The following is a 72,089-nucleotide window of genomic DNA, read 5'->3' on the forward strand; positions in this document are numbered from 1 at the left end:
CAACAGATTCAGCTTTTCCAAAACTGGATTGCTCAAGTTCTGGCCAACACCAAAAACATGGATCACACTAGTCTTGTGTTCAGGTGTTCAGGGCTTTGAAAACGTTGACACCCATCATGATGCGCAAAAGGTCAATAATTCATGGATTTCTCCCCCCAGCTGCTGAGCAAACGTTTTGCCAGTGGAGCTGTTCATTTAAAATGATTAAGTTATCATTCATTTGAACTAAATATTCCTGCCCATAGATATAAGAACGGCTAAGACTATTTAAAATGAGGGGGCTCTGCAAAGCAGCACAAAACCCAACATAGTTGTACATTGTTTTTAATGTTTGTTAAAGATTATGAAAGTTAACTTTGTCATGGCTTCAAAACAGACTGTGTCGTCTTTATTTTAGTACAAATGGTGCCATCTGCTGGTTAGCGTTGTCACAACATGGTTAGAATAAAATAGTCTCCAAATTTGCAGTTCTTCAAATAAAAGTCTTTATTCTGAATGAGGAATCCACCTTTACACGGCATCCACTCGAGCCTTTTCTTATCAAAATATATCATATCAAGGACAGATAACAGTTTAACACACACTTCCACACACTGTTCCACAGCAGAGCTTCTCAGATGTAGATTACTGTTGGAGTCACTTTGTGCTAATTATTCTTAATGGAAACACCGCCAAAGGAAGATCTGAAGACTCCTGCTGGAAAACATCGTGGACAGTCACCTCAACACATGCTCTTTCACAAAACTCCAGAACTTTGTACAACGGACAGCAAATCTGACGACACACAAGAGTGATACATTCACCTTTAACCCAGGAACCACAGCTGTTAACCCTCACAGAGGAACAGTGAAGACACTGAGGAGGAAGAAGCACACAAAACAGGGACACTTCAGTAACAAACATGCAGGATTTTGCTTCCAGAGAGTTTGTTCAGCACGTCGTGAACGGAGCGATGCAGACATCAGAGGAAAAGCATCCGACACAGAGCTTACAGTCTTGCAAAAATATTCTTGAAAGGGAAAAAAAAAAGTTTCACACATAAGCAATGAGCAGATCAGTAAACACCAACTTAAACAGCACAGATGTTTTTGAGAGCAGAAGTTTAGAAGCTCTAATGTCCATTCACATGTTAAGCATCTAATAGCTTAGCAGCGAGGCTTCTAGTCACAAAAAAGGTTTTTCAACCTAAGCACCAACGCAAGAAAATCCAACAGTGTTAAGGGAGTCCCTTTTATTTAGTCAGATGTGGTCAATCCATTGGAGGTGAATCTAACATCTTGAAAGTCTCTCAGAGCATTCTATAAATCAGCTGTCTGACAAGGGAACATGTCCTACAAGAAACACTCTTTTAACAACTGAAAATCTTGTGGACTTTGCAGCGATAGTTTTGCATAAGTTCAAATATCTAACAAACAACTGCATCCACAGTAGGTTCAGTTCACTTTAGTGCCTTTTAATTTTGTAAAACTCTTCAAAGTCCTAACAAAAAGGGATGGCTGAAACTACTGGAACAATGATTGTATTAAATGACTATTGCGGATAAAGGTATTTAGTGTTCATCAGAAATACAATATAATTCTTTCCTTTCTTAGGTGACCTGCTCAATAGAAACACGGCAAATAACTTAACATCCACTGCACACAACATATCTCCATCCAGAGACATTTAGATCCTGATGGAGGAGGCCGTTTCTGTCTAAAACTGCTGTCGTGTTTTTTTTTCAGTAACAACCTCATTTTTCGTGTAGCTAACCTGTAAATGAATAGTAATACATTCCCAATGAACTACCATAACTCTGATCATTTATGCAATTAATGGAATTCCTACAGATTCTAATGGAAAGTCTAATGTAAAGTGTTGCATATGAGCATAAAGTGTTTTTTCTCCATGTCAGAGTCAGCTGGTTCACGTTAATTGTGCAAACACTCCGCTTCTGTAAAGCATGAAATATCAGCGCAGAGCTGCTTTTCTCCGCTTCAGAATCCGCTGGAATTAGGTTAATTGCGTATACGGCTGAATAGTTACAGTGATTCAAAGAACGTCAACACTGGAGGTAACGCTCTTGAGTAAAAGGGTTAAACTGAAATAAGTTAGTTTTGGAGTCCTACTAGGTTCTAGAATGAGACTTTTTTTCCACAATGTATTTTCTTCCTGTGAGGAAAATCTGTGAAGGTTTTTTGTTTTGCTGATGACAAAACCAATAAGCCCAAACAAAACTAATTATTCATTTGGTTTCCATGGTTCTCAACTACTTCAAATTGAACTATTTAGACCAACAATAACCAAGGCTTTTCCATAACAGTACTTCACCAATTTTATGACCTTAAGACTGCTGCTTGTTCTTTCCAAAGGAGGTTTTTCCACAGCAAGATGGAAGAGTTCTTTCAACCCCTCAAAAAGTAAAGTAAAAAAACAATTTCACTGCTTTTAAACAATATTATTTGACTTTATTCATCCTTTTGTAAACAATAAAAGCCCCCCAGAAACTGACTACCGGTACTTTAGATTAAAAAACAAAACTGGACCAAATCTGAGGCTAAGATAATTGATTTTTTTTACTCCAAGCCACCATAAATCAAACAATCAAACATTGATCCACCTAAATGAGAGGGGTGAAACTGCAACACACTGAAGTTCATTTTATCAATTTAGTGAAGACTCTTAGCATTACTTCAAAATGTGGTCAAGTGAACTGTGGGTAGGTCCTGTTTTTAAAAGCTTTTAGTTCCTGAAAGAAACACCAAATTTAAGAAGCAAATCCACATTGCATCATGGGACAGAAAATTAAGGTAAAACCTTTACTATGTTTTAGACTCAGACTACACAGCTTTATGTACAAACACATTTTATTCACCTCCAATGCATTTAGTTTGAGCAACCCAGCCCATAAACCAAATCTGCACCACAAGTACATTTCTGGATGAGGTAACCCTCATGGCTTGAATTTTTGCCAAATGGCATGAACCTAATATTTGTTTTTGCAAAAAAAACAAAAAAATAGATGACCATACACTTAAAGTCAAGTGAAAAAGGATCCAAAGCGCAGAAAGAGCAGCAAAGCTTCCAGCAAGGTTTGGAAGAAGTGACAAGAGTTGATGGAGGAAGAGGCACAGCATTTGAAAAAAAAGGCCTTTGAGTCTTAGAGGAAGCAGCAGCAAGGAAGCAGAAGATCAACAAGAATGAGCTAACAAACAAAACAGCACAAAATTCAAAGAAATTACAGAGAAAATCACATTTTCATAAACAAAATTTTCTTCTACACAGCTCTTTATTATGAGCTTGATATCACTAGACGAGTAAAGACACGAGAGAGAACACATTCGGACAAAAGGATCCAGATGCAAAATCTTTTACTGTTAAAAAGCAGAAAATGTAAACTTCTTTTCATTTTTAGTTCAGAAATATAGCTGCTGAAGCTGTCAGTTTTGGCTAAACTACGGCTTTGCAGTTGTTGTTTTATCATGGCCTTGTTTTTATTGCAAATTGCAGCAAAAGGCTTAAATACCTCCCATAAAATATCAATCCAAAATGTAGAGGCAAATGCCAAAGAAAGCAGCTATTCAAACACCAACATGAAATCTGGTACCAGCTTGTTAGCCGAGTTAATGGCAAGACTGAGAGCAGATGGAAAACGGCAACATGTCTATGGACCCGGACCTGTAAAGCTCACAAGGGGTTTGGTTTAAGGTCCTCAAGATCTCCTGATCTCCAATCCCTACTAAAGATATGCAGATAAATCCCCACCATTAAAGTTTGAGATAATAGTTTTCAGATGGGTGAAAGAGTCTCCACATAAAAATTGTTTTTATTCTAACATGACTATTAATTTGTGAGCTTCAGGGAAACAAACGTAAGAATTTACCAAAGTGGTTTTTCCAGAGAAATCTACACTAGAGGTTGCATTTGATGCTTCTGTTGCAATTGATGCTTCTGTTTACACTCAGAAAAATATCTGGTTGTCCCAGTTGAGGGTTTGAACTCTGCATTAAGTCAAACTACATTTATATGTGGGTTTTCCCTTAGTTTTTCTGTAATTAGACCATCCGTTGCTAGCAAAAGCAGCAGGTGTGGCATGCTAATGCTAACAATTGGAGGCCATTGTGATTTTTTTTTTTTACTTCACTTTCTTTACTTTACTTTACTTTACCAGTCCTTTATAAGTGCATCTCCATTGTTAGTTGGTGATAAATTGATGTAGCTTGCTGTGAGTGTTGTAGTGTTTGGGTGAATCATGATCTTTTGTTTCATAAATATATATTTTTTTGTTGCAAAAAAAGACAAATAGCAGTTTAGGTAACTCCAAAGACTTGCCAAAGGATGTTAGTGACTTTTTTTTCTTGTATTAACCTTTTATTTGTTGTTTTTTTGTAAATCTCCACCTGTGTTCCATTTGAAGGCAGATCTTCTGAGCTCACAGATGTTTCGAGTAAAGCTTTTTAAAATTAAAATGTCTCGCTGAGTGCCTCTGAACCAGTTGCAGCAAGTCAGTAAATGAGAGGAACCCTGGAGGAACGGTGAGGTCACAAGGAAAAGAGGTGAAGAAGGAGGACGACTTTAGGGTCAGACCAAAAACAACAACAGTGTGTGGGAAAGAGGTGAAGAGGAAGGTTTCAGTTGTGATGTATAGAAGACGGGAGGTTGGAGATACCAAAGAGGAGGTTCATTGATATAGTTGAGGAGGACATGAGGGTGGTTGGTGTGAGCGAGAAGGATGCAGAAGAGAAGGTTATGCAGAGGTGGTTGATTCTCTGTGGCTTTTACAAAAGGTATCAGCTAAAAGTGTTCTGTTCTGTACTGGACCCAACTAAATAAGATATTTTGATTAGTATCTCTGCATTCAAGGTTCTTTCAGGCTACAAACGATTAAGAATGGAAACAAGACCTAAGAGAGTACTCTCGCTAGATACTATTCATATTGTGTCCAAGCCAGTTTGATCCCCAAAGTCGGGTTGGTTTGGCTAATGGGACCGCTCCTGTTTGGGTCACCTATAGTCAAGCTGTGGATGGCTTGGGCTGGAGCACGGTTCTTTGGACTCTGCTGTTCTCACTAAACATGCCCGAGCCTGGTTCTCCAAATCTGTGACATTAATTAATTAACCTCTCCTCTTACTTTTCAGGTATGAGACGGTGCAATGAGATTAAACATAACACGTTCTTTATTAGCAAATGGTAAACCTACAAAAAGTGCGTACTGCCATGTACTGTCCTGGACTGTTTTAAAATAGTGGCATCTGCACTCGGGTTGAGATCATCGAGTCCGACTGTTAAAGCAGACCGCAGACCAAGAGGTCAGGCAAATAGTTATGCTCTAGCACAGTTCAAAGAAAAGGGACAACCAGATAGCAGATCAACACAAACAGATCTTATCTTCTGTCAGAGTTGTGCTACATTTGCTCGCTCTGATAGAAACCTGTGACCGACCAATAAAACAACTGCTCAAACACAAATAAATCAAGCAGGCAGCGGGAAAAAGGCCAAACCCTTCAAACAATGAACACACCACTGTGATGAATGCTTGCATAACCAGTGGTTGCTTGCTGTTTTAAATAATTTATTTTTTCATTTAAGCTAAGCTAACCGTCTAAAACATGGAAGTCTAAGCCTTTTGCCGCTTTGGCACACTGAGATATATATTTTTTTGATGTAAGGAAGCTTTGAACCTTTAAATCAGGTTTTATAACAAAACACCGGTAGAGTGTTTGTACCCTTACATGAACCTCTTTTGAGCTTTAACGGGCATTTACTCACAACAGAAAAACTTTCACCTCTTGCACTTTTGGGTTTAAAGTGACATGAGGTGCCTTTATGATGAATAAATGTATTTTTAATTAATGATTAATGGAACTGTTGCTTTAGTTAGAATTCAGAGGTGAGTCATTTTTCGGTGCACTGAGTAAAAACCTGGTAAATAAGGTCCTTCTGGGACAAGGTCTACATGAGGACGTTGGCTCGTGTGTCGGGCAGCCGGAGTCCCACCAGCCCCCCGCCAACAAGCACGGAGGACGCCAGCAGGATGGGAATAGCCTTAGTGATGCCAACCAGTGAGCCGAAGATCAGGTTGCCCAGCACTGCAGCCAGCTTACACATGGCATTACAGAAGCCAAAGCCCGTTCCCCTGAGGAGGAAAACAGAGCCAGAGTCAGAAATGTACAGGACTGCCAACTTAATGTCTTAAGAAGCTAAAAGGTTGTATCGAAAATAGATTCTGCAGATTCCTCAGTCAGCTTTGAGGTGCGAGCGGTGTTTTGTCTGTTGATGCTGGGGGCGCCTAAACTGTTTTAGATGGAATGAATGCAAACATTTTAAATTCCCTCCTGATCCGGATGTGAAAAATGACAAAATAGAAAATCGCTTGATATATTTTTAACTAAATAAAAAATGTAAATAAAAGAAAAAGTACCCAGTTAAAAGAGAAAAAAGTGAATCAGGTATTTTTCAGCATGAAAAGGTCACAACAAGATTTCAATTTTTCTCTGCATGAGAACCACACTGATGGCCTACATCTGAAAATATAGAGAACTTGAAAACAAGAGAACCTTCTCAGGAGTACGCAATCAAAGTGAGTCCAAGAAAACTATGGCGTTTTGTGACTGCCATTTATTGAACAAGCGCAAAGATAACTGAGCGAGTGCATTCAGGAACTGAGTGAGCGGACCTTACAACTGCGCAAGCACAATGCTAACCGAGCGACTCTGCATTTTACAACTGCACGGTTGCAATCTTAACTGAGCGGCGATCCTGCGCGCTCGCTGCACTCCTATGCGCTCCTTCGGTTTGTGAGCAATGTTCAGGGGGTGTTTTTGTCACTCGGGGGCGGTAATCTTTCTGGTTGATCTGATTGGCCGAAATTTGCAGGTCAAATCCAGCAAGGCAGCCGGGCGGAACTTTCATTTTTTTGAGGCTTTAATAAAAAAAAACGCCGCTGAATATTCAGCTATAGGTTAAACCTGTATCTTTACTGGTAGGAGTACTGCTCAGTTAGGATTGCAACCGTGCAGTTGTAAAATGCGGAGTCGCTCGGTTAGCATTGCACTTGCTCACGCAGTTCACTCAGCGAACACAGTCGCTCAGTTATCTTTGCGCTCGTTCAATTAATGGCAGCCATGAAACGCCATAGAAACCAACCAGGACTTGTGTAGGAAGTCATGAAAACACTGAAGATCATGGAAAGAAGTACAAGCCTCCCATGACTAAGTACAGGTCAGAGTTCATGATCCAACAGTCAGAAAGAGACTCGATGATAAACTCAGATCTATGAAAGGTTCTGGGAGAAAGACTCAGCTGAACAAGAACACAAAGAAACATCTGGATGAGCCATAAAACGTTTGGACAAATGTTCTGATGAGACACAAGAGGAACTTTCTGGAATGATTGTGTTATTACATCAGGACTTAAAGCAGAAAAGAATAACAGAGCAACAGCAATGGTGGTATTGACCAGATTGCCATCAAAACTGATGGAAACATGAAGTGTTTTTTCTGCAGCAGAAAAAATCTATAGAAAATATGTGAACAGATTAGTTTGATGAATCATAAAGTATGAAGGATATTTCAAATAATGCCTACATGCCACGAGGTAGGCGGATACTTTCTGACAGTTCAAAAGCAATCAGATGCTCTTCACAGTCCTCACCGTCTATCTGTGGGGTAAAGTTCTGCTGTGACGACGTCCAGAGAGTTCCACGCAGAAATGCTGAGGCCATTGTAGAGACAGAGCATGAAGATCATCATCGACTCGCTGGTGCCGAACCAGAGGAAGAAGCAGCTGATGCCTGACAGAACCATGGAGCCTCCTGCAGGACAAACAGTTGTAACCCATCCATCACAAAAACACTGCAAACGGCCTGCAGGCAGAGAGGTCAACACCACAACATGTCCAGACATTTCACGGTGAGAGTTGGGTCTGAGCCAGCACAGTACCCAGCATGCTGAGGCGTCCAATCTTGTCCATGAGCAGAGCAGACACAATGTTTCCCGGCAGCACGGCCAGCGTTCCCAAGAAGTTGACAAAGTAGACCCAGTAGGCACTGTAGTCGTTATCGAACGTCATCTGACAGCCCGTCTTGTTGTGATGGAAGGAGCTGTTAATTATTCTGGAGTTGGTTAGCTTGGTGTCATCGATATCTGGCAACAGGAAAAACAAAAACATGGATGCTGTGAAATTGAGCCTGAAACAAATTTTTTCTTCAGTTTAAACGATGCATTCAAAACTAAACTGTGCCAGAACTTTACAGAAAAAATTGATCAATATATTTGTTTTACCATAAAATGAATTGTTGATAAAATGATGAGACACCAGCATAAACCTTTGTTTTTCTTTTTTGCCAAAAGTAAACTTAGAGGATTGCAGATATTATTTAGTGAAAATCTGTCTGTAAAGCACATCTTTATCTAAATAAACAGTAGAATTCTTCCTAGAGAACCATACATCATTTTCAAATATTCATTGTATAGTTAGCACAAAACTGAAGTTTTTTTAGTCAAAAATGCAAAAATCTCTGCAGACTCACATGTGAATTCCTTTTTATAGCAACCTAAACCTTTTCCTTTTTCTAATCAATTCATAAGGAACTACAATAAATGCCTAAATCCTTTCCAACAAACACCTTTTTTCCTTAAAGTAAATTATCCAAACCCTGCCTTTCTATAAACATGGATCGTCTTTTTCTGAAAGTAAACCCTTAATAAAAACAACTCACTCTGATTTATTTCTATAGCTTTGAACATGTTTTATAAAAGTAAGAAAACACAACAGCAAATGTAATAAAGGCTTTCACTTGGTGATTAAATAAGAAGTAAATGTCTAAGGACACCTGAACTACGATCCCAAACGTTCCGATTGGTTTCATCTGTTTGTAAAACTTTTTAAGAAACCCAGAAAGGTTTGAGGTTCCGTCTGTTTGTTCTGTTGAGCTCAGCTTTAAAACAGCAAGCACAGAGCAACGGGCCGGCGCCGCGCAGCGAAGCATCTGCTGCCGAGCTGCGGGGGCTCTAGCTCAGCAACCAAGCTGAACCTTTGCTCAGGAGGACTGCAGGGAAGATCAGCAACAAAGTATGAGATTAATCCAGGTCAGTGACAAAAAGACGATTTAATCCAACACCACAAAACAGGTTTATCATGTCGTGTTGCATGATGGGAATCAGCCAAAGATGTGAAATGTCTACAAGAGCAAACTGCAGTCTCCAGAGTTTATGACGGAGTTTCCAGGAGGGAAATGTTTCCCACATCATCGAACCGCCACCACCCAAAGGCTTTACTTGATCAATGGAGCAGGCACCATTGGGTTCTAGTGGGTTCTAAAAACAAATCAGAAAAGTTTGAATCGTTCATCAGAACTAGAACTGCTCATCCCACAGCGGCATGTCCCTTCCAGATGCTGCTCCACTTACAGGGAAACAAACAACAAAGATAAATAATTTACTCAACTCAAATGTTTGCTTAGATTATTAGAAATGCCGGAAATGCACTGCTGTAGTTTCAGGTTAGCTTGAATGTCTAAAGGCTTTTCCCTCAACATGAAGTGTGTTTGAGTAACCTCAACAGCAGCAGTTCTGTCTCTGCACATTTCTTTTCATCCTCTGCTTTCAGGACTCATCGCTGGGGGCAAAAAGACTTTGTTTCCCACCAGTAAACCTGGTGAGCTTTCGCTGTTTCTGTGTTCAGTGAATCCCCCCCGACTGTTTTTCCAGCCTCCACTCCCACAAGGTCTGAATCAGCTCCACTTCTGTTAGATCATTTCCTGACGCTCCAGATTTTTCTTACAGTTTGGCAAAAAAAAAAGCCTCCATGACACACGAGTTGTTTTGCAGATTCTTTTTTTTTTTTTATAAGCTACTCTATTGCAGCAAGAAATAAAAATCACAGTCATCTGAGCTTTCCCATCTAAACAGAACCATCTCTGCAGCCCAATCTTGTTAAATAGTCAGCAGTGGTTGCAATCTGAGTGAAGAACGAAGAGGTTAAGCAGCAATTTAGCAGCTGAGTGCATCCTTTATGCTTGAAGCTGTGACATTAAACCCTGAACGAGCTGTCAGGCAAACAAAAGACTCATGAAAAGGGGCCCACTGTAAAAAGCAAGAGGATGAGGAGAGGAAACTGGCCTCAGTGCAGTGCTGGATGAACACGCTGAGTGTGTGTTTTGCAGATGCACTCACCTGTGTTGTAGAAGAAAGAGTCCACAAAGGAGCAGTTTTTGAAAAATGATCCCACCGAGGAGACGTCCTCGAAGTAACAGTTAAAGAAAGACGAGTCAATGAAGGTGACGGCCTTGAACTTCATGCTGATGAACCTGGAAGGACATGGTGGGTTTTTTTTTTACACAAAATACACATAATGTATGTTGAAGAAGTTAAATTAAATGTCTGTTTTTTTGGTTTCCTGGCCATAAGTCCAATGTTTGAGAGCAGACAGGTGTGTTTCTGTTAGAAAAATATTTTCTGATGACTGTGACTGCTCCTTTAGAGATATAGGATAGGGTGAGAAGCTCGGAGGAGCCGCTTCCCTTCCACATTCAGAGGAGCCAATTGAGGTGGCTTGAGGCCTCTAGTCCGTATGTCTCCTGGAAACCTCCCTGGGGATGTGTTCCAGGCATGTCCCACTGGGTGGAGAACCTGGGGAAGACCCAGTACACGCTGGAGAAACTACGTCTCTCGACTGGCCCGGGAACAACTCGGGGGTCCCCCCTGAAGGAGCTGGAGGAAAAGGCTGGGGATATGGAAATCTGGTCATTTTTGCTTTGACTGTTGCCCCCGCAGCCCGGTCCCGGACAAGCGGAAGAAGATGGATGGATGGATGGACCACTGATAAGCTCTCTCAAGCTCTGACTTGACCGAAGACTTGAATGCGTTCATGACAGCTTTCAGAGGTGGTTTTGAGCCTAAGTGTCCTCTTGAGGAGATCGTGCCATGCCACATTTACATCGGCCTCTGCAATGAGCATGCAAGCGACCACTTTTAATGGAAAGTCTATAAAAAACGCAGGCTTCTGCGTACAATACTATCACGTTTACGCTACGATAAGCAAGTTATGAAGTCTGTTTTCGGACTCTATGTTCAAAACGGGCTCCCTTTGTGAGTGCTGTGAAAGTTAAACCAGTTTAACTTTGACCAATCAAGGATTTGGATTTGGAAGTAATGTTTTATTTCACGGACGAGTTTTGTTTGACGGGCCCTATCAGAATTCTATGACATCAAATCTTTCATATATTGGAAAGAAAAAGCCTGGAGCAAGACTCCCGAGATTTGTACCGCTTTGACATTTCACACCAAGCCTTTCCCAACTCGTCTCCGCTCGGTACCTGACCGTGTACCTCGTCTCTACTACTGCTTCTACACCTGGCTGTGGTTCCTGTCTCCGGCTCGACTCGCGCCCCTGACGGTCCCCCCAACTCCGGCTGGATGAAGCTTGTCTGCTGGACTTTAAATATGTAGTTGTAGAGTTAGATAAGTTAATTCTTCTCTATGAGTTCTGGTAAATCGCCTGTCCGTCCTGGGGGAGGATCCCTCCTTCATGTGGGCACCCCTGAGGTTTCTTCGTTTTTTCCGGAATCCGTTATTTTTAGGAGTTTTTCCTTACCGCGAAGGGGGGTCTAAGGGCAGGGATTCCAGTATAGCTTAGTCAGTTTGTTGGTTCAATTTAGTATTTTCCAATTGAACTCTCTGTACTCATGATCCTTCTGATTTTATGTTTAACTTTTCCAATTACCGATACGAAGCCCATCAAGACGACTGTTGTTGTGAATTTGTGCTATGCAAATAAAATAAAATTGAATTGAATTGAGTGCATGCGCTAGTATTTGGTAGCGACGGTCCAGTGTGAACACTCTATGCTTAAAACCTGCATTCACCTGGCTGGTGTGTATGTAGCATCAGACTTTCATGCAGCTTAATGGCCAAACATTTGTCACCAGGATTGGTCTTGGTGGAACCAAAAAACAAAAACCAGATGGTCGGTTCTGGTATTTGTCTTTATGATCTGCTTCATGTTGCTGCACAAAATATGGCTTTGATTTTATCCACATAAACCTGGAAAAGACTCAGAAATGACAGGAGATGGACTCTTAATTCTTAAGGTGAGAAAACAGATCATGTGTGAAGGAGGAAAATTGAGGGAAGGAAAGAGAGATACGCCTTCTAATTTCCACCGATGAGGAGGAGTCTGGATTAACAGCAGCGCTGTGGTCATCTGGGAGAAAACAGCATCTATTGGATTTTAATTGGTAATTTACCTCAAGTAAACGAAATACAAAATATTTCAAATATGAAAGGTTTGGGAAAGGAATGGATGGTTCCATCAAAGCAATCCCACATTATTTCACTACCACCTCAGCGTTTGACTGCAGCTCTGATGTTCGTTTTCTGAAAATATACATTTGAGTCTTGAGTGAGGATGCTCTCTTTCTAGAAAGTTCCTTTTCTGTCTCATCAGATTCTTTGTCCAGAGTGTCATGAGTGTCCGTCTCCTTCTACTCTTCATGGATCCATGTTTGTCCAAAAGTCTCTGTCTTACTTTCGGATCAGGAACTCTTACCTGCAGGTCTTTCCATGATCTCCTCCTTTTTTCATGGCCTCCTGGATGAGTCCTTGTCGTGTTCTTAGAATTGGATTGATCAGTTCCAGGAAGGTTTTCCATTTTTCCAAGTTTTCTTCGTGTTAGGTACCAGGAGGGGCCAGGGCGGCCGATATTGTTTTTGATTCACTTCCTGTTTTAGTTTGACACTTCCGGTTCTGGTCACTAGTTACACTCGTTGTCTTTACCTCATTGATTGTTTTCACCTGTTTCCACTTTAGTCACTGTATATATTCTTTGTCAACCCAGTCATGGTCACAGGATCGTTTCGTTTGTTTGTACTCTCACGAGAATAGTCGATTAAATTCGAATTATACGTATCCGCTGGCGTCCTGCGTTTGTGTCCACCACCCGACCCTGACATTACGATCCTGTCAACAATGGACACAGCGGGCGCTGATCATTCTGGAGCTGATGCCGGTAACCAGGAGCGGATCATCCAGCTCCAAGCAGAACAGCTTGATTACTTGCGTCGAGGGATGCTGGAGATGGCCGGTCGCCAGGAGCAACAGTTAACCGCGCTCCACAAACGCCTGGACCTCCTGGCCACGCAGGTTCAGCCGTCTTCTTCATCTCACACGCCTCATCCTTCCTCCTCCTCCTCGCCGGCTCCTGTGGCTCCTTTTCAGACTTCTCCGGCTCCTGTGGTGCAGCTGGCCCGGCCAGAGAGGTTCTCCGGTGACTCTGGGGACTGCAGGGCGTTCATCACGCAGTGTGAGCTGCACTTCGAACTACACGCCGCAGCGTTCCCTACGGAGCGGTCCAAGGTGGCCTTCATGATATCGCATCTCACGGACAGAGCTGGAGCATGGGCCACAGCAGAGTGGCAACGTGAAGCCACGACCTGCGCATCTCTTCCTGCCTTCCTGGAGGCGTTCACCCAGGTCTTCCAGCACACAAAGCCTGGGAGGGAGGCAGCCCGGGCACTTATGCGGCTGCGACAGGGGCCTCGGCGGGTGGCTGATTACGCCATAGAGTTCCGGACTCTCGGTTCAGAGAGCGATTGGAACCCCGCTGCGCTGACGGACGCTTTCCTGGAGGGTCTTTCCGAGGAGATGAAGGACCATCTCGCGCCGTTGGAGATCCCGTCGTCCTTGGAGCCCCTGATAGCCCTCGCTATCAGGATTGACAATCGCCTGCAGGATCGCAGAAAAGGACGTCGGGCGGAGGTTCCCCGTTTCGAGGGACGCCCCGTGGACTCTTCACACTCCTCTCATCATGCTTTGTCTGCTGCTCCCACAGATCCTTCGGAGCCCCTGACGGACGAACCCATGCTTTTGGGACATGGGCGCCTATCCTCCGCTGAACGTAAACGCCGGATAACGGCAGGTGAGTGCCTTTACTGTGGTCAGTGGGGTCATTTCTGCAGGGCCTGCCCAAAAGTCACCGCTCGTCATTAAGTGTGGGCACACTGACGAGTGGAGGTCCAGCGCCCACCATTTCTAGTCCTGCCTCGTGCTTACTGGAGGCTCATATTATGTTTAAGGTTGGGGGGGTTCCCGTTCGGGCCTTATTGGACTCTGGGGCTGAGCAGAACCTCATGGATGCCGAGCTGGCCAAACAGGCGGGTTTTACCACCGAGTCGCTTCCCCGTCCGTTATTAGTTAGCTCTCTTAATGGTGAGATTGTTTCCACCGTCAACCAAATTACTGAACCAGTCCATCTCATAATTTCAGGTAATCATCACGAGTTCACCCGGTTTTACGTATTCAAGTCATCTCTCAATCCTATAGTTTTGGGGTTTCCCTGGCTCTTGGCTCATAACCCCGTTATCGACTGGCCCTCTGGTCGCATCACTCGCTGGAGTGATTATTGTCATGAGACCTGTTTGCGCTCAGCTCGACATCCGAAGGCCGATCCCGCTGTCCCGGTGGGGCAGCCGCCCTCACCTGACCTATCCGGGGTGCCTTCCGAATACCATGACTTGGGGGAGGTTTTTTCTAAGGATCGGGCTCTATCGCTTCCACCTCACAGGCCTTATGACTGTGCCATCACACTGCAGCCAGACGCAACGCTGCCCAAGAACCACCTCTACAACCTGTCGAAACCGGAGAGGGAGGCCATGGAGCGGTACGTGGCTGATTCCCTCAGGTCTGGACTCATCAGGCCGTCCTCATCGCCTGTAGGGGCCGGGTTCTTTTTTGTTGGAAAGAAGGATGGGTCGTTACGACCCTGCATCGACTATCGGGGGTTAAATGCCATTACTGTGAAGAACCGGTATCCCCTTCCTCTGATGAACTCCGCCTTTGAGTCACTGCAGGAGGCCAGGGTGTTCACCAAGTTGGACCTGCGGAACGCCTACCATTTGGTGCGTATCAGGGAGGGTGACGAGTGGAGGACTGCATTCAACACCCCACTCGGACACTATGAATATCTGGTGATGCCTTTCGGTCTGTCTAACGCCCCTGCAGTGTTTCAGGGATTCATTAATGATGTGCTTCGGGATTTTGTTCATCACTTTGTTTTTGTCTACCTGGATGATATCCTGATATTTTCTAAGGATTCCAGCGAGCATAGGCGGCATGTTCGTCTGGTTCTCCAGCGGCTTCTCGAGAACAAACTGTATGTAAAGGCTGAGAAGTGTGAGTTTCACTCCCCTTGTGTTTTGTTTTTGGGGTTTGTCATCGCGGGTGGGGAGGTACGAACCGATCCTGCCAAGGTTAAGGCGGTTGTGGAATAGCCCACCCCTGTTAACCGTAAACAGTTAAAACGGTTTTTGGGGTTTGCCAACTTCTTACGCCGCTTTATCCGTAATTTTAGCTCTGTCGCAGCACCCCTCACGAGCCTGACATCCACCTCCTCTGCTTTTCAGTGGTCGGAGGCCGCTGAGGCTGCTTTTGTCAAACTGAAGCATCTGTTCACCACCGCGCCTGTCCTGATCCAACCAGATCCCTCCAACCAGTTCATCGTGGAGGTTGACGCTTCTGATATTGGGGTAGGGGGTGTGTTATCACAGCGGTCGAGCACGGATGACAAGCTCCATCCGTGCGCCTTTTTCTCCCGCCGGCTTAACCCGGCCGAGGTGAACTATGATGTGGGGGACAAGGAGCTTCTAGCGATTAAGTTGGCTCTTGAGGAGTGGAGACACTGGTTGGAGGGGGCGACTCAGCCGTTTGTGGTCTGGACCGACCATAAGAACCTCTCGTACATCCGGACCGCTAAACGGTTGAATCCCAGGCAGGCGAGGTGGTCGTTATTTTTCACCCGTTTTGATTTTGTTGTTTCTTACCGTCCTGGCTCCAAGAATGTAAAACCTGACGCCCTCTCTCGGCAGCAGGAACTTATAGTGAAGGATCAACAACCAAGAACAGTCATACCGGCATCCTGCGTTCTAGGTGCCCTCACTTGGCGTTTGGAGAGGGACATCAAGGCTGCTCAGGCGCAGGACCCAGACCCAGGTGGGGGGCCGCCTTATAGACTTTTTGTTCCCAGGACCTGTCACAGCCAGGTTCTCCAGTGGGCTCATGCTACGCGCCTGACCTGCCACCCCGGCATCCGCAGGACCATCTCATTCCTACGCCGACGGTTCTGGTGGCCCAGTCTAGCAAGGGACACCCGGGAGTTTGTTTCTGCCTGCACAGTCTGTGCCCAGAATAAGACCACCAACCAACCTCCTGCTGGGCTCCTACACCCTTTACCAGTCCCGAGCCGTCCTTGGTCCCACATTGCCCTGGACTTCGTCACCGGTCTGCCGTCCTCAGCTGGCAGGACGGTCATCATGACAGTGGTGGACCGGTTTTCGAAGGCAGCCCACTTTGCGGCCTTGCAGAAGCTGCCTTCGGCCGCGGAGACTGCCAAACTCATCACTGATCATGTTTTCCGGCTGCATGGTATTCCGGTGGACCTGGTCTTGGACCGGGGTCCACAGTTCATTTCCCAGGTGTGGAGGTCCTTCTGTGCAGCTTTCGGTGCCACTGCAAGTCTCTCCTCAGGGTTCCATCCTCAGTCTAACGGGCAGGCTGAGAGGACCAATCAGGACCTCGAGGCGGCCCTCCGATGCATCTGCTCTCATCACCAGACCTCCTGGAGCTCCATGCTTCCCTGGGTGGAGTATGCCCACAACTCCATGTACTGCTACTGGTATGTCTCCTTTTGAGTGCTCCCTGGGTTATCAACCTCCTTTGTTCCCGGAGCAGGAGACAGAGGTCGCGGTACCATCCATCCAACACCTTTACCGCCGCTGCAGACGAGTCTGGAAGGAGGCGCGTGCCGCACTGCTTCGCTCTTCCGCAACCAACAAGAGGCTGGCTGACCGGCACCGCCGCCCAGCCCCCGCCTACGCGCCAGGTCAGTCAGTCCTCCTCTCCACTGCTAATATCAAGTTGCGGACAGAGTCGAGGAAGCTCTCCCCCAGGTACATCGGACCTTTCCAGGTGGTGAGGGTGATTAACCCCGTGGCGGTCCAGTTACGCCTACCACAAACCATGCGGATCCATCCAGTTTTTCACGTGTCTCAGCTTAAGCCACACATCACGAGTCCCCTGCATCCGTCCCCCAAACCACCACCGGCGCCTCGCATCATCGATGGTCAGCCCGCATGGACCTTCCGGCGCATAATGGACGTCAGACGGAGAGGACGGGGCTTCCAATACTTGGTGGACTGGAAGGGGTGTGGGCCTGAAGAACGGTCCTGGGAACCGTCGTCCCGTATTCTGGACAAGGACATGCTCCGGGAGTTCCACCGGCGGCACCCTCACAAACCTGGTGGTGCGCCCAGGGGCGCCCCTTGAGGAGGAGGTACTGTTAGGTACCAGGAGGGGCCAGGGCGGCCGATATTGTTTTTGATTCACTTCCTGTTTTAGTTTGACACTTCCGGTTCTGGTCACTAGTTACACTCGTTGTCTTTACCTCATTGATTGTTTTCACCTGTTTCCACTTTAGTCACTGTATATATTCTTTGTCAACCTAGTCATGGTCACAGGATCGTTTCGTTTGTTTGTACTCTCACGAGAATAGTCAATTAAATTCGAGTTATACGTATCCGCTGGCGTCCTGCGTTTGTGTCCACCACCCGACCCTGACACTTCGGTTATGAACAACGGAAAATGACTCAGTCTCACCAGACACTTTTGTTGTTGAATTTCTTTACATGGTAGCATGATGTTTCTTCAAAAAATCTCTGCTGCTTCACTTTTTCAGAAAACAAAAAGTCTGACATTAAACAGTAAAAAAAAAACCTTTCATCTTTCTTCTCTTTTCCCCCAGCTTTATCTTTTCTAAACGTTTATTTCTTTTATCGTGAAATCGATCATCTGAGTGTTGGCCTGTTTACGGTCAGACGCCGCTTTGCGTACCGGTCGTTTATGAAGGCGCCGTTTCTGTGGATCTGGTTCTCCAGAGTGAAGTTGAAGGTGAAGTCTTCGATGCGTTCGTTGTTGTGAATCTTCACTCTGGAGGCGTAGTCGTCTGCCTGAAGGTGCTTGATGACATCAGGGAACCACACTGACAGCCCATAGAACCTGCAGACAGACAGCTGTTTACTAGCAGTTTAATACTTTTTTACATGTAGTTGATCCTCTCCTGTTTGGTGAAACTGAATCTGAAAATGTTCTCACACGCAAGTTCTTGTATTTTCTTGCGTTTTTCTGTAGATTTTTGGTCTACTTGTGGCGTCTTTTTTTTTTTTTAAACCTTTTAACCAAATGTTTTTACATGTTCTCAGGTTTTGCTTCTTGTTTTTAGCTGCCATCACACCAAACCCAAGCCAGATGTCAGGGGGGGCCTGTTCTAATGTTAAGTCAATGTACATACGCAATCAGAGGTCCTGAGGCGCGTTTTGAACATCGGGTACAGTGCGATGGTCTGACGACAGCGTTGGGCGGCGCAACAACGCGATTCAGCAAAAAATGTAACACGTGGCGAATATTCGGCCGCACGACTTCAAATATATGAACTTTGGCGAAGAGTTTGCATTGTGTCAAACCAATTAGGAGCTCAGCCTTGGCTCGCCACGTGATGATGCGCGATCAGTGGGTGGAGTCTAAAACCAACTCAGAGGAGAATCTGATTGTTGTCCTGAACTTTTTATATCGTGACAATTAAAATGCATTCACATTTTCTCTGTGACCTTAAAATTTCGTGCAGGGCACCTGCCTGAAGTTTGCCCAGTTTTTTGCCCCCAAACAGCCTGAATCCACCCGTAAGAGCAGTTGTGGCTAAGACTTAAAGTAGATGACTTGTTTGAGTAATACATCTTGTGATTATTTGAGATTCTGAAATGCAGGATAAGTTGCTTTCTTGGTAGTAAATCAAAGCAATAAAACTTTCCAAGAAATATGAGAGTAGATTTCTCTCTTTCGTTCATTACAGCAATATATTATTGATCCAACATCAGCCTTACAGCTGAAGTCTTCAAGTAAAATGTTATTATTCTAAAGGAAGAGTGATGACTCAGCTGATTTAAGCAACACATTCCATCCTGAACCTGCATTAAGACCAAAGGCAGACGCTGAGGCACAGCTGGAGAACGTGTGTGTTATTTCTTACCCAAAAGACAGAGTAAACCAGACTGTAGCAAGTTTTATGGTGTTGTCTTTTACTGGGTGGATGAAGCATCTCAGAAAAGTTAACCAAATCTGAGAACAACAAGAACAACAATTCCGACATAGTGAACAAAAGAACAAACCGCGCTGCGTGGATTTCAATGTTATAGGAAAACAAACTGTTTTTTCAGTGGGTCTTACTCCTCTGAGCTCCGCTTTGATCTTGCAGAAGACCTTGAGCACCGGGTTGGCTGACTCGCTCTGCATCTCCACCAGCTCATCCAGCTGCCTGGGGACTTTTATCCTGTTCACCTGCAGGGGGAGACACCGATCTGTGGCCCACTGCAGCAGCAGTGAAGGTGAGCTTCATCCGGAAACAGGTGCGGTACTCACAGTGAACACTCTCTCGGGTTCCCCTCTGGCTCGCATGTTTGTGTCATGGATGTGTTTGAGCACCATCCAGGCCTCATCGTGTTTGCCCGTCTGACCAATAGAAAGGGTGGAGTCAGAGGGTGACAGCACATCAAAGAAAACCCCCCCGCACACACACTGTAGAACATAACCACCCCAGAAAACGTTCCTTTATTTACATAAAATTAGCTGAATTTTGTAAATGAATCATGAAAAGACGTAGCACAAAAATTAAAGTGTTTCTTTTAGAATTGCTCACTTTTTAAAGAACTCAGATTAGCTCTGAAAACCTTTTCTAATATTTGTTAAAAAATAAGTTGCAAAAAAACCTCTTAATACATCACTGAAAAAATTATTTAGAAAAATGTAGTTAAAAACTTAAACAGATACATTAATTGTGAAAAACTTTTATAGCTTACTTTAAATAAAAAAAGATAATTTTAGATTAAAAAAGATCAATTTTTAGTGATAACTTGTTTTTGTTTAAATAAAAATTGGAGCAGTTGTCTGGACTGATCTTGGCCCCATTTGGTTGACTCTTTAGTTAGAACTTCTCAAAGACAAAAAAAATACTGGTTTGTAAATAAAACAGCAAATCTCCTGTTTTACCTCCAGGAAGAAGCGGGGGCTCTCAGGCATAAAAGTCAGAGCTACGACCGCTGAGACACACGGCAGCGCACACACCACCACGAACACTCGCCAGCTGTGGAACTGGTAGGCCGATCCCATGCTGAAACTCCAGCCTGAACACAGGAACAAACAAACAGTCTTCAGCCCCCGTCGGTCATGAATCACACTCTGCATGTCAGGATGGAGGCTTTTCGGACTCTTCAGGATTTCCTAAAACTTTCATTACATCTCAATGGTTTTTAAAGACAGAAATTCAGGCTTCCTGTTTTTCAGTATAAATCCAGGTTATGTATAACTGTCTTTAACGTTAGAATCGGTGACATTTGTATGCTCTGACTTTGAAATATTTTTAAGCCCCCAAGTCACCAGCTTCAAGTTTTCAGTTAACCGGCAGGATCCCTCTTTCTCTCTCATCATTTTATTACAGTTTAGTTCAGTTTTCACTCTTCACCTCCATCCCTGACAAAGCTTTATAGCTTATTTTTAGTTTTAGGCTGAACCCGAATTGCTTCCCTGCCATCTGGCTTCTCTCTATGACTCCAGTTGTAGGGGCCTTTGGAGCTGTAGTGGTGTCCAAAAGTTTTTTTTTTTTTTTTTTTAAGGAGGAGACGTAATGACTTAGAGCTGGCTATCCCTCCGCTGGTAGCGTGATCTGTGTCGCAAGAGAAAGGCATTTCTTCATGTGGGTGTGCTCTGAAGTTCAGAAGTTTACACTTTAATGTAAGTAATGAGTTTTTGTTTTAGCGTGACTTTTTTAGTGCAGCTACATGCTATTATAGATGACCGGCGACTATTTATGACGTCTATTTCTCCGCTTGGAAAGAGAAATGTAGGGATAGAGAGAAGGGGCATGAAAGCATTTCAGATTCTGACATATTATTTAGGAAGATTAAAAGTCGTGGGTGGGTAAACGTCCGGAAACTTTACAATATAGCTCTTACAAAGCAACATAATGGTGTGGACACAGATTAAATTATCTAGGCAGGAATTACAGACAGGTGTAAAACTCAAAGAGGAGGGCGAAGGACCATATAGTTAGAACCAAAAAGCCGGGCGGATTATAGGGCGCCTAAAGCAAATCAAATCAGTCAAGCAGTATGATATGACCAGACTACCCAGAATGCCCAGAGGGACCAAGAGGCAGGCAATTGGTCATGGTGGTTGATGGGAAGTTATCTTAATGAACTGTGTTATTCTTCATGTGTTATGCCCAAATTCCCTCACTACTCACTACTCGACAGACTATATAGGGACTATGTAGTGCGAATCTACCATTCCAAAATCCAGAGCCTTGGATATTTCCCTGAAGTCTTTGAGAAAACCCTATAAATCAAACTTTATTGACAATAACTCTCAACACTGTTCACTTGTAACACACAAAGTACTAAACAGTAGGTACTCTTACTTTTTCACTTCGTTGTGTTGAAGCACAGTACGTATCACTCCACCTGTTAGCTTCTGACTACGGTACCCATAATGCTCCATCAACGGTAAGGCTTCATAGTTTCCCAAAGTCATGCTAAAACATTTGGACAGATTTATGTGCGCCGCGTACCACAGAGAATCTGCTCCAGGTCAGTAAACACCAGAATTCAGACATAAGATGAGAAAATTAAAAGATTTTTAATGCTCTTTATGGTCCAAAAGTACCACACTAATAAAGAGATTTAAAGAGCTGTGCAATGTTACCCATAATGCCGTTTTGCATTGTAGTTTGACACTTGCATTTTACGTCTAAATCAGTAAAGAACTTGCGTCTGTCTGCAGAGGAACCTGCACAGTTACCCACAGGCTGTGAAGCAGCACTTAGCTGTCTGAATGCTAATGATGTGATTTTTATCAAAGAATCAGCATTATTGAATAGTGTGTTGGTGTGTGTGTGCATGTGTGTGTTTGTGGCCTGTAGGGCTTTTCTTTCCTGTATGAGTACAAAGCTCATTAAGGGGATTATAGCTATAATGGACCGCAGGTTATGGCTGACTGATTCAGACTCTGCAAGATTTATGTCCCAGTTCTATTAGACGTGAGCTCTGCAAACATGCATGCACACACACTTTTACACACTTCTTACAAATATGAAAAGTGTCGCTGCCATTAACATTGACTGTCACGATATTAATAGTTTTTTTTTACAGTGAAAGCCATATAAAATGTCTTTTTTTTTACCCAAACTGGTTGTTCCAGGATAAACTAATCTGTTGGTCCTTAAAAACTTACTTTGAGGGAGAAATTCTGATGGGTTCAAACACATCTAATGTACTGGAAAGACTTCTTAAAGACAAACCCTTTACATCAAAAAATATTTCTTTTCATTTGAACAACAATCTAAATTTCCCTTTTGAGGCCTCAAAAAGCAGCCACAGAAATCCTTAGCTATATTGCACTTCAGTTGGGCAGAGTTTTTATGTGCAGTTTTGCATTATTTATTTAATTTTTACAGCTTATCGTGTTCCGCATCCTGATTGGGTGTTGACCAATGTAGAGCATTATCTGAGGTCATGTGATATTTCTGGATTTTTACTTTCGTGTACTTTTACAGTTGCATCGTTGAAAATGTTCATTTCATTTTCATTAAACGTTTAGTTTGGTTTATCTGGAAAGGAGCCATTTAAAATGAGGGAAAAAACTTCAGCATGAATTTGATAATACCAATAATTTGGACATTATATATATATTTAAAAAAAAACTAAATATAAATACAGGAAAGCTTCTCTAATAAAAAGGCCTTTCCCAAGTTACAGTCATGCCACTTGGTAAAATCACCTTGACAACATGAGCAAAACACTGCCGATAAGGAAAGGAGAACATTTTTCTGTAAGGTAAAAAAAAAAATTCTTTTTTTTTAAAATTTTTTTTATAACTTGTCCTGTCCAACAGCTGAGCAACCAGATATGAGCTGAAGGCCTCTTGTGTTACTGTTACAACAGGGGATTATAAATCTTGTAACATGAGGGGTTTATTTATATAAACCCCCTTTTGTATTTCAGGCAAAATTTTACGTATGTTAATCATACTGTATACATTTCTTGTTGGACCTGAAAGAAAAAGGAAAGAGAAGGGTGCAAAATAGAGTGGGCTGTTAGAGATAGCGGATGAGGGTAAAAAAGGAGAGAAAAAGAATAAAAGGTGGCTTGAAGAGGTTGTACAATGATTAAAACGTAGGAGGGGTAGAATTAAAAAAAGAGAAAACATGTTGCTTGAGGTAAATCATTAGTACTGTCAAATGTAGTTGTTAGTCAAAAGGGCGGGGCCTGTCCACAGACTTAAATACTACAAACATACCTTAACGGTGTCGTTTTCTAAAGGAAAGATTGGCTGTTCCTTAATATGTAAAATTCTAATTTTTCTTCCTTATAAAAACATTGCCCCCCCCCCCCCCCCCCCAAAAAGAAATCTCTAAAGTAACTTTAGTGTTTGTGAAAATTAATTTCTTTTGGAAGAATGGCAGGAGGGGGAAGCGACTGCTGTACCAGCAGAGCAGTGGTGTCAGCAGAAACATGGCAGCGTCAACATTGGTTGCCATAAGGAAAATGTGACTTTGCAGCCTTTTGTGCTGCATGCAGCTTGAAGTAGAATGAAACCCTCTGACGCCCAAAAAGTGATGTTCCTTTCATCTTGTCATCAGTAGCAGCTCTTTTTTTCCTTATTTTTTTTTCCCATATCCCCCCTTCATGTTGGTTTTGATGCTTCAGGTTGAAAATCATGAAGTTTACCTCAAGCTGTGCATAAGATTCAATCTGCGCTGCTGGTTCTGCACAAGCATGCGCCTCCTGCAAAGCTGGTCGCAGAGGGCTGCAAGCTTTGGGTTTATTCAACGGGATCTGTTCATTTTTTAGTGCAGAGAAGCTCAGAGCGCTATGAGACTCTCTCTCTCTCCAACACACACGCTCTTTGTCCAGCAGTCAATGAAGAAGCACTGCGGCGGAACCTATTACTCAGACACCACCGCATCTGGTAGAAAAAAAGCTGTTATTACCCCGTCACCCGATAACTGGAAAATTCCCCAAGATTTATGCGCAGAAAGTTGTGATCCTAAAGCAGAAGCTGACAGGACAGGACGTGCTGGAAGACATGAAAGCTATGAATGACAGAAGACAAAAACACTTTTTAAAAATGTTTTGAGCTTCTTCATCTTCTTACCTTTATCGTAGTTTCAAATTTAGACCCCACAAACAGATTTTGTAAAAGGCAGTCACACAGATATAGAACATTATCAGACTTTTTAATGTTTCTTTAAAGACCCACTCAGATGAAAATGGCGTTTCAAACATGTTATTGGGGCTTTTTTTGCATGACGGAGGACATATTTCAAGAAAATTAAGCTTAAAACTGCATTTCTGAGTATTTCTTTATTCAAAGAACTATAAATCAGGAGCAGATGGAAAGAAATGCCGTTTGAAAAAGTGTAGCATTGTCGTTAGTGCTCCCTGCTCCCCTCCATTCTGGTGCATCCACTAGCAGACGAATGAATCTGAACTGGTATCTGACTGAAAACTGTACAGCCGGATAGCTCCAATATTGCTCGCCATTTCTGTTGCTGAAAGACCGCATAGATTTTGTTGTTCCTCTTTTGGTATATTGTTCAGGGAATCAGCTTTTACGGACTTGCTCAGTTGGTTTGGGAGAGATTTTTAGGCCGGATGCCCTTCCTGACAAAACCCTGGGTTTTATCCGGGCTGGGGACCAGCACAGGGACACACAGACTTAGAAGTTAGCGCAAAGGGTCTTCCCCAAGGACCAACACTGAATGAAGCTCATTAAGCCCCTTGGGAATCGAACCCTGTTTTCTCATGTGCCAGTTCTGCCCTTAACCAGCTATCCAGCCACTTTAAAAGACCACGAGGAACGCTTTGAAAATAGATTAAAAGATGATCCAATGGGTCTTTGAGGGAGCGTTTCTGTTCCCGTTGCATCTCTGCACAGGATGAATGGTTCCCCCCGACTGAACAAGAGAGCTGGACTGAGTGAGAGTGACGGCACCCATGGAAAATAGTTTTTTTCCAGTTCCAACAAAATGAAGTCAATTTAGTCGCCATTTTTTTTTTTTTTTTTTTTACTTGTTCTGTCCAACAGCTGAGCAAACAGATTAGAGCTGAAGGCTTTTTGTGTTGGACAGGTTTTACTATCACAAAAAGAGGTTATATAGCTTCAAGAAACTAGAGTGTAGATTTGTATAAACCCCTTTTTGTCGTATTATTTTTTATTTATTTGTTACATTTAGTGTGTGGGGAGGGAGAGGGGAAGAATGTGAGGGGAGGGTGGAAGAGAGTAAAAGGAAGAAAGGTGAAAAGGTGGGGGATACAAGCACTGATTTGAATAAGTTATTATTTTAAGCTGTAACAATTATACCAGATCTGCTGGAAAGACGAATGTTACATCAAAGGTGAAAATCTGACACTAAGATGAGCGAAAAAAATCTGTCCATCAATACACTGTGGGTAAGGAGGAGGGATGAAGCAGACAGGGAGCAGTGTGAGAGTGTGCACGTGCACGTGGGGGTGGAGATTCATGCATGCTGCCTACATGAACCGTGTGTTCATAAGGGGAGCCAGAACCTACCCAGCAAGACCAGCCAGACCAGGAGAGGGGAGGAAAGCCCCCCAAGCCAGAAGCCCCCCCAGCATCCGGACCCAAGCAGCCCGGGAGGGGAGGAGGAGGGGACCGCCCACCCCACCAGCCAGGCACAGAGAGGGCCCCCCTACAGGGGCCCCCCCAATGCCCAGAGGCACAAGCGAACCCAGTGTCTGGCCCCCAGGCCACAAGACAGGAGCGCTTAGCCGTACCAGGCGGCAGCCATGGGGGCCACCGGGCGCCGGACACCGACACAAAGGCCAGGGACGAAGCCAGGGCCCCCGGAACCCATGAGCCGGCCACCACCCGACCGGCGCCCCGTCTCCGCAAGCCAGCCCAGGCACGCGACCTAAGCAACCCAGGGATCGCCACGCATCCACAGCCAACCACCATAACCCTAAAACCCTACGCACTACAACCCCCCCCCCCCCCCGCCATAATCGTATAAATAGTCGCCATTTTTCAAGTTACGGCCATCGCCTTGTTGGAATCAAACACTACTATGGCAACCTCCGATTTCAAACCCTCATCGAAGAAAAAGCCCATTTTCATAGGATCAACTCTTTCCTCTCATTGTTCCATTTTTCCTGATACAGGCCTTATAAATTAGGCCCCTCCTTCCTCGTTTTCAGCCCTGCCCTGCAGATCGGATTCCTTTTGCTGGTTGTGTTCTCATCCTCAGACGCTCCTCTCTTCTTTCCTGCACCAAACCAGCTTTTTATTTCTTTTACGGCCTCGTAAAATCCCAGGAAGCTTCAACATCGCTCATGCCTCCTGCACGCCCTTTGAGTTCATCCCATGCATCTGATCTCCTGATCTGCTCGGAGCTCCACCAGCGACACACTGGCTTTGTTGCAGTTCTGCCGCAGCAGCTGTCAGAGCTGCCTCCCGCACCCACAGCGGCCTTCTGTTTGTTTGCACACCTGGAGGCTCTTTATGTTCGAAACAATCCCCGTTGTGATGAGTTCCCCGAGCTCCATGCTGGCGTTTGCTCTCATCAAGGTGTGTGGACTTCACGGTGACAGTAAACGTCATCAGGACTCAAACTGGTCTTCATCAGAAGAACCAATTATACTTTACAAATAAAGTTTTTAGAGGTGAAGGCAGACAGATGCATTATTGGGGGGGAAAAGGAAGTTAAGGAGGATTATTTTTTCTCTTTATAACTATGAGTGTGTAGTTCCATTGCTTCGTACTTTTTCAAATGAAAACAAGGACCCTCCAACTCTGTTTTAATAAGATTCCTGCAGTGAGAATCTCTATGATTCCCAGAATGGTTATTGTGCTAAAAAAAGGAATGTTAAATTGGGTTGTGTCCATTTTTTCAATTCAAATGCCTGTTTAAATGGATTTTTTTTTGGTCCTTCAACAGTTAATAATGGTAAAAACAAAATGTTTACAGTCCTTAAACTAAGATTATATAGTTGGGAGAGGCTTATACAGAACTAAAGCTTATGTCTAAACCTGTTTACTGTAGAAATAAATGATCAAATCAAATAAAATGACATAGTAATAATATAACTGACCAAAAGAATATCATCAATTCATCTACAAAGCAACAATAAACAATTATAACAAGTACATGTTCTTTAGCTGTACTGTAGAATTTAATTTATCATATTTTGCAATATTATAGCTCCTGTACTAATTTATAAACTGCTTTAATTCAACGTTTTATGAATTTCCAGTTCAGAATTGAAGATATTTCAAATATTAAAAAAATGTAAAGTCTTTTCTGGGTCTTTTTATAATGTTGGGGGAGTTTCCTTTTCTCTTTTGACAGTTTTCTGAGTTTCCAAGTTCATCTAAAGTGTGGACCAAACATGGAAACTGACAAACGATTCAGATCAGTTGTTGCGTGTTTAAGTTGAAGAAAATACTTCCAGCAGCTCAGTAAGTCTGCTGTGTTCCTCACTGAGCCTCAAACGTTCATTAGAAGAGCACTGACCATAATGCGGGATGATGGCCCAGGCCATGGCCGAGGCGTAGATTCCCCCGATCATCCAGAACATGCAGAGCCAGCTCAGGTGCTCCCCTCTCTTCTCCCGGGCCAACACCTCTGCGAAGTACGAGAAAACTATGGGCACCGCGCCACCAATCCTGCAGGGGGAGACATTGTGTCACAACAGATTTTGATTCACGCGTTCAAGTGAGAAGAAAGTCGTTGTTTAGACATTTTCTTTTTATTTGACTTTAGTTACACAGAAAAGTTTGTAAAACGTCTTTGTCCCATAAAATGTCCAAACTTTAGATTTGAAAAAATTCTTAGCTTCGTTATCTTTTAATTTCTTGTAATAAAAAAAGTAAATGACGTACGTACATTGACTTAACATTAAAAAAGACACCCCTGTGGCGTAAATCACGTTTGATGCGAACGCATTTTAAGGACTAAACTGTTGATTCTCCGCTTCAGAATCCTTCGGAGTTACCGGTACGTTGATTCCATATATGGTTGACGAGTTGCATTAATTCAAATAACGTTAACTCTCAAAGGGTTAATGCTGGCCTTTATACTGCCCCCTACTGACCACTTCAGTCCCAAACATGTCCCTTCTAGAATCTTTAACAAAATTATCCTATTGGAACCTTTTCATTGTAATCTTTGCTAAAACCAGTACATTTCCCCAGAACTAACCAGCTGTGTTTGTGGCAGAAAGTTAAAATTACAAAGTTCATGAAAATACACTTGTTTTTTTTTTAACATTGAGGATTTATATGCCGTAAAATATAGTCACCAAGTGTACAAAGAAGGCACCAGTTTATTGACAAGGGAGGGCATGTCTATTATCAAAGATGTGAGCAGCGAAGCAGACAGTAGCTTTAAAGCGCACAGATGTTCATTTATCGTGGATGGCTTATTTCTGCAAATATTTCGACTTTCTGCTTTGTTTTGCTTTACTTCCCTCCCTAGATCAAGGGATGAGGAGGGGTTGATGTGTGGCAGTTCACCTCCTTGTGTACTTTAGAAGACATGGGGGCATAAAAGCAGAGAAAAGTCCTTTCAGAGTCTCCAGAACACGAACTGAAAGGGAAAGCAACTCACCCAAAGCCAGACACCATGCGACAGAAGAGGAAGGTGCTGTAGCCTTGGACGAAGGAGGACAGGAAGGCGAAGAAGCCGTTGACGGACATGGAAATGAGCAGACACTGTTTACGGCCCACTTTGTCCGAAAGGCCGCCCCAGAAGAAGGCTCCGAACATCATCCCCAGGTACACGATGCTTCCTGAGGAGGGGGGAACATGGCCGTTAGGAGAACCACAGACAGGCTGGACTGCGTTCCGCACTTTCCTGTGGATTGATGGGACACTCACTGCAGCTGTTGAATGTCATTAGTGCTTCCAACAAAAGAAATTACGAATAAGATTGGGGTTTTGATTTGTAATGACATTTACAGGTAAATGTAGGTCATGTACTCCAGAGAAAATACTTAGGATTAATTAACTGAACTAGTTTGAGGCTTTAGAAATCCAGTCTGGGAGGGGCCGAGTCACCGACTGCAGCACCCAGTTCTGGTTGATCTGGTTGAGTTAAACAGATGTGTGCCTCACGTCGAAGTGCCCTTGAAAAACTCCAGAAACAGCTACTGGTTTATTAACTGGTCACATTTTTGAGAGAAAAAACCACATGTATGACGTAAAGGTAACTCAGTTAGCAAATGTTTTCCTTCTCTCTCGTTTTTTGTGTGTGGCTCCACATGGATAGACTCCGCCTTCTCAGCTGTTGAGGTGGAGCACCCCAGAGCTCCACCTCAGTAAATGGGCTGGTTTGAAGACCACGTCACACAGCCACTACTTACAATTTGCCCATTTTCCATGTATGAAATTTCAGTCTTTCATGATACATACATGGGTGATTTACATAATCCATAAGTGTTTCTTACGTTTGTCATTTATGTGTGCAGATGTCCGTCGAGGGTTTAAGCCAACGGGTCTTTATGTGAGTTTGGTTTAGAGCTGTTTGTTGGTTGGTTGAGAATTACACAGTTTATGCATATTTTATGTAGTTTTTCTTTTTTTTTTTACGTAAGCAAGTTGTGCGTTATTTTTGCAAGATGCAAACTCAAATTTTTGGGCTTTCCACGACAGTTCCACGTATGTCTAACTGACTTTTCACACACCTACCGCCGATGTATAACTTTATATTATATTGTAACACATATCACATTAGACGTCCACAATTGATGCCCGAACCCCTATAAATTGCAAATACACTGCGCAATAATCACGCACAGTTCATGCATTATTGGCGTATAGTGCAACTGACCTTAAGTCTCTGGACTTAGATCCTTTATCTTTGAAACGTTTTACCACTCATCCAAGTAGCATTATCAGTCTTCCTCAATCTTTTGCTTTTCCTTTTGTCTTTCATCTAAATTTGATCGATTTGTCTCTCTGGTTTGTGCATTTTTCATTATTTTCATTGATTTTATGTTTATTTTTTTCATCATAAATTGTTCTCTAAAAGCCCCACCTTTTAAATTTGAAGCAAACCCAGAAAGAGAAAATCTTGCAGTTCCTCAAATGGCCACTGGAGGCTGGTTTCAAACTCTAACATTAAAACCCTTTCTTTTAAGAAAAACAGTCTAGCTATTATTTTTACATCAACTGTATTCAATTTAATTTCAGCAGCAAGAATCTGTGCCTAATTATTGACATTTTTTGATTGGAATTCTCCATTTTTGACATGTTAATCAAATTTAATTCAACTTTATATGAAAAACTTTTCGTACAAAAGTAATGCAATAGCTTTACAGGACTAAACCATTTAAAAACAAATTGATAAAACATGCAGAATTAACCCTCCTGACCCCTTCACCCTACATCCAACTTAAAATGACTTATGAATAAAACTCAAAGCATACATAGAAGTAGAAACCAAAGTGGAAGTTGCCAGAGTAAAGTGGGCTTCATTTTCTTTTAGGTGACAGGAGAGATTTTCAATCCAGTGTCTCCATGTCTATGGATTTACTCCTGTAGGTCAGCATCTCCTGTTAGAACTGTCTGTATTTGCTATCAAAATAAATGCAAGTCTGGCTCTGCCATGTGTTCAAAAGCTTAAATATGATGGTTCAATAGTTTAATGGTTCACGAAGGAGGAAAGACTGAAAGAAAAACGCTGCACAGCTGCTTGATGGACCAACTTTCTGACAGATATTGGTGGCCTCATGTTGTGCTTTTCTCAACCATTAAATGAGGATCCTTGAGCACATCTGTGGAGTTGTTGTTTTGGAAAAAAACACTCTGAGAGGTTTCATAAAATGCAAGTATACATAAATAGCACATCAGGGATCGCTCTTTAGAGCTGGACTAAGAGCTGAAGATGAATCGTCTTCAGAGGATATGAAATGACCTTTGCTGTGGTTGAGGGTTTAGTGTTCCTCAGCTTCACTTAAAGACACTCAAGTCTCTGATTCAGACAGACTGGATTAGTTACAGGAGACTAAAACAGGTGATAGTGCTGCTTTTACTCAGCAAACTGCAAACACTGGTCATCCTAAACAGTAAAAGAGCACTGTAGTTAAGAAAAGAACTGAATTTTTGTGGAATTACTGTACTTCTAGGTAAAGGGAATTAGACCCCCTTCTTTCATTTTAGACAAGTCTGTTACATTCTTGGTTAATTAAACCGATGGAAATAACTAGTTTCTGTCGAAATGTGGCGAAAAATTATCCATAGTTAGACTTTAAACGAAAATCTGTTAGATTTGCATTTTGAAAAAAATCATTTTTCACAGAAATGAACATTTCCTTTTCGTTACATGGAAAAGTTTGAATCAGACAAATGGAATTTTATCATGTAATTTAGAACAATTGGTTCACATTTAACAAACAAAAAAAACAAACATGTTTTTTCTGCACAATTATTTCATTGAGCTATATATCGTTTATATACACTGATGTCTTTAAAGATCCACTCAAATGAAGATTGTGTTTTTGGTGTTTTAACATCTTCTTGTAGCATATATATATACACACACACACACACACACAATGAGAGAAATGGGGTTGCACGGTGGGGCAGGTTAGCGCTCTTGCCACACAGCACCCTGGTTCAAGTCCCGGCTGGGGGACCTGAATCAGAACCTCAATGGGGGACTTTTCTGTGTGGAGTTATTGCATGTATGGGTTCCCTCCGGGGTCTCCGGTTTCCTCCAACCGTCCAAAAAACATGCTTCATAGGTTAATTGGTCACTCCAAATTGTCCATAGGTGTGAATGTGAGTGTGCATGGGTGTGTGATATGTGTGACCCTGCGACAGACTGGCGACTTGTCCAGGGTGACCCCTGCCTTTGCCCATATGTGGCCGGGATGGGCTCCAGCAGCCCCGTGACCAAAATGGACAAACGGAAGAAGATGAATGAATGAAAATGAATGAATATATATATCTGATGCATCTTTAGACCAATAGATCCACAAACGTCTTTGTTTTCCTCGTCTTAGCTGGAATCTGGATCACAACTGTACGGCTGGATAGCTCAAAATTGCTTTGCTGTTTTTTTGCTATGCTAATGTTCGCTCGGGCGTGTGAGGTGCTGTAAGCTAGCTGGAGAGAGAGTAATCAAAGGGTTTATGGGAAATTAGCGCCAACAGTCCCGCCCACAACCCAAAGGCAAATTTCTAATGAACTCTTGCTACGCTACAGAAAATGTCTTAAAAAAACGACACAGGCTTTGGGATTTTGGCTAATAACTGCGTAACTATGTTAAAGACCGCTGGGAATGATTTTACAATAGAAAAAATATAGTTTGAGTGGGAGTTTAAGTTGTTTTGACACATTGAACATGCAGCTGTACCTCTGTGTTGCTATGTAGCACATCTGATAGCACGTATGATGCTCATTAGAGGCCAAAACATCAAAACGCATCATTTCAAACTGGACTGGTCCCAGTTGCTACACTCCACACTAAAACTACAGCTGTTGGACAGATGAGGACCACAGCCAACTATCCAAAACTGCACCCTAAAAAAAAATCAATTTATTTCATTTATGCTTTTATTTTAGAGTGCCTTTTGCTCTAATTTTAGTCTTTTGTTGAGAGTTTCAGATGAAGCTGCTCTGCTGCTTCCGCCTGACACAGGGACCAGCAGCACAGAAAAAGGGAGGAGTTTACCTCAAAAACATGACCGCCAACCAAAAGTGTGTCAGAACTCAGGCTGGGCTTCCCTGCCTGAAAACCAAATTGGTTTGTTTGACATCTTCACCACATCAGACAGAATTCAACTAAACATAAATCATTCAAATTTCTATGCTAAAATTAAAAACGAGTTGGGGTTTAAAATATTTTTTGCAAAACCAGTAAACATAACTGAATAAAGTGAAACTTTTATGAATAAAATCCTGAATTCTTACATAACAAACACAAAAGTTGGGTTTCTTTTGCTTGCAAAACAAGAAAAATTGCTTTGAAGGACATAATCAATATTACAGGAAAGATGTTAAAAATGGATAGATATGAAGTCAATCTTTTTTTACGTTTTGTTTAATCATATCTATCAATTTCTAAAATAGGGAAAGGCTTTTAATCAGCATTTAATGTCCAACTGTATTAATGTGTTTACAAAATGAAAAAAGTGTTTTTCCTAAGTAAACCAAAATTTTTTGGGATAAAAAAACATACATATTTGAAAGGTAAAAATGTAATGCAGTATTTGGCAGTTCTGATTATAGGTCAGTTGAGTTTTGATCAATAGATTTTTTTTTTAAACTTGCCAAAATAAGATGAACTTCTATTGAGATTAATAAAAAAAAATCTCAGAAATGACAACAAAAAACAAAAAAACAAGGTGCCATACGGTTAAAAGAGTAAAGAAAAACCTTAAAATGCTATTTGTGCAAAAAAATAAAAGAAATGTAACATTTTAAAGAGCATCTTGGTCCACAGCTGTTCATCCCGAGCGAGTTATCGACAGAAAGTGGGTGGGGAGGCCTGCAAACAGTCCACTTTCCTCTGTTTGTGCTAATAAAAATGCTAATGTGTGTGGAGATGTGCTCGTTTGATGAGGCAGCACCAGGAAGAAAGATGGCCGAGCAAAGGAAGCTTACTCTCCTTAGCCTCGCTGGTGATGGGACAGATACGCTGAAAGGAAAGGCTCTTATCAAGCTGCGCAGACACCAGCGAGGGCCGGTGATTCATTTCAGGTGACAGGCGCAGCCACTGCCGCCGCCGCAGAGGAGGCTTCCTCAGCGGGAGATGAAAACAGGGCTCCCAAGTATCACCCCCAAGTATCAAAAGTGCTGCATTCGGCACAGGAAGGTACCATCTTCTGATTTGTGTCGCTACATCTGAGAGGGAGTACTGAAGGAGACACTATCTCGGAGCAACGCTCTCGTTTGTTTTATGGCGCCGCTCACGCAGGTTTTGTGTGTGCAATAAAAGGGAGGGGTGATGAGGCACCGGAGGCACTTCAGCTGCTCCAGAGATTGGATTTGAGATTTGCTGCGGGGGTTCAAACTCCGGTCAGACCTTCGGAGGTTTAACGGACACGAGCTGTAGTCCGTTGACGCCGTCAAGACAAAAGTCTGATCCAGAAAACAACTGACCGTCACTCCAATGTGGATTTTGCTGAGTTAGCCAGTGCTCTTAACTCTGTAGAACCGAATCCCCCGCCCCCCGGCTCTGACTATGACTCAACCCGGAAAGAAGCACATTTTGCATTCCCTCAAATGACCAGCAGAGGCTGGTTTCAAACAAATGCCAAACCTCATTGACTGTCATGCTTAGAAGTTTAGCTTTACACCCAAATAAATATGTCTACTCTACTTATTTGTTTTCCTCTATCCCATCCAGTCATGTTGTTCTGACTGAGGTTAAGATGGGTGGAGCAAATACATTCAGTCCCCCCTTTTAGATTCCTGACGCTGATGTTAGGTCATCCACCTGCCACCCATTTTAGCCCAGCAGAACGTCATTGAGAGCAGACGCTGACGCTGGAACGTTTCTCCTTCACTTCTCCACCAATTTAAAAATCAAAGAAGTTCCTAAAAGTTTTAGGAGTTTTTTTTTCAAAGCAAGATCTCTGCCGATTCAGCTAGGATTTAGTCTCAGTTCAAACATTACTAAATACGTTTTTGCCACGTTTTTCTGCAGGATCGCAATGAACTTTTAAAAGTTTCAAGCTACTCAAAGATTGTTTTTAATGTTACGATGGGTTTTTGTCGTACATTTAAAGTCTGAAAGAACCCCCCCCCCTCCCCCTTCAATATATACATTCCAACATAAACACACACACATGCACACACACACCCTCTCAAACACACATACACGCACACACATTTTGCAAGGAAGGTGGGACCTGGGTCCATCTGTCCCCTACCCCTTCCCTGGTGGGGGGTACGGGCCCCTTGGCAACGGCGGCCGTGTCCCCTGGGTGCCGGCTTCCTGGGCCCGGCGGTGCTCTCTCCGCGCGGTGGGGGGGGTTCACATTACACCTGCGCCGGGGATGTTCGTGTCCCTGGGGGGTGGGTCTTGGTCCTTGCCCCTGAGCGCTGGGCCCCGCCAAACTTCCAACAGTGGCCGAGCCTGGTCGGGCCATATTTACAACACCCTTCGTGGGCCCCCCTTTTTTCCCAGGGGTTCCCCCCTCCTGGGCGGGGGCGGCGGGCCCCTGCCTTGCTCCTCCCTGGACCAACCGTGGGCCGGGTGGGTGGCTGCCTGGAGTGCGGAGCGGGTCTCCCTTGGGGGGTCCTGGCTCGTACCTGGGATTAGGGCGGGGGGATGCCCGGAACTCCTGGGTGGTGATGGGGTGCTCGTCTGGGGCTGTGGGCGTCCTTCTCCGGTGGGGCCCTGCGTTGGGCTCTCCCGGCGCGGCAGGGGGGCTGCTTTCCTGGTTGGGCTGGGGCGGCGCTCTCTTTCCCCCCATGCCTCCCTGCTCTCTGGCTCTGGGGGCCTTGCGGCGGTCCTGCTGTCCCTGGCCTGGGTGGCTGTCTTGGTCGCCCGGGGGGCGGTTGTTCCCTGCCTGTTCCCGTGTGGCGTTGGGGGGGTTCCGGCTGCCGCTGCTGCTGCTGCGGGGGTCTTGGTGTGGGGATGGCTGGGCACTCCTCCTCCTTCTTTTCACATTCCACCATCCATTTTAGAAGAACATAAACACTCACCTGAGCACAGGTGTTAGCTCACCTTTGCACTAATAGTTTGCATGATTGAATGAATGAAAGATTTCACACTAGTTGGTTTAAAGGCATAGGTATGCGTGTGTGAACACTATCTGTTTTGTGTACATGTTGACATGTGGACATTTTTGCAGCTAGCCGGTATGTTGATAACATTTCAGTGTGTGTGTGGACAGGCCCCGCCCTCTTTGTACTACATTTGAACCTTACCGTAATGATAAACAATCAGTAAACCTGTCTGCTCTATGCTGCTTCATGGTCTTATCCCCCCCTCTCACTATCACCCCCCCCCCCCCCCCCTAACATCCCTCTCTTCTTCCCTTCTTTCCTTTTCCGTCCGGTCCAACACCCAAAATTTTCAAAACATGGTTGAAATTATTAAAGTTTGGCCTCAATTACAAAAGGGGTTTATTCAGACATACCTTTGGTTTGTCTGAAGATTAATAACCCCTCTTGTTAAAGTAAAATATGTCCAACACAAGAGGCCCTCAGCTCTCATGTGCCTGCCTAGCTGTTGGACAGGACAAGTAAAAAAAAAAAAAAAAGTCTGAAAGAAAAATCACATCTCTTTAGGATGGCATTGCTGCCATGGAAACTGGTCATGGATATCACATTATTTTTACAGTATTTGGGAGTTTGGCTACGTTTCTGTGAATTTACAAGGGTGGACAAAATTGTTGGTACCCCCCAGTTAAAGAAAGTCCACAATGCTCACTGAAATGACTTGAAATGTTCAAAAGTAACAATAAATTAAAATTTATTGAAAATTAAATACTGAAAATCAGCCATTACTTTTGAGTTGTTGATTAACAGAGTTATTTAAAAAACAAACTAATGAAAAAGGGCTGGACAAAAATGATGGTACCCATAACTTAATATTTTGTTGCACAACCTTTTGAGGCATTCACTGCAATTAAACGGTTTCTGTATTTGTCAATGAGCCTTGCACCTGTCCACAGGTAATTTGGCCCACTCCTCATGAGCAAACTGCTCCAATTGTCTCAGGTTTGACGGTGTCTTCTCCAAATGGCATGTTTCAGCTCCTTCCACAGATGTTCAATGGGATTCAGATCTGGGTTCATAGAAGGCCACTTCAGAATAGTCCAAGGCTTTTCTCTTAGCCATTCTTGGAGGTTTTTGGCTGAGTGTTTTGGATCTTTGTCCTGTTGGAAGACCCATGACCTGCCACTGAGACCAAGCTTTCTGACACCAGGCAGCACCATTTCTATCCAGAATGCCTTGATAATCTGGAGATTTCATTTTACCTTGTACAACTTCAAGACACCCTGTGCCAGATGCAGCAAAGCAGCCCCAAAACAGAACTGAGCCTCCTCCATGTTTCACAGTAGGGACAGTGTTCTTTGGTTGAGTGCTTCATTTTTGAGTCTATGAACATAGAGCTGATGTGCCTTACCAAAAAGCTCCAGTTTTGTCCAAAGGACATTTTCCCAGAAGCTCTGTGGCTTGTCAACATGCATTTTTGGAAATTCCAGTCTGGCTTTTTTATGATTTCCTTTCAACAGTGGTGTCCTCCTTGGTCGTCTCCCATGAAGTCCACTCTGGCTCAAACAACCACGAATGGTGCGATCTGACACTGATGCACCTTGATCTAGGAGTTCACCTTTATGCCTTTGGAGGTTGTTCTGGGCTCTTTGGATACAGTTCCAACTATCCGTCTCCTCAATTTGTCAACAATTTTCCTCCAGGGAGGTTGGCTACTGTCCTGTGGGTCTTAAACTTCTGAATAATATGTGCCACTGTGGTCATAGGAACTTCAAGCTGCTTAGAGATGGTTTTATAGCCTTTAACTTTACCATGTTTGTCTATAATTGTGTTTCTAATGTCCTGGGACAATTCTCTCCTTGGCTTTCTGTTGTCCATGTTCAGTGTGGTTCACACCTTTTCACCAAACAGCAACGTGACTATTTGTCTCCCTTTAAATAAGCAGACTGACTACTACTACTACTACTATGACTACTGATTATGGTTTTGAAAACAGCTGTGATGTCAATTAAAGGACATACCTGAGTTCATCATGACCCCCTGTCTTATATGGAGGTATCACCATTTTTGTCCAGCCCTGTTTCATTAGTTGTTTTTTTTTTAAATAATTCTGTTAATCAACAACTCAAAAGTAATGGCTGATTTTTATTATTTAATTTTCAATAAATTTTAATTTATTGTTACTTTTGAACTTTTGAAGTCATTTGAGTGAGCATTGTGGACTTTCTTTCTTTAACTGAGGGACACCAACAATTTTTTTCCACCACTATAAGTGAGAAAAATGCCTGTTTGAGGATAAAAATATACTGAAATGTTTGTTTGGTTTCCTTCTCAGAACTGGACTGATATAAAGCTGTCCAAAGATGATCTTTATTAGGATGGATGAGTAAATGTAGTGACTCCAAGATAATATCTTGAAAATATTTTGGTTGAAAAGTAGACCTGTATTAAAATGCTATTATTAAAAAAATATCAACCAATCTTTACTAAAAAATACATTTTGAATTTCTTTTTAAAGCATTTCTTGTATTTTTAAGGCAAAAAAAACCTTTTTACCCTAAGAAATTTATTATAAAAATTTGACCTGTTCACAGTTTGAACCTCTCGTTATGTAAAAGCTTTTTTGTAGAATTAAATAACGACCCTCTTTTTCCTCCAAGCATTAACCGAAAACATTGACATTAAGCAATTCTCAGTGAATCAGGAATGGAATTGGTCCAGTTTGGCAGTGAAACCCAGCCACAGTGAACAGGAAAAAATGCTCTTTAATGTTGCTTCGTGTTGGGATTTACATAAAGATGATAAATAAAACAGTAATCTTATTCTCGAGCAAAAGCGTGTCGCATTTCAGAGTCTACTGTTCCCTCAGATTTGCTCCCAGAGGGAAGATTTTCACCAACTCCTAAACATCAGCCTCCGTTTGCGTCTCCTGGTTCAAAGTAATTAGCTCTTCTGTGGGATTCTCTCTCGACGCCTCAGTTTCTGCTCTGATTTCTCCTCTGGCAGCCGCCAGCACGGATGAGAGCGGCGTGCAGGCGGACAGCTGTCATCGCCGCTCAATCCAGAGCTGATTTTTCCTCTGCGGGAGCGAAATTCAACAGATGAAGGAATTCCCAGAGGATCACGTGACGGATGACAGAGGAGGAGGAGGAGGAGGAAAACACCCCAAGATCTCAAAACAGACCTCCAATACTCCTGACAAAAACATTTCCTTTGAACTGAAACCAATCGGTTTAAGATTTGACGATTCGAGGCTCCACAAAAACCAGATTTAAATCCAGGGTAAAACATTTGACCTGCTTTTAGGGAGATCATTTAACTGGTTATTGATGAAGATGTTGGGAAGCAGAGACATAATTGAGCTTCTGTTTCACAGAACTGACTTCATGAAACATTACAAAAATGTAAATCAGTGTTTCAAAAAGGTTTGATTGTATTTTTTATTCATATTATCTCTAAGTATGGACTGTTTTAATATACTGTTTATTGAATGAAAAAAAAATCTACGTATTTACATTAAAACTACAGAAAACTACGATCACAAACACTCAAAAAAAAAATGTTTTCACATTATTTTTCTTACAGTGTTTACTAAATTTAAACAAATAATTCTTTGAATATCTTTTGATTTTATAAACAGTACAAACAGAGATACACAAAGAAATCAAAAAGTGTTGATTGTTACAAAATGATAAGAAGTCATCTTTAAAATATTAATAAGCTACAAACATTAAGGGTTGAAATGTTTTGAACACAGAAGGACTTCAGTCAATGTAGAGTTTGAAAGAAAAGCGATGAGCCCAATTTCTCAATATATTAACACATTGTCTAGATCCTCATTCTATCCCTCAGTGTTTTGAAACCTTCTCTAAAATACTCTATAAATGTAAAGTAAACAATACAAGACATAAAAAGACATAAAGTCCCATTCCAATCATCTTTTGATCTATTTTCAAAGCGTTCCCAGTGGTCCATTAGTTTGAATTATGCCGTATTTAGCCTAAACCCTAAAAAACCTGTGGACGTTTTTTTTTTAGGATGTAGTTTCTGCAGAGCGGCAGGAGTTCCCTCTTATATGCTGTATGTCCTTCATCATCAGAAAATGCCACAATAATATGTTCAAAACACCATTTTCATCAGAGAGGGGCTTTAAGAACGTTTTTACTTTGAGCTTCTTTGATGGTTTAACAATGCAAAACTAGAAGGAGCTGCATTTCCAGAAGAAAATGCAGGGTTGAATGCTGTATTGCTGAATGAAAGCAGAAATATGATGAAAAAGCTGAACATTGTATAAGTAGAAAGTCTAAAATAGGTCAAACATTGTAGAAGGACTTAAGCATGAAAGCTGAAATTGTTGAAAAAATAGCTGAAATGTCCTGGAAATTCCTGGAATATTTTGAAAAGTTAAAGGACCAAAAGTCAAAGGTGAACATTGTAAAAGTAGAATGACCAAAACAGGTTAAAATTTGTAGACAGAGATAAGCATTAAAGCTGGAATTGTTGAAAAAATGGATGTACTGTTGAAAATTTGAAGATGATGCTAAAATGGCTAAAAGTGCTAGCATCAGCATCATCAACTGACTCAAAAAACCACATTGTTTGAGAGTATCATATTGGTAAAAGCTACATGTTCTTAGTTGACAGAAAATCCACTTTTTTCAAAATGGTGGCTTTTCTATTAATTTTATCTCCATAGCAAACATTTTATGTTTGGGTCGGCATGGGATGAGGAACAAATCGACGTCAGTTTCAGACAAATCGGAAAAAGTAAACCTTTGGACGTCCTTAGCAACGAAGTTTGTTTGCTAACCACGCCCACATTCCTTATATGTCCAGATCCAGTGAATTTCAATCTGTTCAGTTCCAGCCATGGATGAAGTTTATTGCAATATTTGCTTCAGATTTTGTCATAAAAAGGCCACCAACAGTAGGTTGTGTCGACATCCCATAACGATTTCTAAATGTATTGTATAGTCCAAAGCCTTGTGATCATTTTAATGTTTGAACTGTGTCTCTAGCTAGAAGTATGTTGAAGTTATATTCGTTTAAAGAAAAAAAGTCTTCAGATTTGAAAAACACAATATGGCTGCCAAACTGTCTCCATCCCATATTGACTTCAAACCTTGATGTTGTAATCCAAAGCACTGATTATTGGAAATTAAAAATGGAGTCACTGCCTCTACTAGGGGATTTCCTGTTTATTGCTAAGCCTCAAGATTAATTCTCTCAGCTATTCATGTGCCATCAAACAAAGCACACTCATCCATGAAAAATGGCAAGACACATTGATCATCAGCTAGCTAGCTGTATGACACAGCATTATTGTATCATTTAACCACTAACATATGTGGTGTAACATGATAGTCACTTCTCGTAACAGCCACCTAACTCATGGTTTGGGAATCAACACTTCCCATGAGCCTTAGCAGCCGTGGGCGACGCTTGTTCACAAGATGGCTGAAGCACATGTTTGAACTGCAGCTTCCAGCTACGAGGAGGAAAATAAAAAATACATCAAAACTAACTTAAATTTGCTCCCACTGTTTTTTCTAACATACATTGAAACGTCAAAGCTTATGAGTAACCCCACCTCAAAGAAAATTCTTCCATGTAACGAAATCTAACTGAATTAGTCAAACTCAATTTTATCAAGAAAGGCAAGGTAAAAAAAAAATGCAGCTAAAGTTGTAAGCAAGCCTCAAACTCTGCATGATAAACCCCCTAACTAACCCATTGAGCTAACACTTTTGTGCTGATTAAGTGCAGCCGGTATAAATTAATCAGGCTCGTTGTGTATCATCTTATTGGGAGAGGCCGAGTTGAAACGATTTCATGCCACAGTTAGTTTTTTTACGTAGAAAAAACAAACGAAAGTTTTCACTTTTGAAAAGTCGAAGGACCAAAAGTGGTGGTAAAACATTTGTGGAGGTAAAAAAAATTGTAGAAGGAGTTAAACAAGGCCCGAAATTGTTGAAAAAATGGCTGAATTACTGAAAATTTGAAGATTTGAAGGAAAGGAATGAGCTGAACTGTTTCATACAATGGTTAAAGTAAGCAAAAACCTGTAAAAGAAGTTAAGCACAAGGATTCTCTATGTATTTTAATGGAGCAAAAAATCCTGGAAAATCCTGGAATATCTTAAAAAGTTCAATGATTTGAATGACCAAAAGTAATAACTGTAATAAGTTGAAAGAGCTCAACATTTTAAAAGTAAAATGGTAGAAAATTTTGAAGCGTCCGAACCGGGTGTCGAACCGGGCACCTCATGCACCATAACATCCCTATGCATTTTAATAGGGCAAAAATTCCCGGAAAAACTGGAATATCTTAAAAAATACAAGGATTAGAAGTACCAAAAGTCATAGCATCAATAAGATGAAGGAGCTGAACATTTTAAAAGTTGAATGGTTAAAATAGGTTCAAAATTGTAGAAGGAGTTAAGTGCCGAAAAACGGCGGAAGATAGCATAAGAGAAAAACAAAGGGTTGAATGCTTTACAGCATTTACAGCATTCAACCAAAAAGAAGAAAATGAACTTTCCAGTGAGCTTAGTGATGGAAAAGCTACTGGTTTCAAACTAAAGGGGTCCACCGGGTTGTTCTGGACAATTCTGGAGCAGAGCTCCTAGGAGAGATGCTGCAGACCCATTTCATGCTGGAGAGACTTGAAATGAACATTTTACCCTTTAGAAAATGTCCTTCTAAATGTTGAAAGTCCTTCCACGGCCCAACTTCTAATGGGTTTTCCTTTAAAGGAAAGAAACAAGTCAGTTCAGGTGCGGACCAGGGAGGGAGAGGTGAACACATCAGACTGTTGGTCTGAATCTATGAGTTAGCTACGCGAAACGCTGCAGCCGTTCATGTCTGCATCGTGTTGGTTCACCTCAGCCATCAGGGGTGATGGCGACTACGAAAGAACAGCAGCCCGAAACAGTTTGACTTAAAAAAACATCTGCATCAGCTGCATCGGAAGGCGCCCCCCCTAAGGTCTCCACTTTCTGCTGCACCTGCAGGTCGGCCCGATCAACAAACGCCTCAGAGATGTTAGCAGAAAAACACCCACTGACAAATCTGAACCAGATGGGCAGGCGGAGGAAAAGAAGAGGAGGGAATTGATCGCACATTAAAAGGGAACGCTCTTTATCCCTCCCCCCCATTCCTCTTGGGAGGTATGTGAGCCAGTCTACCATGGCTAAACTGCAGCGCAGCACAATGCTGCAGAGATTAAGTCTAGCCTATGTCTTCTGATAACCCGCAAGGCTATTAGACACAGAACCGTTTGAAGAGAGTGTAATAAAGGGATTACAACACTACCAGCAGTCCAAGAGAAGACAGAGGAGAACGAGGGGGAACAAACCCAGTTCATCGAGAAAACGTGTCACATTTGTCTTTTTGAAAAAAGCCCCAAACGGAAAAATCTGACAAAAAAACCTAAACAGCAGAAAAGCCTGACCCACGTTCCCGTCGACTTTTAAATGTGACAGGGGGTCGGCACCTTTCAGAGCCGTTTCCAACAAAAGATTCAGAGCTACTCAGGCCGGCAGTATCTAAAGTTTTAGTCACAACTGCCCTGAGGGTGCAAACGGGCTGTCAGGGGGTGAAAAATGGGCAAACCTGGACCGGCTACACAATTAAATATGTAAACATCAAAAACATTTCAGAAAACAGAATGCATACAGGCTTACAGTGAGATGTCCTTTATCATGGAAGTGACGTTCTAAAAATATAATCACAGATGTCTTCCCTCACCACACATTACATACACGTTTCTCAGACAGATGTGAATTTTTTCCCCCAATTTTTCTCTCTTGGTTAAACTCTCAAAGTTTTAACCTCTATGGAAAAACAAGTACAGGAATATAGAATGATATCATTCTAGAGATAGAGATCTATACGATCAGAGATTATTGTAGATGAGGCAGGCTCAACGCCTTCTCTACAGGAGACGCGACAAGGAGGAGATTGACAATGAAGCCAATGAAGATGGAGAACACAATGCACTGTTAAAAAAATAAAATAAAAGCATACAAAACTGCACAAAAACAAATTGATGAAACTGCAAGACTGCAAAAGTGAACCACGTTAAAGGGTGAGACCACTTTAATGTGTAAAGTTGGACTTTGTAATATGGGGGTCAATGAGGAATGGCTCCTTTTTGCAACCTGCCTCCAGAGGCTTTGAATAAACTGGAACATTCATTTGTTGGGTTTGGATTGACCCTTGACCTTTTAACATCGGAGATGTCGCCATAACACACGCTCTTTGACTGTCTATTGGCTGATTTAGACATGGAGATAAATGGCTTTTTATATTGGGTTTGCGTCACTGCAAAGCCGCTATAAAAAAGCTTTCCTCCGCTTCAGAATCCGCTGAAATTGTTGAAATTGTTGAAGAGTTTCCGCAGTTGATAGAATGTCAACACTGGAGGTAAAGCTTCTGTGTTAAAGGGTTAAAGTATAGATAAGCTTTGACAACTTCCTTTGCATTGGGTTTCAAATTTATTCTTACCACAAGTTATAATAAAGTCAAGTTTAATGTTAATATGTAGGTCCTAAAATAATCCTGTATTAGGAAAGATTATCTTTGATTATCTCTGCATTATTGCACTCAATTAATTTAAAGAAATTCTTAAGATTGATCAAGTTACCAACGACCCAAAAGCACAAAAAAGTCATGTGTTTTAGATCCATTTCAATACGTGAATATTTATGCACATCTTTTATTTATACAGTGTGTGTGTGTGTGTGTGTGTGTGTGTGTTGGCAAATGACTCATGCTTGCTATTCTTTCTCCCACAGGGAGATGAGTCAGAACGAGAGAACAGGTGGAATAAATTCCATTCTGTGACACAAAGGTTGTCCCGGTTGTCTAACAAAGAAGATCAAAACAGTATATCCAGAAAAAAACAGTGTTTTGCAGCCATTCGTTAACAGACACGCGTCAGAAGGTACTAATTAGAACGCATCGCTCGACACGAGCGCACAAACACACAACTTTCCCCTAGATTTGCAGCGATCACACCTCCTACTCTCATGCAACCAAATACCTGGTGCCATGACAACTCGCTGGCTGCCTCTCAAGCGGGATTTACAACTAAAAGTGTCACAAAAAGGCACTGTCGGTGCTGAACATTTCATCAAGTACTTCACTTTGTGAACCTCACATCGCTTTTACTTAGCTACGAAATTCAGATTCACCTCCTGAACACTGACTTCTAGCTAAATTACTGGAGCTTTTTCAAACTAAGCTTTCTCCGCAGAAAAAGACGTAACATTCATTCTTGAGAAAAAAATCGTCTTTCTTATTTGGACAAAAGGTCAGATCATTGTCAAAACCACTCTGTGTAAAAACATGTACCAGGTATGCCCATCGATACAAGAGCAGTTTTTCAAAAAAGGGACATTTGTGATGCTCTTTTCGTCTCTCTGTACCACTGTAAAAATATCCCTTAAAGCTTTTTGTACCACTTCCTACCCGTTTCTGCTGTCAACACATTCAGATCAACATGTTTTTCTTCACCAAAATGCCTCAAAGACACTTTTATTACACATACCGTTGCACACTGCCCTGCAGATTTATGTACCACAGCTGCTTTTTCATAATAAACACAGCAGTATTCTGTGGTGCATCAAATAGAAATAGAGATAAGAATTGGTACGTGTGAGAAAATCAATGATTTACAGATGTAGATAAAATAACAATATATGGAGACTTTAGTAAAGAGAGGCCCAATGACATAAAGCAGGATAAATATTTCTTCCCAAACTCCTATATCTGTGTCTACATCATTGTTTGTTATTAAACTCAGAGTCTAGCAAGTGTGTCATAAAGTGTGTTAAAGATAGAAACAACTTTATTTGAATTCCCTCACTACTCACTTACCCCTAAAGCTGGGTCTTCAACTAAGATTAAAAAAAAAAACAATATGGCAATTTAAAAAAATTCTTGAAGTTAAGATCCGAAATAAAAATTATTTCTAAATATTCAGTGTAATATATTTTTAAGTTGCAGAGGATTGGCGGCACATCTGCATGTGATTACTATCCAACTCTCACTTCAAATGAATTTAGTACAAATGAAAAACTTTTTGACAATATAACATAAAACACATGGAACTGTGCGACACACACACACACACACACACACACACAACACTACCTGGACAACTGTGGACATTACCAAGGAAACTAGATGAAAGGATCCATGAGCCCTCGTTAGCTTCTTCCACAAATCAAACACCTCCCCTGAAGAACGTAAATTTGAACAAATGTTTGAAATGTTCCAGTCTATCAGGTTTGCATTTCAAAACTGGAAAATTCTGACTTAATTCTGCCTTTGTGTAGGACAAATTCCTAAATATCCCTTTTACAAGTTTCCTCAGTTCAGAGACGTCTTCAGCAGGCTGGCAACTTTATTTGATTGACCCTTCATTCTCTGTAAAATATTTGCAGCTAGTTTAAACGTAGACTTTGTCATTAAGATTTTCCCTTGTCAAAGTGGATGCTGACTTCAGCGACCTCCAACTTTTAAGGTGTGACGGATTAATAAAGCAAAATAAAACCACACAACCGTTGTAAAACTGGTATTTTCAGAATATAATATAAACGTATTATTGTTGTGAGATTATGTGAAACATTCGAGAGTCAGTCGCTGCATATCATGCAGAGTGAGAAAAGCAGCTTTGTGCTGATATGCAACACTTTACAGGAGCTTCCATAATCGATTATCAGTAAATCAGCTGATACTAACACAGAGTTAAGTGGCATTGCGAAACACATTTCTGCGCACCGTTGGAATTCTGTCAATTCAATAAATGCTTGAAGAGTTGCTGTTTATTTTGTTGTCGCCAACAAAATCCCTTGTGTTAAACAGTTAACAGCATCATCAGGAGCTCCACTAACACGTATGTTGCTGTTTGTGAGTCCTTTTTGTTTACATGACAATAGTGCATGCAGTTGTGTGACTGTATGGTTTCCGGTCTTGCATTAAAACACCTCAGACAAATGGCCGCTCATGACATGCCAGCCTTTGCATTTCTTGATCTCTATGATTGTTTTATGCGTTTATTGACGTGGCATGCTTTCATTTTCAATCAGATAGAAATCCCTAGAACAGTTAGCAATACTGTATCTCATGATTCCGTATCGTCTTTCAAAATCCTTTGTTAAAAACTAAGGATTGTAGTCCTTCATGGGTTCTTTTTTTGTAATTATGGACAAAAGGCAAACATACCTTGACTTTGATCAATTCTAGAAGGCTCAAATTTCTGGTTTTAATCCGCATTAAACAGTTTTGCTAAGCTGTAGTCTTTTTGGACACTTTAAATGCGGTCAGAGGAAGGAATTGACTTGATCTTTAAAGGACAGTTGGATGCGTTTTCTGTTAAATCAGTTTAATATTGGAGTGCCTTATTTTAGACTAAAATGTGGTGTTAATGTTAATAATACCAGAGCTGTCACTGGCTACAGTATAACCCCAACTCTTTGAACTACCCTCTCATCTACCGATTACACAATAAGTGTAAGTCTGACCCAAAGCCACTTTTCCCCTGCCTCAGAATCTGTTGGAATTACGTTAATTGCATAAACAGTTGAAGAGTTGCGGTAGTCAAACGACTGTCTTCACTGAAGCTAAAGCTCGGGTGTTAAAGGATTTATAAGAAGGTTGACTGCAATATCATCCTGAAATTGCAAACACTTACCGAGCCATCCAGCACCAGAGTTGGGGACGCACATGTCTGTCTCGGCGCTGGGCAGGACGAAGCCCACCACGAAGACCTCCACGCCGTCTGACATGAGTGCCAGGCCCAGAACGAAGAAGAGCTGCCACTGGAACCTCCCATGGCCACACTCCTGCATGATCAGCTCGTACTGCTGGGCCAGCTCCTCCTCGTCCGCCTGCCTCTCGTTTTCCAGCTCCTTCCGGCTCTTTGCGCTGTCGGAGACCGGCTTGCCCAAAGCTACCTGACTGTCCTGCACCTTCCCGTCGTTGTAGGCTGGAACACCTTGGTACTCGCCCTCGTAGATCTCATCTTCATCGTCGTGGCCCTCTGTTGCATCACTGGAGGCCCCGTCCTCGTCATTGTCTGCATTGTTTGGGTAGGTGCCATCTTGCTGAACGTAGTTGTTGTAATTGTCCTCTTCCTGATCATCGTTATGGAATCGGTTGTAGCTTCGATGAGCTGAGTATTCGTCCGAAGCCCGATCCACAGCTTTGCTGAGGTTTTTGGCAGCGTGCCGTTTGGCTTCCTTTGCTATGTCCTTGGCACCTTTGGCCAAGGAAGTCCTGTTGTTATGCGCTTCATCCATCTCAGCACAAGGAAAGTTGGCTCTTTAACTTCACTTCCGTTGCACTTTTATTGCACGTCAGGGAGAGAATATAAGCTTCCTATTTTTATTTGGGTTTATGATATTTCTTTTCCAAAACCACAGACAGATTCAAGGCAGAAAATGGAGCACTGTACAAAGGAGCCAGTTAGACAACTGACGATTTAGTTGAACTGTCTGATTCCATTGAATGGGAGTAATTAAACTGAGCTCTAACAGAGGGGGGGGCTCCTCAGTCCTGTTGAGTTTGAGTGACGGAAACCATCAAATCTGTAGGAAGAGCAACAGAAGAACAGGTTTAGTTAGACTCAAATCTGTTCCAAATCGCCTGATTGATACAAAATTCAAAACAAAGCCATTCACTGTATCTGAGAACTGAGAACTGGACTTGGTGTCCCCCCCCCCCCCCCCCCCCCCCTGGCGTTCCAAACAGAAAGAACTTGCTGACTCCAAGAAGCCAAAATCCAACAGACTTCTATAGACAAATAAACAGCGGTTACTTAGTCATTCTGTTTGTCAGAACTATTCTTGCTTTGATACTTTTTTGAAAACGTTCTTGATAATGCTTTTCTTTTCTGTAGTTCAAGTTATAAACTCACTAATTAGATGCCTCGAGTAAGGTAGTGGAGCCCGCTGGCCCCTCAAGTTCAACGTTCAAATCGTTTGACAAATTAGGTGTAGACAGCTTTAGAGTGGTAGGGGTGTGGCCTTCCAACAGCGCTTGCCAAAAAAAAACGTTGTCTGAAACAGACTTCAATCAATTACTGCTTACTGATGACATCTGGCTCCAAAAGGGTGGGGTCTGTACCGCGAAAAAGGCGACTAAATTGACTTAATTTGGTTGGACCTGGAAGTAAACTATTTTTTGGTTGACGTCACACTCACTCTGTCCCCGTTCTCAGATTCAGTCAATGAACAAAACAGATAAATGTTGGGTTAAACTTATTTCAAGCCACCTCCAAGGTTGACAGTTTATGACATTAGCAAAATATCAGTATAAAAATACAGAAAAAGATAAATAGTTAAATAAAAGCTGCAACAATACGTTTTCAAATCTGAACCTGAAATAGAAGTACCCCATGTTGCAGTTCCTCAAATGACAACTAGAGACTGGTTTCAAGTTGGAGTGATTTTCATCTTTACACCTGTCTTTTAGACGTTACCCTAAAAGTTACATCTCTGTACAGACATTAATATCTTTATGTTTGTAATTTGTTTTCTTTTCTTAACAACTAACATCTAATATCTAACTAATATCTAATGCTTCTGTACTGAACTTTTGGCCACTTTTCATGACTTTGTCATATATAGTGAGTTGTGTTTTTGTTTCTTCAGTCAAGAGATGTTTGAGAAAGTATTACATTTTATTTGAATTTTTGGTTTTTGCCACGGCTGTTTTTCAGATGTTCCTTTTCTTGTTTAATTTCGGGATAAAAGATTATTATTATTTTTAATCCTGGTATCTTAAATTCTTACCCATTGAGGCATAATAATAAGCAAATGTTTAACTTTTTCAGAAGCTGTTACAGATTACTAAAGGTCTTTTTTTTATTACAAAAATAACTGCAAAAAAGTCATTTTTTTACTTTTTATAGCATAAATCTAAAAAGGTTGCCTCAATATTGGCTGTCTAGAGGTGAATGAATTGTTCTCAACTGATAAAACTCAGATTTTTACATCAGATCTTCATGATATCCGTTGTGTTTATGATAGAATAATAATAAAATTAGAAGTAATCTATAAATGACACCATTAAAGTCAAATTAGAGTGGTAGAACGCCCACGCCAACACAGTTCATTGACAATGAGCGATGTACTTGAGAGGTGATAGGTTTGTTTGCCGTCAGCAAAGCTTCCAATCCAGGAACAGAACTCTTCTAATAACATCATGTACTTGAAGCCCTTTGGATTCTATCCAAGACTGAAGCAATCAGAAAATTACACAAAAGCTGCAAAGGGTTCACGGTCCGTTGAGCTCCATTCACACATTAGAAACATATGTCGCTACACGGAGCGGCCATAGATTATTTTTGCATGAGTAACTGGTTTAGGTTCAACTGGAAGCGGTTAAAGCACAGTTCCATGAGGATCTTTCCTCATATTTAAATGATGTGCATTGGGTTTTTGTAGAGGAGCTGGAATATTTGCCAAAAAACACATGCAAACTTCAAAAAGAAAGCCTCCAAAAATGGTGCATCGGACCGTCTTTCTGCTCACTTCTCAGCTTTGGTGCAACATAAACCCTTCCTCTCCATGTTTTTGACGAGGTAATATGTGTCAGCCTGTATGGGTGAGTCTCCTGGGGGCTCCCCCTACCATGACATTAACATCACCCCCTCCCCCCCAAAGAACTGTCAACCCACCAGTTTCTAGGAAAAAGCTCTGGACTCTCTGCAATTGCCACCAACAATACAAACATATAGGACTAATATAGTCTGTAATTCTCAATGGTGGGAATAATTTTTTTATTAAAAAATTTATATTTACACTTCGTCTGTGTCAGAGGTGCAGAGATTATGAGACACATCCTGATGAAAGTGCTTTATTTGTGTCCTAAAGACAGAAATCTCCTCTAGATGGGCTTTTCTGTTCTTATATATGACTCTCCGGGTTGGAAAGAACACGCTGAGGTGTTGAGTCTGGGTTAAAAGCACCGAGTCCATGGCAGGTTGATGTATGGGGCTTCTTCTCACCTTTGCTCAACAGATTTAGATAAAACATCAGTTGTGTGTTATCGCTTGAGCGTTTAAGCGCCAGGGGCTCTGCAGCGACAAAAGCATCCCAAGAGCTTTTGGTGCAATGCAGTAGTCAAATGATGTGGGAAAAGTGTCCTAACTAACTTTGAGTGCGGGCAGATGATGAGACGCAAACTCCCCAAGGCCATGACAGCATCTGCGCGCCGTTAAAGAGACGTTTCAGGGAAAATGCAGCTTTGTTTGGAGGAGACAGTCCAGATGTGAGGAGTTTTAGTCTGGATTTTTCCCTCAGTGGCAAACGGAGGAGCAGAGAAAAAACAAGCCTAAGGTTTCATTTTCCACCTGGTTTGGTGGGTGCGCATGTTCACCATGGAGTAAGAGTCAGCTCAAATATAATTTACTTTCCATAAGTTCTATAACTCTTTCTACAGTGGTTAGTTAATCAGTCAGTCCATTTATTTGGACTGTAGAGCACCTTGTAAACAACATGCATGGACATATTTTAAGTAGGGAATGATGGCCAAAGAAGTGTGCATCATCAGAAATTAACAGGCTGAACCACCCAATGAGAAACGGGGGGATGGCTGCTTTTGCAAATTTCATTTTTTTAAATTATTTTTAATAGATATTTATTAACATGAAGAATTTCTATCAAAATTTGGTAGCCTTGCTTCCCATTTTTTCCTAATTTGTTCTGTCCAACAGCTGAGTAAGAAGAGCTGAAGGCCTCTTGTGTTGGACAGATTTGTCAGGTTCGTTTCAGGAGATCTTTACGATCGTCAGATGTTTGGTTTTTTCTCTAAATCTACGTGTTTCTTTTCATGAACTTCCAATGTATTTATAGATGATATTGTTGTTAAAATGGGTTTTTCATGTTGTGGACGTTTGATTTCGATCCTAAACATCTTCATGAGATTGACAGGTTGTGGTAGGAGCCAACCAAGTTTTAAAGGCTCCATTTTGAGTTGCATGACCCTAAAAAGGTGCATTTCTTTCTCAAATGTGATGATTGTGTAGTTGAGTTTAGTCTTTTACTGATGTTTTGTTTTGAGTTGTCCCTTGTCAGTCACTCCTGTCGGGTTAATCCTAGCTGTTTCTTGTCCTTAGTGTCTTATTTTCAGTTCTCCATGATCAGATCACCTGCTTAGGCACCAGATTTATTGCTTCCTTAGTTTCGTCATGTCAAAGTTTATTTATTAAATGTTTGGGTTGCCGTCACCAAGCCCGGTCTCCTGCGTGTTGAGTTCTACACACCACCAGTTCCTGACACTCTAAGTCTTTGCATTTTTATCTTTTTGCTTTTATAGGATAATTATTCCCAACCTTCCTTTTGTTTTTCTCGGGTTCTTCACATATGAGTGATCTGAGTTGTAGTTTGTTTTTTTGCTGCAGTTTCAGCCGTGACAGAGGTTTCTGCACATAAAAATGATCAGACAAATGGCTGATTTGGGAGGAGATCAAAGGAGAATTTGTGAGACCCTTTCACGCGTTCACTGGGATTTTTTTCAGGTGAAAACGTTTTCCTTCATCTCAATTCCCTCTGCATTTTTTTGCTGGATATTACTGCTACTATTTATGGTGCTAAACTTAGAGAATGACGATGAATTTTTGCTCTGTTCCTCCACCAATTCTGATGAATTATTTGGTACATTTTTGCCAAAACATCTTGGTTTCTGACATTTAAAGGAAACTCCTTAAGCCCAAACTATCACACCTCTGCAGCAGATCTGGATAGTTTGTATGAATATTTTCCTGCACAAAAACAATGTGTGACTCTAAAGCCAATGCATTTAAACAAATATATATAACACATGTACTTGAATGTCAAGTGATTTAAGGTTCTGCAACTTTGTCTGCTTGTGATCTTTTTCCAGCAGCTGAAAAACAGCTCATGAGTAGTTCTGTCCGGTCCAACTCATTTAAACACCTAAGTGGGTTTTAAAAAAGGGCCAACTCGTCATGAAATTGTCTTTTTTTTAATGATTAATGTGTCAGTAAAGCTAAAAAAGATAACTACATTTTTAAAATACAATCCTGAGAGAAAGCTGGAAGTATCTCCGCTCGCTTCAAAGTCATCGTCTCGACAGTTTTTAAAAGATCTGCCTCTGCTGTTGACATTTCTCATTATTAACGATAGGCTATAATTCCTTCTCCGTATGCAAATGGCCATTGATGCTGACATTTAGGAGTATTTCAATGCAGTTTGCGGTAATGAGATTCTTGAAAGTCCAGTCCTAATGTGAAAAACGTCACCTTTTCTCAGAAGCAGAGAACAAAACTGTTTCCTCGAGAAATCCTCCAACCTTGTCTTCACCGCTGTAAAAAACAAAGCTGATGTGAAGGATGCTGCGGGTATTTTTTACGCCAGCGGCCACTTCGACGGTGTTGATTGGGGTTAGTGCAGGAGAATTCTTATGATACAAATTTTGCAATCAGCACAAATCTTCTGGGCTCTGAATCAGCAGTCTGCAGAGGCAAGAAATGATTTCCTTGCAGTCGTGCTGTCACGGCCCGCTGACGCCACGCAGCTACGTTCATTAATCACTCCCAAACCCAACTACAGCGGTAGCACACCCACGCATGGCGCCAAAGTGCACGTCTCTGTGCGTGCTCAAACAGGAAAAAAATAAAAACTCTGCAGGACAGGGTGCCTTCACTTTCTTCTGAACTGGCAAACTGCAAATAGAAAAAAAAAAGAACATGCAGCTCTGAATAGCATCAGCATGCGGCATTCTGGTTGACAGTATGTGCATTTCAGTGGCGTGTGCGAAGCCCTACGGGGTTTCTTGGGTGTCCACAGATGGCTACATTGCACATTTGATTATGCGCATCATGTGGATACAACCCGACGCCAAACTCGGGGACACAAGAAAGCCTCTTGAAGTCTGCCTACCTGCAGATTAACCATTATAAAGGAAAAGCGCAGGTGGGGTTTAGAGGGCGGGGCCACTGGAGGGGTTTAAGAAAAGTGTGGAAAACATGTAACCCGTAAATGAATTAAAAAAGAAATGTGGTGAGGTTCATAAAAATTCACTTAAAGTAGATTTTCATGACTGCAAATATTAACCCTTAACTTAACTACCAAGACTCTTCAAACATTATGCAGTAATAAGAATTCTGACGGGTTCTGAGGCTGAGATAAAAAACAGCTTTGCACAGAGATGCAACATTTCACAGCAGTGATCAACATGTTCCAAATCAGCACAAAGTCGCTTTCTACGCTTAAAAATAAGATGGAATTCCATTAGTTTCGTAAAAGGCCAAAGAGTAATGGTAGTTCAAAGAGTTTTGGTTATTTTGCTCTCGCCGGTGACGTCTTTGGTTGTTAAAGGTTGAACACCACAACTTTAGCTCCAGTGTTGACATCTAACTAATCCAACCAGTTCCAGAGGAAACAAACAGATTTCTCAACAAAGCACACAATTATGTCTTTTCTGCAACTTGGAAGAGGACATGGGAATCTTTTCAGTAGTTCTCTTGTCTTTTCAAAGAAGCTTGTACAGAATCCAGAACATCCCAATGGTCAATCTCCACAAAATCGACAAACAACAGCCCAGAAGCAGCTTTCGAGATGCATTTAAAGTAGAACAACTGCCAGTGGAATAGAAAAGAGGACATTCCGCCTCAGACTCAGGCCTTCCAGCTCTGAGATTCACTGAGCACAAATGAAGAAACATAGAAATCCATAACTGAGCAGATGCAGCGAGGGAACTACCAAACGGGCTGCTCCTAATGTGGGATCTCCTCCTGCTGTGCACACACACACAATCACACACAATCACACACACACTCACTCACACACATGCTCAGAGCTGCCTGGTAGCCTGTATGTAATTATAGCTGTGAGCGGTTACCAACTGCTGGAGCTTGGCGAGAAGCTGTGGATTCTCCATGTCGATGTTTAGCTGCTGATTTGATAGAAACTTTGTGTGTGTGAGTGTTTATATATCTCTTAAACGACCAAGGCCTGACAAAGCGTCATGTTCAAAAAACCTTTTAAAATTAGGTAAAGAATTGTAAGTGATTTTAGAGTGTACAGACGGGATCAAACCTTAACTTTTAGATGTTTCAGATAAAGATGCAGTGGCTAAATGGTAAAAGATGTCTATTGGATGTATCTGCATCCACGCTCATGTGTTTTAATATCACTGCAAACATCAGCTATGGGGGGTTTTAACTTTATTATTTTATTTTCTAACAAAAAGATTTTCCTGTAATCCCTACCCAGACTAATACGCAAATTATAACTAAAAAGACTGTCATTGAAAAAGAAAAGGGACATGCAGTCAGGGGAGACTATCCTCACCTACCATTAGGAGATGTATACTAACGATAAGATACATATTTGTTTTCCTATCTGCCCTACATTTACAATGCATGTGTCACTCTAATGATGGGTTGAATGCTATAAAGTATTCAACCCATTGTTTTCCTGTCTCGCTTTCTTTATTCTAGTATCTTCCGCCATTTTTTGGCACTTAACACCTCCTACAGTTTTTAACCTATTTTAACCATTCAACTATTAAAATGTTCAGCTCTTTCAGCTTTTTCCAGCTCTGACTTTTCGTCCTTCAAATCCTTGAACTTTTCAAGATATTCCAGGATTTCCAGGATTTTTGCCACCATTGAAATACATGGGGAAGCCTTGGTGCGCTGATTTCTTTTATGTTTTTGTGCTGTTTTCATTTAATTCATTGTCAAACTAGAGGATCTTTTTCAAATTGCCTTGATGAAAATAGGAAAAATATCATAAGACTCAGGAGGCCTGAGCTGGCTGTCTTTCCATCCAGCAACGGCGCTCTGTCTGCTGCCAGCCAGCCAGCCGCCAGGGTGCCCAGCGGGTTCAGAAAACCGATGCAAACGGTCTACCTGTGCACAGTTGTTGGTCATGTGACTCATTTACATAGAAAATTCTGTTGAGATTCCATTGCAGTTTTTGGGAAAAATGTCCCTTTTGATGCGCCTCAAAAATATCCTCCTGGCGCAAAAACGTTTTTTTAGATAAATGCAAGTTTCATTTTTTTTTTTTTTTTACTACATTGACGTATTTCCATTAGGCACATTCATAATTGCAAATCCAATCTGCAATATCATAGTCAATGGAAATGCAGCGTTCAAGAGGTAAAAGTGTGGAAATAGGTGGGGATTCCCAATAAGCTCACTCCTCCTTGGCAACAGTGGTTGCCATAGATACGATGACTCACAGCACTGTCAACTGTTTTCAACATGGCGGCGCCCATATGATTTGGAGGTAAGGCACTGGCGTTATCTTTATATTATGTAGGAAACGGAGAAAAACATATGAAGGTGCGCCAAAGTCACTTGCTGCAGTAGAAGGATCCTTTTTGACACAGTGTGTATTTTATTTTGAAGGGAACTTGTACTGCTCTCACAAGTTTACATGGTTCCATATAGAATTGTATATATTTCTATATTTCAAAGCTACATGTTATAAATAAATGGTTTAACGCTCACAAAAACATCGTTTTTTTTCTTTCTAAACTTTGCGGCTCTTACATGGTCCGTAAGAACTTAACCAAGAGGTTCTTTAAGTCTTAAAGGTTGCAGTACTGCAGTTTAGATCGATTGATAAGCGCCGCACATGCTGATGCCAAACAGGCAAACCAAATTAAATATTCTTTTACCATTAATGTGTAACTTTCTAGTGTTTTAATCCCTCTTTGGTGTCTGAAGGCAAACCAAACTAAAGAGGGTCAATTAGCTTTTCATCATCCCCCATCCACTGGAACTGAACCGGGGTGTCCCAGTCTGAAACCAGCTGCATCTCTGTAAGTCTTATTTGTTTCCTCTGCTTTCCTTTTCGTCACCTTTCATTCATTTTTGACATAGATTTCAGCCAACAATTCTCCCTTGTGGCAAACTGAATGTGAATTGTTGACTTTTCTGTGAGATTCAGTCAGAATCAGAACACAAAAATACAGGACTGATTCAGAGAGCCCCCACAGGCAAACACTTTCCCATCATTTTCGAGAGGGAACTTTAAGGGTTCCCGCCTCAGCAGAACCCATCCGTCACTTTCCTCCCCTTTGTTTCAGGGAGCTCAATGAATCACCGCGGAGTCTTTTGGCGCAAGTGGCGTCCCATAATTAGATTTGTCCCGCTGCCTGGGAATCAATCCTCCCGGAGAGATGCTCAGACGACGCTCAGCGCGCGCACTGCAGCGCCGCGCGCGCTGCCTCCTGATTAATAGATGCCTGCTCTGCTCTGCAGATCCGCACTGATCATCACGAACACGGGGTGCCACTTCACAAAAGTCCCCCAAACTGTTTTTATACGCAACATTTTCTCCAAAAATTGCGCGAAAAACTTAAAATTATTTTTTTTTGAAAAATTTTCAAAGTTATCTGAACTTTTCCTTCAATCAGACGCAAACAAATTGTTTCATCTCACTTTAAACTCGTCAAATCATCAGGTAAATTCCAAACCAGGAGATATTTGGGGCATATTTGCGGCGCTGGATGAGAGGAAGTTGAGTTTCTAAAGATGAAATCGGAGACTCACGTTCTGCTCCGAAGCATCGCCGCGCGGAGGATGAGCCCGGACCCCCCCGGTCTGCGCTGTCGTTCGGCCTCACAGAGAGGGAGTCGGCATCGCGGCGGGATTTCTCTCTAATTTTCGTTCTTCGATGCAGCGGATTCTTCTGCTGCAGTCAAAGAAGGCAGCGCGAGGCTGGAGGGAGGCGTGAGAGCGACGGGGGGAGGGAGGGAGGTAAGGGAGGCAGGCGACTCCGCATTTCCGCTTCAGACGGTCCTATCTGAGGCGAGCTGGACGCAAACACGAGCGCTGCGCTGCCTGCATCCAGCCCGATGCGCATCAGGCTGGATGCAGGCAGCGGGTCCTTCTGCTGGATCCGTGACGCGCAACTGAACGAAACGACAGAAAAACACGTGAAATTAACCGCCTTTGTGCTCAAATAAATCCATTTCCAGAGACCAGAAAGATGTTTTAATCATTTTTTGATTCAACAAATTAGAAAACATGAGACAAAAACCCCAAAGAAGAATGTTTCTGCCACAAAAATGAATCCTGATTAATTATATTCAAAAGGATGAATCCAAAACCTAAAATCTTTAGTCTAATAGAAAGACCTGTTTTTTAAGCAGGAACATTGGTTTGATTGGCAGCTCAGACCTGTTCATGACACAACAGACAATAAATCTAAACTCAAACACGATTTAAAGGACCTATTTCATGCTTTTCCTAAAGTCCCCCTCCGATGAAAATCACGTTTTTTGAGTTGTTGACATGTACTTGTGGCATTTTTCTTACGAAACAGAACAAATATAATTAATAATCATTTCATTTGTGCATTTCTGACTATTTCTCCTGTTAGATCGCGGTCAACCAAACGGGCACAAAGACGCTCGGTTAGAATGAATGAGCTGTGATGTCACAGTGGCCCAGGAGCGCATGCGCATCGCGCAACCTCCCTGAGCTGCTCCGTCCAGCGTGCACACGGTCATGTTCACGCGTTTTAAGTGCGTCCAAGGCTGGATTTTGTTGTTGGCCGCACGTATTTCAAATTAGACTCAAAGTTAAAGTCCCAAATGTGTTTTCTGCATTTGTGTTCTGTTTGTAGTTAGTGGGCTTGCTGTCCCGCATTAACCAGAGAGGGTAAAGATTAAAAAAAAGAGGAAAATCGGGGGATTTTTTTAAATTATTGCCTCGATGAAAATAGGACAAATATCATAAAGTTTAGGATATCCACGCAGGCTTGCGTATGCGATACGTATCCCAATACGCATCCCACGATACGATACATATTGTGATATTGTACACATTTTCTTTCTTTTTTTAAAAGTATGACTTGGGAAAAAACTCTAACTTAATTTCAATACGTCTTCCATTGTGATCAAACGGTCAAATTCAGTTTATTTAATGATCACAATGTTGAGCACAGCAACTGTATCTCATATATAAGCTGTTTTTACCCAAGCAAATTCATAGTGCTTTTATTTTGGTAACTTGAAATATATAAAGGGAACAGTCAACATTAGGATTAATCTAGGTATCTTCAAAGGATGAAGAATGTTTTTGTGCACCTGATACGATCAACTTTAGACTATAAATCAGAATTATTAAAACTTTCTTAGCATTAAAGTTTTTTTTTACCAGTTCTTTTTTTTTAATTCTCCAAGCATCACATTCACTCAGAACTATTTAATTATATGTTGCAAAACCATTTTGACCAATTCTCATGAATGTATGATATGAGGTTTAATTGATTTCTAATTACATGCCTTGGTGAGCACATCATTTCATGCTAAAACAACAACAAATGAGGTTGTTTGCATAGTCTGCTTTGGAATTCATCATGATGCTCCGCTTTGTTTTCTGTGTAATTGAAGGCTGCTCTCAAACTGCAGCTCAAGGCTCCCACGCAAACACACCTTTTATACAATTTTTACTTTGAAAAGTAGATAATTGCTTGTTTTTGGCAGAATCTTCTACCAATGAGTAAGCAAAAGCAACAAAGTGAGGGGAAAAAACAGACACATTTATGGAAATGATTATAAAAATTATGCTGCAGGTGCAGGAATCTCGGACACGCTCAGGATTCACTTTTATTCTAACCATCTGGCGCCGTGAAATCCATTTTCTTCCTTCTGCAAACACTTCTTTCTGTTTTGTTGATGTACTTTTACTTTGGGACAGAAACAGTGACCGTTTTGGTCCGGTTGTTCCGCTCCGAGCATGGAGCCTGTTCAGACCGAGGAGTCCCAGAGCGAACCAGGGCAATCAGTCCGATTGGAAACGAACCAAGACCACCTCGAAAGATGGGTCGAAGAGCGGTTTCTGGTCCCGGACCAGGATCCATTTCGGTGTATTAAGAAAATTCTTGGGGGGAAACGAACTCTGGTTCACTTCGAATGAATCAAATGTGTCCAGTCTGAATAAGAACGGAGACATCAAAAAATCTTCCACATCAGATGCCTGCTAGGGTTCCTCATTAGATCTTACTAATGTCTTGTTTCAAAGATGGAAGTTCGATTTAGCAAACCAGTGGGAGACATCGGTCCATTTTCTTACTGGTGCTGGAAGCAGGGAGTCGAGAGAATCCTTGCTCCACCTGTTACTACACGGAGCATGAAATGAACCGCTTAAATGTTTGTATCTACATGTATCATCACCAGACCTCATTCCATTTTTCTCTTCTTTCTTTTAAAAAATCTCTGAATGCTGGTCATTCAAGCTCCCTCACGTTCTGAGGCCCCAGCTGGGACGTCTGCAGGCGTTGAGATAACACCGAGTGCAGTTAAATGACGAGAAAACGGCGTCACATAGGTGAATTAGCTCACTTAATCTAGAAGGAGGTGAAGGCTTTTAAAAGAGGAGGTTCCAGCAGGATGGGAGGAGGAGCATCAGATGGAGGAGGCATCAACAGCAAAAAAACAACAAAAAAAAAAAAACGGGCAAGTGACAAAGTCGTCAATTTTCTTTGGCTGAAGTTTTTAATGCAAAAAGCATCAAAATAAAATAGTATTTACCACAAAAAGCCTTCCAGTGTTTGCTTCCTGTAAAGAAATGTTTTAGATCAGCTATTCCACAGTGAATGGATATTTGTCAAAATCCACTACTGGAACCCAAACACAAGTGTCAGGGATACCCCAAAGAAGTTTTCAAATTATTATGGGATGGCCACTGGCCCTACAGCTTGGTGGCCATTTGTGGCAAAGTGTGAAAATTTTCGCAGCCTTGCACAAGTGGCGACAGTTTAGTTCAGGCGGTAGCGCAGGTCATCCAACATACCGAAGGGTTGGCGGTTCGATTCCCGCTCTGCCCAGCCAGCTGTCGCCCCCCCGAGCGGGGCAAGTCTGCAGCTCACCGCTCCCCCCAAGGCAGTGTTTTTCAACCTTTTTTGAGCCACGGCAAACTTTGACCCTGACAAAAACCCCGAGGCACACCAGCATCCAAAAAGTAAAGCACCATTAAGCATCATCGGGAAGGTACTTGGGGAAAAAATGAGGAAATCATGAATTTTGAATGGTGTGTTAGCTTTTCCCCGTTGGAATAATGTGATAATTTAATACATGAATCGTTGGCTCAAGCTGAACAAAGCGATATGACAAAGAATATGAACGTATTAGGAATGTGGGCGTGGTTAACAACAAACTTCAGTTGTCAAGGAAATCCAACAGTTTGTGCAGATTACTCTAAAATTGACATAGACCTGTTCGTCGCCCCCGACGACCAAAAAGTAAAATGGTTTCTATGGAGATAAAACCAACGGAAAAGCTGCCATTTTGAAAAAAAGTCTCTTTTTTCCATGAATTTGTCACATGGAGCTCTGACTAGGGTGACTGGGGCAGAGGGGTGGAGTACGGTGGCCCTGAAGTGCAAATCACATCAACAAATCACCTGACATAAAAACATTTTACAGATCATGACGACAATTTAAATTCAGAAACCAAAATGTAAAAAAACGAAAATGAAAATTTTTTTTGGAAAAACAAAAAAATATTTCAGAAAAGGAAATGAAATGTTGGAAAAACGAAACACAAAGAGAAACCGGAAAAGGTAGGTACTGAGGGACATCGCTGATTGGACGAGGACGTTTTTCCAACATTTCATTTTGTTCTCTAATTATTTTTTTTTTAACATTCCATTTTGTTTTCTGGAAATTATTTTTGTCATTTTTGTTTTTAACATTTTGTTTTCTAAATTTTAATGCTGCTTTTTAACATTTACTTTTTAACTGTCGTTGTGGCGTTTAAAATGTTTTTGTATCGTGTGACTTGTTAAATGATTTGCATGTAAAGGCCACCGTAGTAGAGTAAGGGGTGTGTAGGAAAAAATCCATTTGGCGATATATCGTGATATTTCATTTGTCGATAATTGTATCAATTTTAAATGCTGTCAGGACGATAGTTATTTTATTATTTATGAGCGTCCTTCAGCGTCCGACTGTTTTTTCACCTTTAAACCTGCGACATCTAGTCGACAGAGAAACACTGAGCCTCTCTGAGCAGCTCTACACGCACAAAACAACAAGATCTCAGCCAGAATCACTTGTGTTAAATGCTAAATGTTCAGTCAGCCTCACAGTTTTTAGTGTTATGAGAAACGTCCAACTTGGTTTTTTCTTGGGATGGGTATCTGAAACTGAAACTCTGTGCCACGTTGGTGCCAGTACCATATAAAAACACACACAGTGGCTTTGATTTGTGTTTGTTTTCCAACCTAAACAGTTGCACAACAGCCCTTTCACCTTTCATATGTGTCACATCTCCAAAACCCCATGGATAGCAGGTTGGCAAAGTGTTAAGTCCTTTTCCTCCGAGAGGCTCCTTCATCTAACAAAACATCTCCTTAAACATCAATAATGGCATCCGGCTGCTCAGATGACCTTTTGTGTGGATTTGATTACACAAAATAGTCCTCAAGCACTTTAGTTTGTAATTCATCTCTCATCACTTGTGCAGAAAGAGCCTTATTTGTGAGCATTAAAAGAACCAAACCTTTGAAGTGAAACAATGAGTGAAGCAGCATCTTTGAAGCCTTCGTCTCTTCACACACGGCTTCTACTAATTACCAGCGCTGCAAATGACATCTGTGTGTGTGTGTGGGGGGGGGGGGGGGGGGGGGGGGCGTCAACACGTGCTGTCAACTGCACGCGTGAGTAAGTGTCATGAGAAACTTAATGCAATCAGGCAAGTGTGGGCGGCAGTAAATGGAGAACACATCAGTCAAGCGGACGTGTAATCACTCACGGGGTTGTGGAGGTGATGGCGGCGTTTGGACAGTAAGACTTCAGCGTGAAACAGCTGAAGGAAAAACTGAAATACATGATTAATAAAAGTCGATCGCTCGGTCGGCATTTTCTGGAGGTGGAAAGCGAGAAATGGAGGGGCAGGGAGGGGGGGGTAGAAGACGGAGGTCCATAAAAAGAGCAACAATAAGCCTCAGGTGAAGAGAAGAAGGTAGATCTTTCTGTTCAGAGAAAAACAAAAAAAAAACAAGCACTGACTCAGTTTATCCCTCAGGTCCAAAAACATCAAATCGAAAGATGTCACAGGGCAGAAGTAAAGTTGTGTGGGGAGCTGAAGTCCCTGAAGTCCGAGTACATCTATACTTTAGTGCAAAAAGGCAGGAATCTGCAGGTTAACAGGATGTCTGTATGATGGTCCACTCGTTCAAGAATAAGCCACAGGTGAAAAATTAGGAAACATTTTGTTCTTTTAATTGACCCGAAATGGCCAAAGGAATTTATTTAGCTAAACTTGAAAGTGTTGGGCCCCCAAACTAAACAGAAGAGAATTCCTAATGTCAAACGTAAACCAAGACAGAAATCAAGCTTAATTCTCCAGAAACAAACAAACCAGACTGGGACTGAAGACTCATCAGGAGGGTTGAAGTAATAGATCAGACCACTGACACAAAATGCAACATACAACATGGCCTGAAGTAAGTAAATATATAATTTACCACGGCCCGGGAGAATTCTCGATTCTGATTGGCTGCAGGGTGTGGATGAGAAAGTGCACGCCTAAAAAAGAAGTTCCGGTCACATAGCTTGAATTCTCTATATCACTGCGCTGGCATCCTTAACAAAACCTTTAGCGTCGTCCTTTTTACAAAAACTGGCAGTAAAAGGTGAACTTTCTCTCTGAACTTATGCTTTATTTAACCCATCGTGACCATCAGTGTATATATCGCTTTCCTTTGCCTCTGCACTCAAGGTCCATGCCTAAGGGGGCACGTTGTCACGTTACCACGCCAACATGCCCCACCACGTAACAAATAGTCTGTTTTTTGTGAAAAAAGCGAAAAAAAGAACAAGAATAAAGTATTAAAAACTGGTTGAATATTAATTTCCATCAGAGTCAGATTGAGTTTAAAAGCCCAGATAAAAATTTTCTTAGGTTCCCTAGGGACTAAAATTCTGTTTTATGACCTTAAATGACCTTAAAGGCCTCAAGGGCCGGTGTGGTGTTCCAACTAACCTGCTGTTGAAGCCCTTTATTGGCTAAACACACCAGATCCAGGTAAGCAACAGCCGGCCAGGCCCTCGAGCCCTGGAGTCTTAAACTGAAGAAAAGCCACAGTGTGTGTCTGAACTGAAACCAACTATTTATCTAACACAATGCAACACATAGTATTTGTTTATTCTTTTGAACGGTTTAATCTAAATCTAAATTTTTTTATATTTTTTTTGTGTTAAATTAGTCTTTCTTTTTTTTTTTTTAAAGACAAATACCCCAAAACCCTAGAAACCCGTTCCATCCAATGAGCTTAAGGTGCAGTGGAACCGAGCGTGGGTTTCTCTGTTCCTCCAGCTGTCAAACACGCCGCCGTCGTGTCACAGGAACCTGTCAAAACGCTGAAGAAGCTGTTTGTCCGGAGATGCTGTCCTTCACGCTTCACTCCGGCCCCTCCAGAGCCAGCATGTGCACCGAGTGGTGGTCACTCTGTGCACATTCAGCTGTCACCAGCAGAGGAAAACCTCTTCCTCCTCTCTGGCGCGCTGAGGCTGAGGATGGTATCCCATAATGCACGGTGTAATTTGTCATCTCCTATTAGGGCGCAGCATAATAGATGGATAGTGACAGTGATGTTAATTGGTTTTTAGTATCTTAGTCAGCTAGAGGTTGGCGGAGGGGAAAGGAGAAACTAGAGAAGAAGGCAGCATGTTAGACTTTTAGGCTTAGTTTAGTGTAAAACAAATATTCATTACAAAAATGTTTAAGTTATAAACAAATCGATTTGTTGGTTTGAATTTTGCTACCATTTGCTGAAAAACTAATGTTCGAACAGTTGAACTTTAGATTTTTTTGAAAACGCTTCCACATCACAATGCAGCCACCTCCGTGCTTCACCATTGAGATGGCAGCCCTCACTGCGCCGTTGTAGCTGTCAGCGTAATGTCAATCAAACGGCTGGTTCTGTTGGATCTGCTGCCTGTGAGCGTTTATGGCGGAGTTCTGCTGCTCGAACAGACAAACCTTCCGGTTCAGGTTTTGTTTGTGTGAACGGGGCTGACCTCGTCCTCTTTAGGTGATGGCAACAGTTTCAGCAGAAATGAAGGAAAACAACAGAATGCAGGAAATGTTTTTAAATCCCAGTTTGGCTTTTTGACAATATTCAGAATATTTAATCTTTCCACGAACCTGAGGACGATCTGGACATCTCATCGTAGTTCTGTTCTCTGTTGCTATGGTTACATCCTAAATCCAGCAAATGTTATAAACCAGGTGTTATTTAAAGAACATTATCGTGAGTTTTTTGAATTATTATTCAGGATTTAAACTTTGAACATAAACCACAGAATAAAACGACTAAATCCACCAAACACCAAACATGAAATCAGAAGTTCATGCAAACATTTTAAGTGACTTTTAGAATGGTTGGAGCTCAAGTAGGAAATATAGCGTGTTATATAATATATTGGTATTCATATATCAATTATTTGAGGGTTGACCACAAGGAAGAGCTTCTTTTTGTGACATTTGGCTTTATGATATTACCCTCTGTGTAGATTAGAGGCTTTCTTTCCAATGTTATTTGTTATCTTTGATTTCTTTTTGTTCCATCGTCTTTTGTGGTTAGTACTGACCTTGTCCCTTTTCGGTTGCCGTCCTCAATCCCGTTTACCAACGAACAAAAGTAGAAATAGAACAGTGTGTTCGTCAGTGAACCTCAACAGCTGTCACAGATGATATTCAGGAAATGACGCCCGAGAGGGCCGCTCACCTGCGGGCGGGTGAATTATAGCCGCGTGATAATGACCCCGTGAGCCATCGATCGCTCCTCACAGGAATTCACTTTTGATTTACCGTCCCAGAGAAGCAGGAGGCGCTACAAGAGAAACAAGGTTGAGGGTTAAAGAAGAGACAACAAACAATGATGGATGATAGGGAGGAGAGGAGCCGGGGGGAGAAGCGCTGGTGGTGTGATGAGAGGTAAAGATGGGGGTGTTTGGGAGTGAACACAGACCAGAGATGAATGAATATGACTAAGAAGCAATGCCGTCACAGTTTGGGTTCTAACAGCCTTTAAAGGCCGCTAAGAGAACAGAGAACCAGCTTAGAGGAACCGCAGACGCTGATCTGAAGGAGTTCTGGAAATGTCAAAAACTCTGAGCTCCTCCTGCTGTTTATTGGACAGGAACTGACAGGAAAATCTCCTCAAGTTTCATGGTTGTAAGAGGTCCCTTTGGATCCATTTCACTCTGTGCTGCTTGGTTCTACATACAATCTGCACATTTTCCACGTAAGAAATGTTGACCTTCCGTGATCCGTGCCTGATAAACGTCAATCGTGAGTGTTTCTTGCGTTCGCCTTTTGTCGATGTGCGCAGAAGTTTCAGCCGACGGGTCTTTACCTGAATTCGGTTTTGAGCTGTTCAAGATTTTTGTTCAGTTGAGAATTTTGGAATTTACGCATATTTAACGAAGTTTATACGCAATTGTTACCTAAATCTTACGCAATCGTGCATGATTTTTGTGTCTTCCCACGACTGTTTCATGTACAGTATGTCTAACGGACTTTCCATGCATGTACCACCAATGTATAACTTTTGCACCTGTATGTCACGTATATGGCGCTCGTATTGTGTTCAAATTATGCAATAGATGCAGGAATCACTAATGAATCGCATATAAAAAGCGCTATAATCCCACACGGTTCACGTTCTAGATTGGTTTGCGTGTTCTCTGCGTGGTTTATGCGCACTTCTTCCGTGGTTTTACCGTGGTTCATTCTGTGAAAATTTCATGTGAATTACCACAATCATTTACATATGACCCATTTTTATCCATGTTTATCTGTCAAGTGTTTATCCAATCAACATGAGCACAGCTGATTCTAAAAAAAAAGCCGCTTTTCTGGGTTTCTCTGTAGATGGTCAGGATGGGGTATTTTCACCTCCAGTGTTTCAAACTAGTCATTTATTATTATCATTGTTAGTATCTTGAACTGCTCAAGGACCAATAACAGTTAGTTTAAAGACCCACTCTGATCATCTTTTGATCAAAGCGTTCTCTATGGTCTTTTCACCATGATGATGCTGTTTTTAGCCAAAAACCTGTCAATTTCTATAGGACATAGTTTCTGCAGAGCGGCGGGAGTTCATTAGAAATTCCTGTCCTTCCCATCACCAATAACTGAGAGCTCTCTCTTTGCACCCCCCCCACTAGCTTACAGCCCCAACCTAACATGACCAGTGCAACGGAAAAGGCGAGCAACGTTGGAGCCATCCAGCCGTACAGTTTGGAGCCAGACACCAGCTCAGCTTCAATCTACGTTTGTTCCAAATCAGATTGGGAAATTAGGCAAGTTTTACTCTAAAAAACTTTGAAATCCAACACAAAAACCTCCATTCCACATCAGTGGACAGACATAGGTTTCGCGCTGATTGTCTTCATGATGTTTATTATGTTGGGCAACACTTTGCTGTTGTTACTGTGAATTCACAGGCGGCAATTTCAGCAGGGGGAAAACATTTGCAGAAAATGTCTAATATCGAACAATAATGACAAAAAGTCAAACGTTTTGCAAGAACAGCCTTGTATAATTATGAGAAATAAGTCAAAATTTTACAAAAAATTAAGTTGTACAATATAAGAAATAAGTAAACATTTAACTACAATAAAATTGTGAATTTATTAGTTTAAAAGTTGACATTTTACAAGGAAGAAGTTGTAATTTGATCTAAATAAAGTCGTGCAGGTACAAAAAAAGTAACGCACATTCAGCAGACATTTTATTTTGGAAAAAAGTGACATTGTCATCGTAAAATAATGACATTTTGAAATTTTATTTTATTTAATAGTGGCCCTAATACACTGTCGTGCATCTTAAGCCAAATTGTATTCATCGTTCAGGTTCTAAGTGGGGGGGCAAAAATGCAAGAGAATGTGAGGAAAGCTCCGATATTAGCAGTCGGATGGCTGTGCAGACGTTGCAGCAGAGATGCATTTCTGAGCTGGCACGGATGAAAGAAAAGCAGAGCGTGTGGTTTTAGGCCGCCTCTAAAAGGCACATAAAAGGGAAAAGTTTCAGATAGCAATATCATGGGTTTACCCCCCCCCCCCCCCCCCCCACTCCACTGACATCTCATTTGCATCTCTCCTACATTAAAAAAAATGGAAGCAGATGAGCAGTGGAGGGAATCAAAGGTTCCTGCAAGACGTCTTCCCCTCCCACTCCTGCACGTCTAACTCATCAATAAAGCATGAGTGACTCATAGCCGGGAAGTCCTTTGCTCCTGAGTGAGACGGCAAACCTGCACCTCAGCACTTTTCTGAAAGGTTGCACCCAATTCAGGTCTTCTAATTACTTCATAGAAAACACAAACAAGTTATTTGTTGCCTGTTTGAGATAATATGCTGAAAACAAAACTGTCAAGTGTAACTCTGCACATTCTACTTATTAAGGCATTCAATCGAAAAGAGAGCAGGTCAAGAAACGATGAGCTCGTCCAAAACGCCAACCTGTGACACGGTGGAGGTTCTCTTCCTGCGCGTCCACATATGATGAGTGGAGGTGAGAATGTGTGGCGTTTGGTTCTCCATTTTAACACGGGAGCTTGTTAAGTAAGCGCCATTCATCATTTTGTGATGTTTTACATTCCTATTTAAAGGGAGAATTTAGAATGCTAGTTTAAGAGTTTATTTTAAAAGGAGGGAAAAATGCATGAAAGAACACTGATCACATGAAACCAGTGGCAGACCTCAGTAAGCATTTTTATGCCTCTAAAAAACTGAATAAACAAAACAGGAAATGAATCTCGCTATGCAACTACAGCCACAAAACATTGAAAACAACCACGTAAATTGGAATATTATAGTTATCATTTCACTCATCAAAAAATCGGATTAATTGAAGACAAGATCTATCCTTCTCTCTTTCATCAAAAACAGCTCCATCATGTAGAAATGGTCTTCAGTTCCATCAAGAAGTCCCTTTCTGTTCCATCAAGGCCAGTGCTGAGAGCCCAGTCTGTCCAGTTGTGTTTCTGCGTTGGTTTTTATTCGCTTCAGAGCTGAAAATGTCCGCTCCACAGGCGCAGTGGACACGGGGACGGTCAGCGCCAAACACGCTTCATGATTCACTCCGATTTTTCTGATTAAGGAAGTCAAGGAGATCAGTGGGAGATTTTCCTGCAGAATCCTCCATGGAGTTTATTACAGTCAGCTCTGTTTTTAACTGAGACAGATCAAAAAGTGCTCCGTGGCTCTGTGTCAAACTGGACAAGGCTGCACGTGACTTCCTGAAACTTCTGTCCAATCAGACGGTCTGAATACTGTGATGTTGCCTAAGCCTGCTAGAAGGCCCTGCTGACACCAACTCAGAATCTAATTGGTTGAAAGAAATCAATGACCGACATGGATTTCGCATCACAGGACCTTGTTGCTTCAAATACATAATGAGCATTGACGATTAAATGTTTATTTGCCCTGCAGTGCATTCTTCGGAGAACGACGCGTCACGTGTCTGCTCTGTTGTGCAAGTTTAAGTTCATTACAATATCAATGATTTATGTTTCATTGCTTTGATAAAATTAAAGAAATGTAATAAAGAAATCCGAGTTTTGATTTCATTTTTTTTTTGAGGATTCGAACAAAAAACAATAAAATGGAACGTGCATAACGTGCCCCATGACAGTCAGCTTGCGCTCGAATGACAGAACAGCTTCAAGCATTTGCGGCACCTGCAGACTTTCATTCAGCTCGTTTAGGTGGCCTGTCAGTCATATCCACCAAAAAGTGCAGCTTTTCGAGCCACAGTATCTTCCAGTTGCGGGTAGTTCAGGTCTTTGCTTTTCAGGTTTGCGTGTTCGAAACAGACGTCAAAGTGACGCTAAACGTCACCCCTGGACAGCCATCGGACTGTGTTTTGTAGCGGGAGATCAGAATATTCGCTTTAAACTTCATCAAGCAATGCACGGAACTGACGGTGGTTCGATTTACATCAGCCACCTGCCTAGCAGTCCGCTAAAAGTTAAAAAAATGAAAAAAAGCCCTGCTGGTAGTCATGTGCATTTTAGGTCTGTTAGCAGCAGGGAATTGTGGGATGCGGTCTCCTCAACTAATTAGGGCTCAGCATAAGCGTTTCTGTTTGCCCACGTTTCTTTTCATATGGCAGTTTTGTTGCTCCACCTTAGTTTATTCTTCCTGTTATGTTGTTTCTTTATGTTTCACCATGAGTGTGGGAGGGGGAGAGGTTGATGACCGCTGTGCAATGTTCAATGTGGTGTGTGTTCAAAATAAATGGGATTGTTATGCTGGAAAGGAGACTGTTCGACAACTCCACTGTTGACAGCTTGGCTCTTGCTTTGCCTGCTGCAAGTGACGTATCTGCTGGGCGTTACAAGATTTATTCTACACATTCTTACATTATTGGAACACGTTAAGAATGTTTGTGTCTTGTTTTTCCTCCTACAGAAACCATATTAAAATAAAAAAATAATTTTATCTCCCCCATCTTTTTACATTTTCAAACATTTTTGAAAATGCTCCAGGGACCCACTAGGGCAGCGCTAAAGAGCCGCATGTGGCTCCTGAGCCACGGGTTGCCGACCCCCGGGCTAGTTAGTTAGCATGTAGCTCACTAGCCTTCGAATTTAAAGCCACTGCTAAAGAGTATGTTAATAAAAGACAAGTCCTGAATATTATTATTCCTATTTGACCCTAAACTACAATATCAGCTGGCTGTCTGTCTACCGGCAAGCCAGCTGCCCGAATGCCGGCATGACAAGCAAAAGAGCTTGGACCTATGTCCGGTGGATCGTATGGCAAAGCAGAAAGCTTAGGTATCATAAATCTTATAATATTTTTCTTATATTCATTGAGACAATTATAAATTGATCATTCTTGTTTTTCTTTTTCCTTTCTTGAACGAATGTGGGTCACAGACTCGGAAGTTACCGCTGAAAGCGGCTTTTGCGGTCGGACGGAGAGCATATCCGTGTTTATGAATTACTTATGAGGTGAATAATTATTGCATTCGAACAAATTTATTATGTTGTTCGCACGAGTTAATCATTTCGAGGGAGCGAAATAGTATTTATTATTTATTATTAGATATTAGTCTGTGGGAACGAGATATATTTTAATTTTTTAATGTCAGGACACAGGCTCTGTAACTTCTACTTTTATTTTGACTTTTTTTTTACTTTCCAATCAATTCATGACTAATTTTCGTATCTTAGTTTGATAAATGAACGTATAAAAGCAGATATGTCTTTTGTTTGGTTCTTGAAGTCAGACTGTCGACCTGTTTATTTCTTCTGAAGCCTGCCCCTAGTGGTATCCTGAGGAACTACTTCCTTCTTTGCATGAAATTCAATAAGTGAAGGTGGAGGCTTGCAACAAACAGGAGTTGACTCGAAATGGTCCATCATTACCAACTAGATTTATGGCTTAAAGAGCAGTCTGGTAACTCTGCAGCACATCATTGTGAAACTGTCAACTGGCTCCTCCAAACTATTTGTCTTGGTCTCCTTCTATGTAATTCAATTAAGATTAGAGCTGAGAGGTCTCTGTGGACGGAACAAACGCCTGCAGCTTTCAGAATCCTTTAAATCAGAGAAAGCGTGTAAACGTGCACAAGTTTTCTGCGGGAAAGAGGGGACTGTGTTCCGTTTTTAATCCACCTCTGCCTCCCCTGTTGACTCAGACTCAGACGGCACAGAAAATTGAAACAGGGAGTCGGAAGTGAAGACTGTTCTTTTTCAGCCGTTCAGCGTTTTCCGCGACACGTAGAGACTTGCAGAAAGCTTCGGTCGTGACGGATCCACGCCTCTGCCATCGAGGCGGTGAGCCCTGAGCGTGCACTTTTCCCACTGCACCTCACATTCACTACAAAAAGACACAAGTGACACCACTTCACTGCGGCTGACCTCAGCGGGGTTTTTTTCCAGATTGAATCAGTCTTGAATCGTTCCCTCTTTGAGGAAGTTCCAACACTTTTTTTCCTGTTCGGTGTTCTCTTGAAGACCCACTCCAATGATAAAAGTATTTTTAATATGTTATTGTGGAGTTTGTCTGATGATATATTAAGAAAATTAAGCCTAAAATTGCATTTCTAAGTATTTGTTTATTCAAATCGATGTGAAATAGATGAAAAAAATGCTGTTTGTATCGTATTTGTGACGTAGAAAATACGCTGGGCGGGCCACAAGCTCCCTGCTCTGAGCTCTTAGAAACGGGGACAGGAAGAGGGGCGGGATTGCTCTACCCCAACGGTTCTGCCCACAACTCAGAAATTAACTTCTAATGAACTCCTGCCGCTCTGCAGAAACAATGTCCTAGAAAACAACTCAACAACTTGATTT

At 41.9% G+C, this 72,089-nt stretch overlaps 1 protein-coding gene and 2 long non-coding RNA genes across 3 annotated transcripts; 2 read left to right on the forward strand and 1 right to left on the reverse strand.

The window, feature by feature from the left end:
- Window positions 1-3,387: 3,387 nt before the first annotated feature.
- On the reverse strand, window positions 3,388-57,655 carry LOC101167134 (synaptic vesicle glycoprotein 2C). The gene is made up of 13 exons (XM_023960723.2): window positions 57,315-57,655; window positions 47,472-48,366; window positions 28,705-28,885; window positions 27,610-27,761; window positions 20,070-20,203; window positions 19,443-19,532; window positions 19,251-19,361; window positions 19,054-19,142; window positions 17,862-18,026; window positions 10,155-10,288; window positions 7,920-8,123; window positions 7,633-7,792; window positions 3,388-6,115 (listed from the first exon to the last, which is right to left on the reverse strand). The coding sequence occupies exons 2-13, from the start codon at window positions 48,076-48,078 to the stop codon at window positions 5,932-5,934; spliced, it is 2,211 nt and encodes a 736-aa protein (XP_023816491.1). The 5' UTR covers window positions 48,079-48,366; window positions 57,315-57,655; the 3' UTR covers window positions 3,388-5,931.
- On the forward strand, window positions 19,279-28,708 carry LOC144996486 (uncharacterized). The gene is made up of 3 exons (XR_013659427.1): window positions 19,279-19,408; window positions 20,693-20,810; window positions 28,573-28,708. It is a non-coding gene; the product is annotated as an uncharacterized LOC144996486 (long non-coding RNA).
- Window positions 55,978-60,146, forward strand: LOC144996485 (uncharacterized). Its single transcript, XR_013659426.1, has 3 exons — window positions 55,978-56,043; window positions 56,487-56,581; window positions 60,007-60,146. It is a non-coding gene; the product is annotated as an uncharacterized LOC144996485 (long non-coding RNA).
- The last annotated feature ends 11,943 nt before the right edge of the window (window positions 60,147-72,089 follow it).

Source organism: Oryzias latipes, chromosome 12, assembly GCF_053564925.1.
Source record: "Oryzias latipes strain Hd-rR chromosome 12, Olatipes_Hd-rR_3.1".
Lineage (NCBI taxonomy): Eukaryota > Metazoa > Chordata > Actinopteri > Beloniformes > Adrianichthyidae > Oryzias > Oryzias latipes.

What these genes read in the sequence shown, in the direction of transcription:
- LOC101167134 (XM_023960723.2), bottom strand. Translation starts at nt 48,078, where the DNA reads ATGGATGAAGCGCATAACAACAGGACTTCCTTGGCCAAAGGTGCCAAG. An exon ending in GGCCATCATCCCGCATTATG is followed by an intron (nt 20,204 to 27,609) that starts GTCAGTGCTCTT and finishes TCCTGTGTTCAG; the next exon opens with GCTGGAGTTTCAGCATGGGA. An exon ending in AACCCGAGAGAGTGTTCACT is followed by an intron (nt 19,362 to 19,442) that starts GTGAGTACCGCA and finishes CTCCCCCTGCAG; the next exon opens with GTGAACAGGATAAAAGTCCC.